This window comes from Hemitrygon akajei, chromosome 3 (genome assembly GCF_048418815.1).
Source record: "Hemitrygon akajei chromosome 3, sHemAka1.3, whole genome shotgun sequence".
Taxonomy (NCBI): domain Eukaryota; kingdom Metazoa; phylum Chordata; class Chondrichthyes; order Myliobatiformes; family Dasyatidae; genus Hemitrygon; species Hemitrygon akajei.
Genome location: NC_133126.1, coordinates 130,492,566 through 130,564,654, shown reverse-complemented (window position 1 = coordinate 130,564,654; position 72,089 = coordinate 130,492,566). Strand labels below are relative to the sequence as shown.

Here is a 72,089-nt window from a genome sequence, read left to right as displayed (position 1 = left end):
CACTCGCATGGAGGGCAGAAGAAACGTTACAAAAACACACTAAAGGCCTCCCTGAAAGTGCTTGACATAGACACAGCCACCTGGGAACACTGGTACAAAACCGCCCTACCTGGCACAGCCTCATCTACAAGGGCCGTCAAGCTTATGAAGTAAGCCGCACTGCTGAAGCACAACATAAGCGCGAGCTGCGCAAGTCCAGAGCCACCAGCACAACAACTGCAGTGCCTACACACGTCTGCCCAACACGTGCCAGGACATTCCGTGCCCGAATTGGCCTGACCAGTCATCTTCAGACACATTGCATCCAGTCTCAAAGTGACTAGTGGTGGCGAGGTCTTCATCGATGACAATGGACAAGCAACAATGAAGAGACCAATGTCAGCATGCTCCTGCTGGGCTGAAGCATAAAACTGGCAAGCTTCGGGAACTCAAGCTGCTAGGAGTTATTGAGGCTCTGGTCGAGTAAAGTAAGGAAGCATACATTGGAGTTAGGAGGTTGTGGTGACATCACGTGCAATGACGTGCCAGTTCCTGATTTGAGAGCATTAAGTATGTGTGGGGTTTGCCAGAATGTATCAGCATGTGACGTGGTTGAGATGTGTTTGTTTATTTCGGTAAATAAAAGTTGTCTAATTCTTCCAGAATATGATTCTTTACTGTTAACCTACTGAATGTTTAAATAGAAGTAACATAACATGGTGTCAGAAAGTGCTTTGGGAAGAATATTATGCGAGAATCAAGAATTGAAGATAATCGGAAAAAAAAGAAGAAAAAAGTTCAAACAGTAATTGGTGAAACAGAAGGTTTACAACCTCCACAAAAGCTGCAGCTGACTGCCAATGTGGCTGAGAATTGGAGGATATTCAAGCAACAGTGTGAGATATATTTTTTCGGCAATCGGAGTTGATAGAAAAGCGGACAAAACAAAAGTGGTAATCTTGCTCCATGACTCGGAAATGACGAAATAGAGGTATACAATAACTTTGTCTTTGAAGATGGAGATAATTTCAATTTGAAGTCTATAATGGACCCATTTGAAGTATTTTGTATACCAAGGTGTACTGTGGCGTATGAGTGCTATAAATTTTTCAAATGTCAGCAGAGACCTGGTCAAATGATTGCTCAATTTGTTATGAATTTAAAACACCACAGTAAAAGATGCAAGTTTGCAGAACTCACAGAATCTCTTATTAAATACAGAATTTGAAAAAAGTCATGTCATCGCTCTGCGCGGGAACACACTCCAAATAAGTGTTTCGCATACGGCAAAGTTTGATACAACTGTAGTAAGATTAATCATTTTTCATGCTGTTGTAGAAGTAGAAAGAAGGTAAATGAACTGAAACAAGTAAATGCAGTGATTGAAGATGAATGTGAGGAAAGTTATATAAATGTGCTTTATGAAAATGCTGACATGGAGAATATTAAAGCAGTTGCTGCAGTGTCTGAGACAACCAAACAGGAGGCAATTGATGATGTGAAAAAGCAATGGCAGGAAGAGGTTGCTTCAATGCAAGCGATAATGAAAGAGATGCTGAGAGAATATGAGATTTAGTCTAATCACTGTCTTGAGCAAGAATGCTCACAGTGGGCACAGTATAAACATAGAAATATAGAACCGTAGAAAACCTACAGCATAATTCAGGCTCTTCGGCCCACAAAGTTGTGCCGAACATGTCTCTACCTTAGAAATGACTATGCTTACCCATATCCCTCTATTTTCCTAAGCTCCATGTACCTATCCAAAAGTCTCTTAAAAGACCCTATTGTATCTGCCTCCACCACTGTTACCGGCAGCCCATTCCATGTACTCACCACTCTGAGTAAAAAACTTACCCCTGACATCTCCTCTGTACCTACTCCCAAGCACCTTAAACCTATGTCCTCTTGTGGCAACCACTTTAGCCCTGGGAAAAAGCCTCTGACCATCCAAATGATCAATGCCTCTCATCAGCTTATACTCCTCAATCAGGTCACCTCTCATCCTCCGTCACTCCAAGGAGAAAAGGCTGAGTTCACTCAACCTACTCTCATAAGGCTTGCTCCCCAATCCAGGCAACGTCCTTGTAAATTTCCTCTGCACCCTTTCTATGGCTTCCACATCCTTCCTGTAGTGAGGTGACCAGAACTGAGCACAGTATTTCAAGTGGGGTCTGACCAGGGTCCTACATAGCAGCAACATTACCTGTCAGCTCCTAAATTCAATTCCACGATTGATGAAGGCCAATACACTGTATGCTTTCTTAACCACAGAGTCAACCTGTGTAGCTGCTTTGAGCGTCCTATGGACTCGGACCCCAAGAACCCTCTGATCCTCCACACTGCCAAGAGTCTTACCATTAATAGTATATTCTGCCATCATATTTGACCTACCAAATTGAACCACTTCACACTTACCTGGGTTGAACTCTATCTGCCTCTTCTCAGCCCAGATTTGCATCCTTTCAATGTCCTACTGTTACCTCTGACAGGCCTCCACACTATCCACAACACCTCCAACCTTTGTGTCATCAGCAAACTTACTAACCCATCCCTCCACTTTCTCATCCAGGTCATTTATAAAAATCACGAAGAGTAAGGGTCCCAGAACAGATCCCTGAGGCACACCACTGGTGACCGACCTCCATGCAGAATATGACTCGTCTACAACCACTCTTTGCCTTCTGTGGGCAAGCCAGTTCTGGATCCACAAAGCAATGGCCCCTTGGATCCCATGCCTCCTTACTTTCTCATTAAGCCTTTCATGGGGTATCTCATCAAATGCCTTGCTGAAATCTATATACACTACATCTACTACTCTTCCTTCATCAATGTGTTTAGTCACATCCTCAAAAAATTCAATCAGGCTCGTAAGGCACAACCTTCCCCTGACAAAGCCATGCTGACAATTCCTAATCATATTATACCTCTTCAAATCTTCATAAATCCTGCCTCTCAGGAACTTCTTCATCAACTTACCTACCACTGGTCTATAGTTTCCTGGGCTATCTCTACTCCCTTTCTTGAATAAAAGAACAACATCCACAACCCTCCAATCCTCTAGAACCTCTCCTGTCCCCATTGATGATGCAAAGATCATTGCCAGAGGCTCAGCAATCTCCTCCCTTGCTTCCCACAGTAGCCTGGGGGTACATCTCATGTGGTCCCGGTGACTTATCTAACTTTTTAAAAAAAAAATTTAATTGAATTTTCAAATAGGTTACAGAATAGAAAGAAAAAAAAAATAATAATATCAGCCCTCCCCTTCCCCTTAACCCCTCCCCCCTAACATATCCCTATATATATGAAAAAGAGGAAAAAAAGAAAGAAAAAAAGAAAAAAAGAAAGAGTGCCTGGATATCGGAAGATCCCCACATGCTCCAAAATAGCCTTAATATATATATTTATTTATTTCCCCAGGAGACCAATAATTTTATCTTTGGAGTACCTATATATTTAATCCTATCTTTTGTAATAAGGGCGCCAAATTTTCAGAAATATATCATATTTATTTCTTAAATTATAAGTAATTTTTTCAAGTGGAATGCAGCTGAAAATTTCATTCTTCCAATGATCTATACTTAAGTATAAATCCGATTTCCAAGTAACTGCAATAGCCTTTTTGGCTACTGCCAATGCAATTTTTATGAATTCTTTCTGATATTTGTTCAATTTGGGTTTCGGTTTTATCTCTTCAATATCACCTAGTAAAAATAATATTGGGTTGTGTGGAAGCTGTGTTCCAATAAAACTCTTAATGGATAATGGATAATCAACTTTTATATAACTGGTTTCAAAAAGGGATTAGATATATAGGAGATTGTTTTGAAGGAGGTATATTAATGTCATTTGATCAATTAAAGAATAAATACAAAATATCAAATAACACTTTTTTGTTTTTCCAATTAAGGGCTTATTTAAGAGATAAACTGGGTCAAACAATGTTATTGCTGAAACCTAATGAAATAGAAACTTTAATTCATAAAGGAAAAATTAAAAAAATTATTTCTTGTATGTATAATTTGATTCAAAAACAGGCAATTAAACAAGGAATTCATAAGTCAAGACAAAAACGGGAAACTGATTTGAATATTAAAATTGATGAAACAAGTTGGTTAAGACTATGTCTTGACAGTATGACAAATACAACAAATGTTCGACTAAGATTAGTACAATATAATTTTTACATCAATTATATATTACACCACAAAAAATAAACAGATTAAACCCAAATTTATCTGATCAATGTTTTCGATGTAATCAAGAAATTAGTACTTTTTTACACTCTACTTGGTCTTGTTTTAAGATTCAACCTTTTTGGACAAATTTAAGAGTTTTATTGGAGCGACTTATCCAACTTGATGCATTCCAAATCTCCAGCACATCCTCTTTTTTAATATCTACATGCTCAAGCTTTTCAGTCTGCTGCAAGTCATCACTACAATCACCAAAATCCTTTTCCCTAGTGAATACTGAAGTAAAGTATTCATTAAGTACTTCTGCTACTTCCTCTGGTTCCATACACACTTTCCCACTGTCACACTTGATAGGTCCTATTCTTTCACAGCTTATCCTGTTGCTCTCCACATACTTGTAGAATGCCTTGGGGTTTTCTTTAATCCTGTACGCCAAGGCCTTCTCACGGCCCCTCCTAATTTCTTTCTTAAGCTCCTTCCTGTTAGCCTTATAATCTTCTAGATCTCTAACATTATTTAGCTCTCTAAACCTTTTGTGAGCTTTTCTTTTCTTCTTGACTGGATTTATTACAGCCTTTGTACACCCCAGTTCCTGTACCCTCCCATAACTTCCCTGTCTCATTGGAACATACCTATGCAGAACTCCACACAAATATCCCCTGAATATTTGCCACATTTCTTCCGTACTTTTTCCTGAGAACACTTGTTTCCAATTTAAACTTATAATTCCCTGCCTGGTAGCCTCATAATTCCCCTTACTTCAATTAAACACTTTTCTAACTTGTCTATTCCTATCTCTCTCCAATGCTATAAGCATGAAGTTAAAGCACAAGTGAAGGAATTGAGAAGTTTTATTGAAATGATGAAGTTTCAGCATAAAAAATGGATTACACAGTTTATGAATGAATTAGATGGAGAAAAGAAGATTCATATTTCATTACAAATGGAAGTGGGAAGAATTAGGAAAGATACAGTCCAAACAGAAGCAGGGAAGCAGATTGCAGAGGAGGATAGTGTGAACCGCTTACCTGAAATTCCAGATTCTAACCTGGAGGCATGTGAGAGTATACCAAGAGGTTTAGTTGAGATACATGAAGAAAAGCATAAAGCAGAAAAGAAGAAAAAGAATAAGCACACAAAGAGTCATGGCACAGATAGTGAAGAGCTAACTTCAGAGTTACAGTTAGTGATTTGTTTATTGGTTAATGTTGTTATTTGTTTTTCTTTTTAAGGAAAGGAAGATGTGATTCTTCAGAGATTCCATCAACTGATGCAGACGAGACAAAATGTAAATAATAACAAGGAAACACAAGATCGGTGTGTACCACTTAGAAGGTCTACTCGTGTTCATAAACCCACAGAGAGACTGATAGAGACTTGTTGAATTATGTATTTGTTTAGATTAATGTTGTTCATTATTTTTTTCTTTTTATGGAAGGGAAGATGTGGTGATGTCATGTGCAATGTTGTGCCAGTTCCTGATTGATGGAGCACTGAGCACACCGGGGGAGGGGGTTGCCAGAATATATCAGCATGTGGCAGGGTTAAGCTGTATTTGTTCATTTCTGTAAATAAAAGTTCTCTAATTCTTCCAGAATATGATTCTTTATTGTTAACCCACGGTATGTTTTAATAGAAGTAACATAACAGAGGTTGGGGGTGATTATTGTTCGACACTTAAGTGAGAATCCTTAGACACTGAGCACAAATGAAAATCATCAACAAAATTTTTTTAGCTTAGTTGAACTATTGTAAAGTGTCGGTGCCATTATGTGTTTCATTCAATAAAGGTTAATTTCTTGTTTTTCCAAATTCTTATGTGATACAAGTAAATTGAAATTATATTTGTGTTCAGTTTCAGTCTACCATAAACAAAAAGAAATTCTGAGGAAACAACACTTACATAAAAATTTGTTGTCCAATGTAATACCACTAATTTCTCTGATTCTGTCTACTGACTAGTCAAATCTCCAGTTTTCAGGAGTGAATAGATGGAGTGGATCTTTTCTCCTTGGAGTGAAGATGGCAGAAGGGCACCTCCTGAAATATATAAAATGATGAGGAACACACAGAGGATGTGAGAAAACATGCCCTATTTCAGAAGTGCTTCAAACCAGAGGATATAGTATAACTTGATGAATATGAGGTTTAGAAGGGATCTGATATTTTTCAACCACAGAATAGTTGGACTCGGGGAATTCACTAACTGAGGGAGGCAGACTCTTATAACCTTTAAGAAGTATCTAGATGAGTACTTGATTTACTGAAGCATAGATCACTGTAAACCAAGCACTAGTAACTGGGATTATTATAAATGAATACTTCAAGACTAGCATGGACATTGTGTGTTGATAGATCTGTTTCTATGCCCTCTTTCTATTGCTACATGGCATTTATCCTTCCTATTTGCTCGTTGGACTTGCATATTAACCTTAAGTCATTCACATACAAAGACATTCAGATTTCTCAGAACAACAAATTCTTTTAAACTTTTTTTGTTCTACCCTTATAATTATTCAATCAGGATGATTTAGGGCACATTTCTCCATTTGTATCTTCTGTATGCCATTTATTCCTCCATTTACCCAGCCCATTTTTATCACCATGAACTCTCTCTGCATCCTTCTCATAAATTAGTTTTGTGTCATTAGTAAACTTGGATATATTGTATTTGATCCTCTCATCCAAATAATTGCCCTAGGTTGTGAACAACTGAATCTCCAACATTGATCACAGCCTGCCAATGCAAGAAAGGTTTGTTTAATCTAACTATCTATTTTCTTTCCATTAACATTCCTTCAGTCCTTGACAGGATATTAACCCACAATCCCATGTGCTCAGATGCATTTAATAACCACTTCTAGTGAGCTTTCAATGAGTGTAAAATACCTGAATACAATTATTGCTAGAAACTTGGCATATTCCTTGCATGTTGAACAGACTGATACTGTTGTCAGCAACAGTGCACAGGGCTGGGTAGAACAAGCCAGTCTCAAATAACATGCTCTCATAGTGATTTTGAAGATGAAAGAATGAATTTTAATTTGATCAAACATACACACAAGAGATATAGGGTCATAGAAAGCTACAGCACAAAAACAGGCCCTTCTGGCAATCTAGTCTGTTCCAAACCATTTAAATTGCCTAGTCCCATTGACCTGTATCCGGACCATAGCCCTCCATACCCTTCCATCCACGTACCTATCCAAATTTCTCTTAAATTTTGAAATTGAAATCGCATCCTCCAATTGCCCTAGTTGCTCATTCCACACTCTTACCACCCTCTGAGTGATTAAGTTTCCCCTCAGGTTTTCATTAAACATTTAACCTTTCACCCTTAACCCATGACCTCTGGTTGTAGTCTCAACTAACCACAGTGGAAAAACACGAGGAAATCTGCAGATGCTGGAAATTCAAACAACACACACAAACTCTGGTGGAACTCAGCAGGCCAGGCAGCACCTATAGGGGGAAGCACTGTTGATGTTTTGGGCTGAGACCCTTCGTCAGGACTAACTGAAAGGAAAGATACTAAGAGATTTGAAAGTAGTGGGGGGAGGGGGTGGGATGAAGCTAAGAGCTGGAAAGGTGATTGGCGAAATTGATACGGAGCTGGAGAAGGGAAAGGATGTTCTCCAGCTCTGTATCAATTTCGCCAATCACCTTTCCAGCTCTTAGCTTCATCCCACCCCCTCCGGTCTTCTCCTATCATTTCGCATTTCCCCCTCCCCCCACTACTTTCAAATCTCTTAGTATCTTTCCTTTCAGTTAGTCCTGACGAAGGGTTTCGGCCCAAATCGTCGACAGTGCTTCTCCTTATAGATGCTGCCTGGCCTGCTGAGTTCCACCAGCATTTTGTGTGCTCAGTGGAAAAAGCCTGTTTGCATTTAATCTATCTGTTCTCCTCATAATTTTGTATACCTCTTTCATATCTCCCCTCAATCTTTGATGTTCTTGGGAATAAAGTTTTAACCAATTCAATCTTTCCTTATAACTCAGGTCCTCCAGCCCCAGCAACATCCTTATAAATTCTCTCTGTATTCCTTCAATTGTACTTATATCTTTCCTGTGGATAGGTGACCAAAACTGCACACAATACTCCAAATTAGGCCTCACCAATGTCTTATATAACTTCAACATTACATCCCCACTCTTGTACTCAATAACTTGATCCATGAAGGGTAATGTGCCAGAAGCTTTCATTATGACCCTATCTACCTGCGATGCTACTTTCAATAATTTATGCACCAATACTCCCAGATTATTTTTCTTCTACCACACTCCCCAGTGCCCTACTGGGGTAAAGGACCTAATCTGATTGGTCTTCCCAAAGTGCAACACCTCAAAAGTATCTGCATTAAATTCCATGTCATTTTTCAGCCCATTTTTCCACTTGATATAGATTCTGCTGCAAGATTCCTCGTTATCCACTGCATCCCCATCTTGTTGGTGTCAGCATATTTGCTGATCCAGTTAACTACATGATCATATAGATCATTGATATAGGTAACAAACAGCAATGAGCCCAGCACAGATCCCTGCGGTACTCCACTAGTCACAGGGCTCCTGTCAGAGAGACAGCCATCTACTACCACTCTCTGGCTTCTCCAACAAAGCCAATGCCTAATCCAATTTACTACCTCATCCTGAATGTCAAGCAACTGAACCTTCTTGGTCAGCATCTCATGCGGGATCCTGTCAGATGCTTTGCTGAAGTCCATGTAGCCAACATCCATTGCCTTGCATTCATTAACTTTCCTGGTAACTCCCTATAAAATGCTATAAAATTGTTTAGACACAATCTACCACACACTTAGTCATACTGACAATCCCTAATCAGTCCCTGTTTAGACTTGTATATCTGGTCCTTTAGAATACCTTTTAATAAACTTCCCACTATTAATGTCAGGCTCACTGGCTTATAATTTTCTGGTTTATTCCTGGGACTTTTCTTAAACAGCAGAAAAACATTAATTATCCCCCAATCCCCTGGTACCTCATGGGTCAATAAGGATGATTTAAGTATCTCTATTAGGGCCTGTGCAATTTCTTCACTAGCCTCCCACATATCTGAGGGAACACCTTGTCAGGCCCCAGGGATTTATCCACCCTGATATGTCTCAAGACAGCAAACACCTACTCCTTTGTAATCTGTATAGAATCTATAACCTCACTGCTCATATGCCTCATTTCAATAGACTCTATGTCTGTCCCCAAGTAAATACAGATGCAAAAATTCCAAGCCACCAGACTCCTCAATACCCAGAGTCTAAACTGACATCTACATAATTTATTATTATATTGAAATTTGTCCTCTACTGTGCCTACTGTCTTGTAGATTAATCATTAATTAATTAATTAATTATTGTACTGCCCTGCACCGTTTTGTGCACTTTATGTAGTCCTGTGTAGGTCTGTAGGCTCGTGTAGTTTTGTGTTGTTTCATGTAGCACCAGGGTCCTGGAAGAATGTTGTTTCATTTTTACTCTGTGCTGTACCAGCAGTTTATTGTCAAAATGACAATAAAAAGCGACTTGACTTGACTTAAAATCTCCCTTAGCTCTTTTGGCTCCACATATCGATTATCATACTGATCTTCCAGAGGACCAATTTTGTCCCTTGAAATCCTTTTGCTGTTAACGTATGAAACATAGCAGAGTACAGCACAGGGCAGGTCATTTGGTCCACCATGTGAAGTCAAACCAATGAAAATCAAATCAAAAACACTCAAACACTAATCCCTCCTACCTACACAATGTTGACCTCCCTCCATCTTCCTCATATTCATGTACCCATCCAAGCATCTCTTAAAAGTCTCTAAGGTATTTTCCCCCACCGCCATACCAGGCAGCACATTCTGGGCTTCCACCACTCTCTGAGTAAAAATCTTACCCCTCACATCCCCCTTGAACCAACCCTTCTCACCTGCAATGCATGCCCTCTGGTATTAGACATTTCAACCCTGGGGAACAGATGCTCTCTGTCCATTCTATATAGGCCATTAATAATCTTATAAAAATCCCCTCTGCCTCTGATGCTCCAGAGAAAATAACCTAAGTTTGTCCAGCCTCTCATGATAGCATATGGCCTCTAAACCTCTTCTGCACCCTCTCCAAGTCCTTAATATCCTTCCTAGAGTAGGGTGATCAGAACTAAGTGCAATACCCCAGATGTGGCCAAACTGGAGTTTCATAAAGTTGCAACACAACCTCCTGACTCAATGCCTCGACTAATGAAAACAGGCATTCTATAAGCCTTGTTAACCACCTATCAACTTGTGTATCTCCTTTCAAGGAGCTATGAACTCGGATCTCAAGATCTCTCTGCTCAGAAACACTGTTAAAGGTCTTGTCCTTAACAATGTATTGTCTTCTTACATTTGCCCTACCGAGATACAATACTTCACACTTACCTGGGTTAAACTTCTTCTGCCACTTCTCAGCCAATATCTGCAACTGAACTATATCGTGTTATATTCTTTGCCAGTCTTCTACAGTATCCACAACTCCACCAATCTTGGAATCATCTACAAATTTACCAACCCAGCTATCCACATTTTCATCCAGGTCATTTATATACATTACAAACAGCAGAGGTCCCAGGACCTCCAGCTCAAATAAGTCCCTTCAACCACTAACCTCTGTTTTCTACGTGCAAGCCATTTCAGAATCCATACAGCCAATTCACTGCAGATCTTTATCTTCTGAATTAGCTTCCCATGAGCGTATTTGTCAAATGCCTTATTAAAATCCATGTAAACAACATCCACTCCACTACCCTTATCAATCTCACACGTCACCTTGTCAAAAAATTCAGTCAAGTTGGTAAGGAACAACTTGCCACACACAAAGCCACACTGGCTCTTCATAATTTAAGAAGTATCTACAAGGATGTCGCTGAGACTGGAAGACCTGAGTTATAAGGAAACATTGAATAAGTTATGCTTTATTCCTTGGAATGTAGAACATTGAGGGGAGATTTGATAGAGGTACATAAAATTATAGGGTTAGAGATAAGGTAAGTGTAAGCAGGCTTTTTCTACTGAGGTTACTGAGGTTTCTACTGAGGTGAGAAAAGAGTTGCCAGAGGAAGTAATGCATGCAAGTTAGATTTCAATGTTTAAGAGAAGTTCAGACAGCTACATAGATGAGAGAGATATGGAGGACTATGGACTGGGTACAGGTAGATGGGACTAAGCAGTTTAAATAGTTCAGCACTCACTAGATGGGTCTGTTTCTGTGTTGTACTTTTCTATGATTCTGTGACTCTGTGATCCCTCTACAAATTTGTTCCTCTAAATCCCACGGACTTTTAAGCAGTCTATAATATAAGACCATAAGACCATAAGATATAGGAGCAGAACTAGGCTATTTGGCCCATCGAGTCTGCTCTGCCATTCAATCATGGGCTGATCCAATTCTTCCAGTCATCCCCATTCCTCTGCCTTCTCCTCATACCCTTTGATGCCCTGGCTATGAACCTCTCTATCTCTGCCTTAAATACACCCAATAACTTGGCCTCCACAGCCGCTCATGGCAACAAATTCCACAGATTTACTACCCTCTGACTAAAGTAATTTCTCTGTATCTCAGTTCCAAAAGGACATCCTTCAATCCTGAAGTCGTGCCCTCTTGTCCTAGAATCCCCTACCATGGGAAATAACTTTGCCATATCTAATCTGTTCATTATCTTTGCATCATCAGCAAATTTAGCCACAAATCCATTAAAACTATAGACCAAATCATTGATGTACATCGTAAAAAGCGGTGGTTCCAACACCGAACCCTGTGGACCTCCATTGGTAACTGGCAGCTAGTGGACCCCTTTATTCCCACTCTCTGTTTTCTGCTGACCAGCCAACGCTCCCCCCATGCTGGCAACTCCTCTGTAATTCCATGGGCTGTTATCTTGCTAAGCAGCCTCATGTGCAGCAACTTGTCAAAGGCCTTCTGAAAATCCAAGTACACCACGTCTACAGCATTTCCTTTATCTACCCTGCTTGTAATTTCCTCAAAGAGAGTGAACCCTTGCAAGGCAGAAGGTCCTGACTGAGTACCTGGTAAGGCTCTGAAAACCTGTGCCAGCCAACTAGCAAGAGTATTCAAGGACATTTTCAAACTCTCACTGCTACGGGCAGAATTTCCCACTTGCTTTAAAAAGGCAACAATTATACCAGTACCAAAGAATAATAATATGGGCTGCCTTAACGACTATCAGCCAGTAGTACTCACATTGACAGTGATAAAATGCTTTGAGAGGTTGGTTATGACTAGACTAAACTCCTGCTTGAGCAAGGACCTGGACCCATTGCAATTTGCCTATCACCACAATAGGTCAATGGCAGACACAATCTTCATGGCTCTTCACATGGCTTTAGACCACCTAGAGACAATGCAAACACCTACATCAGGATGCAATTCATCAAATATAGCTCAGCATTTAATACCATCATTCCCACAATCCTAATTGAGAAGTTGCAGAACCTGGGCCTCTGTACCTCCCTCTGTAATTGGATCCTCAGCTTCCTAACTGGAAGACCACAGTCTGTGCGGATTGGTGATAACATATCCTCCTCGCTGACAATCAACATGGCTCACCTCAGGGGTGTGTGCTTAGTCCACTGCTCTATTCTCTGTATACACATGACAGTGTGGCTAGGCATAGCTCAAACACCATCTACAAATTTGCTGACGATACAACCATTGTTGGTAGAATCTCAGGTGGTGACGAGAGGGCATACAGGAGTGAGATATGCCAACTATTGGAATGGTGCCACAGCAACAACCTGGCACTCAACATCAGTAAAACGAAAGAGCTGATTGTGGACTTCAGGATGGGTAAGACAAAAGATCACATACCAATCCTGATGGAGGGATCGGAAGTGGAGAGAGTGAGCAACGTCAAGTTCCTGGTGGTCAAGATCTCTGAGGATCTAACCTGGTCTCAACATATTGATGTAGTCATAAAGAAGGCAAGACAGTGGCTGTACTTTATTAGGAGTTTGAAGTGATTTGGCATGTCAACAGATACGCTCAAGGACTCCTATAGTTGCACTGTGGAGAGCATTCTGACAGGTTGCATCACTGTCTGGTATGGAGGGGCTACTGCACAGGACCGAAAGAAGTTGCAGATGGTTGTAAATCTAGTCAGCTCCATCTTGACTACTAGCGAGGACATCTTTAGGAAATTGTGTCTCAGAAAAGCAGCATCCATTATTAAAGACCTCCTGCACCGAGGGCATGTCCTTTTCTCACTGTTACCATCAGGTAGGAGGTACAGAAACCTGAAGGCACACACTCAGTGATTCCGGAACAGCTTCTTCCCCTCTGTCATCCGATTCCTAAATGGACTTCGAAGCTTTGGACACTACCTCACTTTTTTTAATATACAGTATTTCCGTTTTTGCACATTTTTTATTTATTTGTTCAATATATGTAATTAATTTACTTGTTTATTTATTATGTTTTATTTAATTTATTATTTTTTTCTCTTTCTCTGCTAGATTATGTACTGCATTAAACTGCTGCTGCTAAGTTAACAAATTTCATGTCACATGCCAGTGATAATAAACCTGATTCTGATTCTGAAGAATTGCAGTAGGTTTATCAGTCAAGATTTTCCTTTCAGGAAACCATGTTGGCTTTGGCCTATCTTATCATGTGCCTCCAGGTGCACCGTAATCTCATCCTTAACAATCAATTCCAACAACTTCCCAGCTACTGATGTCAGGCTAACAGATCTATAGTTTCCTTTCTGCTGCCTCCCACCCTGCTTAAATAACGGAGTAACATTTGCAATTTCCAATGATCCAGTGCCATATCAGAATCTATCACAATCCGCAATCTCACCAGTTATTTCCTACAGAACCCAAGGGTGTATTCCATCAGGTCCAGGAGATTTATCCAACGTCAGACCATTTCAGTTTCCTGAGCACCTTCTCAGTCATAATTTTCACTACACGAACTTCACATCACTGACACTCTTGAATATCCGGTATACTGCAGACGTCTTCCACTGTGAATACTGATGCAAGATACGTATTCAGTTCCTCTGCCACCTCTGCATCCCTCATTACAATATCTCCAGCGTCATTTTCTATTGGTCCTATATCTACCTGTGACTCTCTTTTTCTCTTCATATACTTAAAAGAAGCATTTAGTATCTTCTTTGATATTAGTCACCAGCTTCCTGTCAAAATACATCTTTTCCTTCTGATTGACCTTCTTAGTTTCCTTCTGTAAGTTTTGAAAACTTCCCAAATCCTTCATCTTCCCACTAGCAATGGCTCCCTTGTATGCCCTCTCTTTTGCTTTTACTTTGGCTCTGACTTCACTTGTCAGCCACAGTAGTGCCCTTCTTCTCTTTGAAATTTTTTTCTTATTTGGAGTATATCTGTCTTGCACTTTCCTCATTTTTTGCAGAAACTGCTCTGTTGTCCTTCCTGCAAATGTCCCTTTTCAGTCAATTTAGGGCAGTTCCCCTCTCATGCCATTGTAATTTCCTTTATTCTATTGAAATACCGACACATTGGATTTTACTTTTTCCCTCTCAAATTTCAATGTGAACTCAATCATATTGTGATCAGTGTTCCCTAAGGGTTCCCAAACCTTAAGCTCTCTTATCACCTCCAGATCATTGCACATATACCCCCTTTAACATGATTATACCGTTATTATTCCTCAGTTCCACCCATAAAGTCTCACTAGATGAGTTCTCTAGTCTATCTGTAATATTTTCCCTGACTATTAAAAACACCCCTTCCTTTTTTAATTCCTCCCACTCTATTACATCTAAAATAATGGAGCCCCAGAATATTCAGCTGCCAGTCCTGTCCATTATGCAGTCAAGTGTCACTAATGGCTTCAATATCATAATTCCATGTGTTGAACTATGCCCTGAGGTCACCAGCCTTTCCTAAAATATCTATTGTATTGAAATATATGCAAAACTCATTGAACTCAATGTATATCAAGTTTTTATATACCGGTACCTTCTAACTGTAAAGATACAAGAGTTAATTAGGTATAATTTCAATAGTTGAATGTGCATTGTTCACTTCAATATGTTGAGTCTTGACTAATGGTTCCATAGAAATATGTGAAATGCAAGCACATAGAATGGAAGCACATCTTATCTGAGAATGCAATTCTAAATATTCATGAATTACATTGTTAGGACATTGTAATTCACATAGATGGTCCAGGAGCTTCTGAGAACACAGCTCACATCCTTAAACAATGTATTTTTTACTTCAGTATTGTGAGGGATGGCTCTCAATACAGCAACACACCAAATATTAATTGAAAGAACAAGTGTGACCATGTTTTATTTACAAAATAGTGAAGTCTCCAACCTGGAACCTTTTCTGGTCTCATTCTGATGTTTTCAATGTAGTTCCGTTTGTATTGCCTTGGTTTCTGAAAGCTTGGCCAAAGCATACAAGGATGCCGTATTAATCATATCCGTTTCCTAAGCACGTCTCTCAAGTTAAAAAAAACAGTAAACTAGTAATCAGTTCTCTTCACAGAGAATGCTATTTGTTTATGCTGCTGCTGCTGTTGTGATTGCAAACCTGATTACAGCATGTAGATTACATTTTGAAAGTCGTTTGAAGACCGGATTTGGTGAATATTATACAAAATATTCTTTGAAAATGGCTGCTTCCCTGGACACCATTTTATTTATGGAGTTTATATAAAGAAAAGAACAATAACATAAAATCAAAATAGATCACTTGTGTTTAATCTAGGCATTACAGCATATTTTGACACTAACTTTTGAAGTGTCACTTTGTAACCTGTGCCAATACACAAAGAGCTGATTCCCAGCCGAGTGATTCAACAACCTGGCACGTCCATCAGCTAACTTCCAAAATCTTGCACAGTCCCTGGCTCTACAGACTCAGCACCACAGGGTAGTACTGTGATGTACAACTAGGCTGGAATCACTTCAAAACTGACTCTAAATCTTATGATATCTGATGATATCACATCAGCAAAATATTGCAGGGGAATAGTACACTGCATACTCTCATAATTGATCAGAACTTCATGCTGAATGATAGGTGAAGCACTAAGAGTAGCAAGGACATGGATAACACACCAGTAAATGAACTTCAATGTCCATCACCATGACAGGAATATACAACCACATGAACCCTACATTTTATTTCCTCTGTAGGGATCTCCAGCAAGAAGTAACACAAGTATGATAAATTCACGATTTGTGAGGTACTTGAATTATACAATACAAATTGATAGAAGTACAAACATTGTATATTGCTTTAAAATCATTCATGAAACTTAGTTTTAGTCTAAAAATAATTCTATTGTTCTAGGACTGATAAGGATTTCAAAGCATATTTCATGCATATTATGCTCAAGCAGATTAAAAATACCAGTCAATATTATGTATATTTTAATTAATGAAATTATTTTTCTTGTAGGTGTTGGGATACAATCTGACATAATATGCCCTGTTGCTAAATGTAAACATATTATGGATTAAACAAATTAGTTAAATTCTTAAAATTTTATGAAAATCTGATCATGAATGGATGAAATAAAATGTATTATTGTGAGTGTCCCTCTGAAATGCCAATAGTCAATACCATGTCAATTCTCTTGACCAGGCAGTGGGAAATGTTCCCTAAATGTCTACTGGAGACAGAAGAGAATGCAGATGCTGGAATCTGGAGTAACAACAATAATAGGAAGAAATGAATGAGTCAGGCAGCACCTATGTACGGAAAGGGACAGTTGACTTTTTAGGTCAACACTCTTCATTTGGATTCGAAACTTTGACTGCCTATTTCCTTCCACAGTTGCTCCCTGACTTGTTAAATTCCACTACCTCTTGTTAGTTTTTCCCCCTAAATGTACATGAATTCTTGGAAGCAATAACAAAAGATGGAAAAGAGAGGAGAGAATAAAAATAGAAATAACAACATTTATTGATCATTAAGAAGCTACGCTGTATTATGTTGTAGACAATCATGACAAATGTTGCAGTGTTTAAAAGATTGGCTGATTAAAATGCTACCTATTTTTGGAAGTCTGCTTTAACATTCAGTTATGGCTGATGTTTTCATCCCCATTCTCTCACCTTCTTCCTGTAAACCTTAACCCCCTTTGCTAATCAATAATTTATCAGTCTCTGCCTTAAACACACCATATCATGCCAACATGTGACTGGGATATTCACTCACCCAGCAATAAGCGAGTGGGCACATGGAAGATACAGTGGGCAAAAATGTGTGAAGAGAAAAATGGACAAGTAAATGAGAAAGAGAAAGTAACAAAGGTTATTTCACACCACTGCACCTCCCTCTCTCTTTCTCTCTCTCTCTCTCACACACACACTCTACCACAGGCTTTACAGTTGCTTTTTGAAGAATATAGAGTAACTTGGGTTTGGGATACAAGAGCTCAGAGTGTGATCCAACAGAAACGAAGTTGGCCAGAAGGAGGGGAAAAAAACCTTCTGAGATAAAGGGCTGAGGTGTGACTGTAGGTGTCAACCACCATTATGGAGCCTTCATACGACAATCTGCTCCTGGCCAGCTTCCTCCCACAGCACAGAATGAGTCATAAAGCTTGTTAAATGGAGCCTTATGTGCTCCCTGCTCAACAATGAGTGAATCACATTGACGTTTTCCACCACCTCTCGCACGTTTAGCAGGAGATAGCATGAGACTGCAATCCTACACCCTTGTTCTGCTATTACAGAAAATGTTGCATTTTAGTCAGTGGAAAGTTAATCTACAGATAGTCCAATGCTCAGTCCATATTGAAGAACCCAAATATTGCACTAGAGCACCAACATTATAATGGAATTCACTGCAAAAATAAAAATGTCTCTGGGACATTCTTGGGAAAGATACAGGGAGAGTTAAATAGGGTAGATGGTCAAAGACCATTTCCTCTAGTTGCAGAGTCTAGAGGGAGGACTTTGAATAAATTGTCTGCAATTTAAGCAATTTCTCACTCAGTAGTTTGCAATGCTTTATGTATTTATGTAAATTTCTTTATGTAAAATCACTGCTGATTCATATATTTTGCATATTCAAGTCTGGGATTGAACTAGGATCCACAAGGATTGACAGGAAAAGCTGAAGATGTGGAAAGCAAGTAGCGATGCTCCTTTTCCATTCTCATTACTGCACTAGGAACCTATGGGCTCCAGCTCTAACACCAGTCCAATGGAATTTCTGCAATTTTTACCAAGATCTATTGATGCCAGTGCCAGGCATTGAATGTAGTGTGCTGGGTGTGCCGCAACTGTCTTGAAAGGCAGACATACAACCATATGTTACTTATTAACATGGTGTACATCTCAGTTAAGCTCAGCCCACTAGATGCACAAAAGTCACCAAAATAGGAAATCTAACCCCATATACAATGAAGCGGTGATGCCAAAACAGGGTTTATGCATATATTTGAAGCCCAGCAGGTAGGGTGAATTGGATTACTAACACTGAGGTTCCCAAGATTTTATTCGGTAAACTTGAGTTCTACCCAATTTCTGATGAGTAGAGGAAGTTTGAAAGAAGAATTTTTCTTTAAGCTTCCAAATCAACTGTTAAACTGAGGAATAATTGTAAGGTGGGACCAAGTGAAACACTGACCAAAGGTATTTCAGAGCATGAGTGCAGCTCACCTCAGACCCATTTATGTCCAGTATTAGCAGACATGACAGAAGCAACCAAACACTGTATGAAACCAGGAATGGTTTTTCAAGTAAATGTTTTAGTTGGTTTTGAGTCTGGAAAGCATTGTACAAAATTATGGTGAAGGCCAATACTCTAAGAACATCGGAAAAGTATCTAAACTATAAGAAAATTTCTAAAACATTGAATGCTACAGAGGTAACATGGGTAAATGAGATTATAGTTGATTATAGGTACAACAGGCTGCATGGACATGTGGGCCAAAGGACACACTTCATGTACTCCCCAACTGAGGGCTTTATAATTCTTTCAGTTTTATTTAATGAAAAATACAATTTTCAGTCCCATGAAAACCGACAGCTGAAGAGAGGCAAGGCCTATTTGATATGAGCCTATTAGCACCATACGTGGGTCAGAATGACCCGTAGAGATACCACACAGGTCTACTAGATACCCTTTTTAACCTTGTTATGAAGGCATCTTACTTCATCTGCAATTCAAAATGTTGCTCTCCTAGTGTCATTCATGTCCTGTTGCCCTCTTAATCCCTTCTTTAAAACCACCACCATTGTATAATATTGTATAGCTATATAGCATTCCCACAGACCCCAAGTGCTAACCAATCACTGTAGTCTCCTGCATAATACTACCCATAGATATCATTAAGCCTTTTTTCTGACTCCACTATAATCCTTTTCTGTGGTCCCACAGCATCTCCTTCAAACACTACACTTTCCCAATCCCTACACACTCTTCCCTACTCTCTGCTCAAGTTCCTCTGCAGACCTTACTCAACCAATTCCTCATCACAACATATCACTCTTCGAATCTGTCCTTTCAGTCAATGCCACAATCTCTTCCCTGGTACCCTCAAGATCTTCTTTCCATGAAGGACCTCCAGTCTCATCAAATTCCTCACGTTCTCCTTGGGTGCTCATTATTCCTTAACAATTCCACAATCTCTTCTGTAGCAAACACCATTGCAATATAACCCTTCTCAACAGTCTCTTGCTTGCTATCCACTACCACACACTTCCCCTTGTGGAATCACCTTTCCTTTTCCACCTAATCACCTCTGAATCCAATTCTATCCCTCTGTAACCTAGTCCCCAATATCCAGGAAAATTTATTCCCTAGATCTTTACATCTTTCCCTTCCCACAATACATTCTCCAGACCATCACCATCTCACCAGCTAAGGTTCTGGCATAACCACATGTTTTAAAGAATTAGAGATGCTCTAGTGAGGGGTGGCAGAAGTGAGTATTGTCACTGTTACTAAGGAGAAAGTGCTTGGGAAGCTGAAAGTTCTAACAGTAGATAATTCACCTGGATTATACTCAAGGATATGGAAAAAATGTAGCCAAAGAGATTGTGAAGGCATTATAAGTGATCTTTCAAGAATCACTAGATTAGTAAATTTGCAAATGCCACTCCATCTTTTAAGACGGGAAGGAGGCAAAAGATAAGAAGCTGTAGGCCAGTTGGCCTGAATACAGTGGTTGGCAAGATGCTAGAGACCATTATAAAGGATGATATTTCGGGGTACTTGAAGATAGGCCTACATCCACATGATTTCGTTGAGGGGAAATATTGTCTGACAAGTCTGTTGGAATTCTTAATTTTGGACAGGATAGACCAGGGAAAGTAATGGACATTATTTACAAACACAAGAAAATCTGCAAATGCTAGAAATCCAAGGACACATCGAAAATGCTGGTGGGACTCAGCAGGCCAGGCAGCATCTATGGAAAGGAATAAACAGTCGACGTTTCAGGCATGATGATGGGTCTCAGTCTGAAACATTGACTGTTTTCTGAAGGATATTAATTACCTGGATTTTCAAAACTCCTTTGAAACAGTGCTGCACATGGAATTGCTAAATAAGGTAAGAGCCCATGGTATTACAGGAAAGATACTAGCATGAACAGTAGATTGGCTGACTGGCAGAAGGCCAAGAACACCAGGTTAATGTAAATACATGATTGACGGTCAGTGTGGGCTCAGAGAGCCAAAGGGCCTGGTTCAATGCTAACTGATTCTATCAGTCAGCATAACAGTAGAGATTGTTAAGAGCACCAAATTTCTTGGTGTTCACCTGGTGGAGAATCTCACCTGGTCCCTCAACACCAGCTCCATAGCAAAGAAAGCCCAGCAGTGTCTCTACTTTCTGCAAAGGCTGAGGAAAGTCCATTTCCCACCCCCCATCCTCATCACATTCTACAGGGGTTGTATTGAGAGCATCCTGAGCAGCTGCATCACTGCCTGGTACAGAAAAGGCACCATCTCGGATCGCAAGACCCTGCAGCAGATAGTGAGGTCAGCTGAGAAGATCATTGAGGTCTCTCTTCCTGCCATTATAAACATTTACACTACATGCTGCATCCGCAAGGCAAACAGCATTATCAAGGACCCCACGCACCCCTCATACAAACTCTTCTCCCTCCTGCCATCTGGGAAAAGGCTCCAAAGCATTCGGGCTCTCACGATCAGACTGTGCCACAGTTTCTTCCCCCAAGCTATCAGACTCCTCAATACCTCAATACCCTGACACCAACTTACTGCCCTCTACTGTGCCTATTGTCTTGTTTATTGTTTATTGTAATGCCTGCACTGTTTTGTGCACTTTATGCTGTCCTGGGCGGGTCTGTAGTCTAGTGTAGTTTTTTTTTCTGTGTTGTTTTCACGTAGTTCAGTGTGGTTTTTGTACTGTTTCATGTAGCACCATGGTCCTGAAAAATGTTGTCTTGTTTTTACTGTGTACTGTACCAGCAGTTATGGTCGAAATGACAATAAAAAGTGACTTGACTTATCACAACACTATCTGATTTGATTCTGACTTGAAGCCCAGATCAGCTCGAGCCTTAGTTAGAATCTTCCACATTTCATAAAACTAATCCAGTTTGTGCTGCATGTCAAAGTCCAGTCAATATGGACATCCACCTACGGCACTTTAATTGACTTTCCAATAAAGTAAATTTCTTAATCTGATGGCCATACTTGCACAATCAATCTGAAAGCTTTGTCGGCTTGATCTGAATAGCTATCTGGAGGCAGTTTTGTGGTTATAGAAAAAAGAGATAAGCTAATGAGGTGGGTTTTCATACTAACTTCAACAAGACTAACAATTCAATACAGGCAAGAAACTTCATTTTTATATATATACAATAGAAGAGATTTGTAAACCATTCAGCATTAAGACAAAATATAATTTGGTATAAAGCACTATCTACAATGGTCTCAAGTTTATTGTCTTTATGGGATAGTTGATTAAAGAGAACATAAATATAAAAGAAACTGCTAGAAATAGGGGCAGAGAACATGTTCAGAACTGCCCACTTCATCAGAATTTCCATAGAGGAGTAGTAAGCCCTCTTTCCTATTACCACCCCCGCTCACGGAAAAAAGAAAGGGGCTGTTCATTTGACAGGATATATAGAGCTGCGATTGAAACATTCTTGCAAATTATACAACGGTGTCACCAGTGAGGAAAGCTCTCGTTAAGATGAAGCAAAGTCTTGTGGTACTCGTTTGTCTCTGTGTCCTTACCTGGGCAGTGTTAGGAGGTGAGTGAAATGCTGTTATATCTACATAGTATATTTGTGCTATAACAAAAGATTTTAAGAGAAATCATCAGCTACCAGTGTAAAATCTAATTAAGGAAAGATTTAATAGACACTTTATGTGACATAAAAACAGAAATTGTTTCAATGTGCCTTTCTATATTGTGTGTCATAAATGCTCCTTATTATTTGTTAATTTATCACTGAAATGTTTTCACAAACTATGGACACACTTCCAAGAACTCTTTGACTCATTTTCGCTATATTTATTGCTTATTTATTTATCATTATTATTATTTTGTTCTTTTTCTTGTTTTGTATTTGCACAGTTTGTTGTCTTTTGCACATTGGTTGTTGTACGCCCTATTGGTGGAAGTCTACTGATTCTACTGTATTAATAGTGAATGCCCGCAAGAAAACTAATCTCAGGGTTGTATATGGTGACATAAGTTTACTTTAAACTTTCAACTTTCAACGTATGTGTTGTGTGTGAGCTCTTTTGCACTATGTAATGCATGTTGGTCCAGAGAAACATTCTTTCATTTGGCGGTATACATGTATGCGATTGAATGACAATAAACTTGAACTTGGATGTTGCCTTGTATGAGCTATGAGCTCAATGTGAAGGTAATTGCTCATCCTTTATGTTCAGCTGACTTTCTTCAATGTTTGTTCTTTGTTGTTCATCATACTCATGATTATAAATTCTATGAGTATATCTATAATATGATTAGTATGATGTTCAGTATCTAATAATTTTAATGGATAGACAAGAAAATCAAATTGACTGTAAGAATAGCCCTTGTGCAGTGACAAATTGAATTCACCTTTTTTTGTAAATAAAGGCAAGAAATCCCTCCTACTTTCAAAGTGTGACATATTTAACTTGAATAAGGAAGATTTTGTATTTGTTCTCATTGAGATATGCTGGTGAATAAAAATGTTTTTATGGAATATTTAGAGGCATCGAACATTTGTTTGATGTTAATTTACTTTTTGCAGGTTTATCAATTTCTTTCCTGAAAGCAGTGAACTTCAATCCTTGTGTTTTCCTTTCCAGCCCCTAATTCAATAAGAAGGAGCTGCTGTCTGAACTATTCACGCAGACTACCCCGTATTGAAAGAATCCTGAAGCATAGAATTCAGGAACAGAATGGTCATTGTAGATTTGATGCTGTGGTGTAAGTATCTAGTCACTGGCGCTCTTAGAGCCTGGCTTTTGTATCATATCTTAGTTTGGTGACTTTTATTCTGATCTTTCAGAACTGCTGGGTTTGTTGCTAGAAATACCTGCTGTCCAAGTAGGGTAGTTCAGGCCTAGACTACTGAAGGACAAAACACTGATTTTTCTTCCCATTTCTTTTTTTCCTGAAGAGATAAGTATTATAAAAGTCCAATTCCACAAACATTTTAGGATGAAAGTTGCTCAAAAGGAATTGGGGCAGGAATTTGTTGGATGGGGAAAGGATAACATCATAGACATCATTGTATTGAATAGTTCAAGTCAAGTCAAATCAAGTCATTTTTTATTGTCATTTTGACCATAACTGCTGGTACAGTACGTAGTAAAAACGAGACAACGTTTTTCAGGACCATGGTGTTACATGATACAGTTCAAAAACTAGTCTGAACTACGTAAAAAAAAAACACAAAGAAAAAAAAACTACACTAGACTACAGAGCTACCCAGAACTACATAAAGTGCACAAAACAGTGCAAGCATTAAAATAAATATTAAACAAGACAATAGGGCAGTAAGGTGTCAGTCTAGGCTCTGGACATTGAGGAGTCTGATAGCACGGGGAAGAAACTGTTACATAGTATGGTCATGAGCGCCTGAATGCTTCAGTGCCTTTTCTCAGACGGCAGGAGGGAGAAGAGTTTGTATGAGGGGTGGGTGGGGTCCTTCATAATGCTGTTTGCTTTGCAGATGCAGCATGTAGTGTAAATGTCCGTAATGGTGGAAAGAGAGACCCCGATGATCTTCTCAGCTGACCTCACTATCCGCTGCAGGGTCTTGCGATCCGCGATTAATGTAATTGGGTTCATAATGGTCTACACAGACTCAGTGGGCAAAGGGCTTGTTTGATTCTATGATGTATAAGGAGCATTTCTCATATACAATGAACAAAATAAATAAATCCAATCTCTTTCTGTACAGATTTTTTACCAAAGGCGGTCGCATCTGTTCAGATCCAAATGATGAGAGAGTGCAAGATCTTCTGAAAAGACTTGTCCAAAAAGAGCAGGGAAGATGAAGATGACAGTGATCTTCTTTGACTGACTATTGGCTATAAAGAGTATTCAAATGGAAAAATGCAATTTTAATTTCCAGCTGTTCCACAATTTGCAAGTTTCCAAGGAATCCTGAAATTTATACACCAAAATTAGAGTCAAATCTTCAAACAATATTGGTCTAATTTGATCTGCTCATCAGTGTGTGTTACCCCTCTATATTACTAATTGATTTATTTGGTTTTATTATGATTACTATAGCAGCTGATCAAATAGTGCATCACCTGTTAATAGTCAGATGTTTCACTCTGGAATCCCTCTTCTGTCCATTATAGTATTCTCAATAGGCTTCACAGGAACAGTAATTTCTAGTTCAGGTAGATCTTGGGACGGAGGCCTGTAGTAAGGCTACGTGAATAGATCTCTGTCCTCCTGCTTACAGGCCTTTGCCATTGTAGGTTCTGCAGAAAAATCATTCAGTTTTGCTTATGTAAATATCTAAATTTGCTGCTCTTGTAAGGAAGTGTAATTGTTTATTATGGTCCCATACATTACTGATTAGTGTATGGTTTACAAATTGCCAAATTAATGAATGTACATAATTGTTACTTCATGTTCTATAGCATGCTGATGGTTTTCTAATGTAGAACACAATGATTGCTGCAGTGTTTTCTACAGTTATACTGTCTTCTTAACCAGACAGGGAGAATTCATCTGTCTTTTTTTATTATTTCAGAAACATATTGAATAAAGACATTATTGATTGAAATAATCAAAACTGGTATTTTTGAGGCAGGATATGCAACAACCCCCGACTTTGTATTGTAATTCCAATGGAATTGGACACTTTTTTAAAAATTGTTATTCAATGCTGCACTTTTACAAATGCATTTATAATGTCCTGCAAAACTAATTGCCTGTTTAAAAGAAGATGCATTTTATTATTTATTCTGTTTTTAATTTCCGTGTAGGTTTTCAAACAACTAAAATATATATATTTATATTTTTAAAAAATGAGTTGTCTTTGGAACTTATTGTAAGATTTTGTGTTATAATATAAGCTGGGAATCCACCTGCTTCCTAAATTTTCATGACTTCATTTAAAATGAGACAACAAATTGATTAAGCTCACACAAACAATATTCTGATTTGTAACAACTGGGCATTACACTCCACCAGTCATCGTACTCACAAAACCAGTTGTGCCTGGATTCCATGTGATTCTTAAAGAAGTCTGTTGAATGGAAATTTAAATTAAATGTAACTTTGTGGAAGGTAACCTGTCTGCTTGTTCTCATCTGTCTGAACATCTCATTGGAGAGAGGGGAAATTGAAGGCTGGACGTTGGACATAGAGTGAACTGTTAAGTCAAAATCTCCAGATTCAGTGCGAGCTTTTAAAGAGGCTGAGTATTTATCACTGACTATGGACATTAAGCTAATCTGTGGCAGTGCCAGTTCTGAAACACCTTGCCAAGTAATGTTGCCTGGAAATCCCAGAAGTTTAGCTCAGGTGTGATTAAAGGACTGGCTGTGTGACTCAGAGATCAGAGTTCATGGTGCTCTGTACCATTGCTGGGGATCGAGGGATTATAGAACATATTCAGGCAAATGTAATTAGTTTAAAATGACATCATGGTTGTTACAGATATTGTGTCCAGAAGGGACTGTTACTGTACTACATTGTTCTATGTTCTAAAGTGGGAACTAGATCATTTGGATGGACTAAACCTAATAGTGTTGGGCTCAGTGAACAGCGTTTTAAGCAAAAGGAACAGGGTTTTCTTTAAATTAAAACAATTCTCTAAGGAGGCTTTTGAATGCTTGCAACAATAAGACTGATATACATACAAAAATGGTGGGACTGGATACTCTATTACTACGTATGAGTATTTTTCTACAATTCACTTTTTCTGAATGAAATCCTTTATTTTTCTCTGTCCTGAATAGCCAGCACCTTATTTAGAGTGCAGGATCCTAGATTCTAAATGCCCCATTCAGGGTAAACTTCAACATCTAACCAGACACGTTTCTTATCAATTCTATATGCTTCAGTGAAGACACTCTCATTCTTCTGAGTTAAAATAAATTCTTCATAAAACATAGAAAGTCAACTTCTCAAAGGATCTATCCTGGGCCCAACACGTTGATACAATCATGAAGAAAGCAAGCAAGTGGCTATATTTTATTAGAAGCTTGAGGAGATTTGTTATGTCATAAAATTTCTATAGGTACACAGCGTAGGGAATTCTGACTGGTTGCATGACAGTCTTGTATGAAGGCTGCAATGAGCATAATCAAAAAAAGTTGCAGACAGTTTAGCCTCAGCCTGCTTCAAACCGGGCACAACCCTCTTCACTATCAGGTATATCTTCAAATGGTTGTGCCTCAAGGAGTTGGCATCCATCAATAAGCACTCTCAGCAACTGGAACATAGATATTTTATCAATCTCAAAGCAAATTATAGTGTCACAGTAGTATTACAAGTGCACAGATATATATATGTACAAATTTTAGAGGAGAAGTAAGAAATAATAAAAAATAAGTTACCTCAGGTAGTCTAACGGGAAGGTGTCATCACTTTCCCAGCTATAGGTTGACTCATTATAGAGCCTAATGGCTGAGGGTAAGAATGACCTTATATAGTGCTCCTTATATAGTGTCCTGACGAAGGGTCTCGGCCCGAAACGTCAACAGCACTTCTCCCTATAGATGTTGCCTGGCCTGCTGCGTTCCACCAGCATTTTGTGTGTGTTGCTTATAGAGCGTTCTTTGGAGCAGTGCAGTTGTCTTAGTCTATTACTAAAAGTGCTCCTCTGTTACAGAGGGTGAGAAACATTGTCCAGAATGTAGATTAAATATGATGGCAGAGTATAGCATTAATGGTAAGACTCTTGGCAGTGTGGAGGATCAGAGGGATCTTGGGGTCCGAGTCCATAGGATGCTCAAAGCAGCTGCGCAGGTTGACTCTGTGGTTAAGAAGGCATATGGTGTATTGGCCTTCATCAATCATGGAATTGAATTTAGGAACCCAGAGATAATGTTGCAGCTATATAGGACCCTGGTCAGACCCCACTTGGAGTACTGTGCTCAGTTCTGGTCGCCTCACTACTGGAAGGATGTGGAAACCATAGAAAGGGAGCAGAGGAGATTTATAAGGTTGTTGCCTGGATTGGGGAGCATGCCTTATGAAAATAGGTTGAGTGAACTGGCCCTTTTCTCCTTGGAGTGATGGAGGATGAGAGGTGACCTGATTGAGGTGTATAAGATAATGAGAGGCATTGATCATGTGGATAGTCAGAGGTTTTTTCCCAGGGGTGAAATAGCTGCCACAAGAGAGCACAGGTTTAAGGTGCTTGGGAGTAGGTACAGAGGAGATGCCAGGGGTGAGTTTTTTACAGAGAGAGTGGTGAGTGCGTTAAATGGGCTGCTGGCAATGGTGGTGGAGGCAGATACGATAGCAAAGCAACACATTTCATATCATCTGAGTCAGTAAGAATGAATGGATTCTGATCCTGAGAAGACCTGGCACCAAAGGAGAGGATCTCAGGCTACAAGAACAAAATAATAGAAACTGTAACTACATCTTAACAAGCAAGTCATGTTTATTGTCATGTGCTTAAGTACAATGAGTACAGGTACAATGAAAGATGTGCATCATCTGCAGCAGCACAACAGACATGTCAGAACAGACAACACATGATACATATTAGACCAGACAGTGAAAAGACAGAAAATATAAGAGTGCCACAAAAGAAATCACTATCAGAGACAAGTTTGTGGTAGTACAAGATGGTCTGTTATGTTCCATAGTGGAGGTTGGCTTTGGGTTGTGCAGATCTGATGATTGTAGGAAAGTAGCTGCTCCTGGTCCACCTGATGTGGGTCCTCAGGCATCTTTAACAGGGATGAACATAAATATTTTAGCATAGGAGGAATCTGCTACTATAAAACACCTTTTGACAAATCACAAGTACTAGCCAACATTTGGAATTGCAGTCAGCCAGCAGGGAAGGAGGCAATAGGCATACAGATGACAAAGCTGCATTTTAAAGACTATTGGTCAAATCTCCAGAACCATCTCTGCTTAGAGTCTTGTAGGTAACCATAAGGGATAATGGTGTAGATGTAGATGCACAATGGGATATGATAGATAATTGGTGAAGAGGTTCCGAAGTATAGGGCATTTTTGCTGCCTGATTTGATTTGATTTGATTCTTCTTAATGTTTGTCTTTTCCTGGAACTGGTTAATTTTTGTCCAGGAGGGCCAAGGACTGTTATGGCATATTCTGAAATTATGGTGTATAGCAAATACTAATTTTAACAGCAGCCTGTCTCCAGACATGAAAGTGGCTTGTAGATTGAATTTAAAATGCAGTTCTGAACAATAGCCTTCCATTTCACTGTAGAAACCTGCATATGCATGAATGCAGCCCAGAGTCAGTGGGAATTTACTTTCATTTTGGGTGTCTGGAGTACGGTTGCAAAGAGGAAGGTATTTGAAGACTATATGTAATTCAAAGGAAGCATTGTAGATATATTTTAACTATATAATTGTCTTGCTATTACCTTTGATCTTTAGCATATAAAAATATCATGTAATATTGTGTTGAGCAGGCCTTTTCTTCTAAGAGTGTCTCAACATGATGCCTTTGCTTCTATATCCACTAGGTTCAGTGTATCTGCTGTGATCCTGTTCACATCACAACACACTAAATTACTTACAGCATCAGTAAGTCAAACTTGATCAATTTCAAAGTATGAAAAAAGATGCAAAGTAAGTTGTTTAGTGCACTCGAAGAAGCTTCAGCCTCAAATCAAATGACACTTATTTGATATTGAAAGTATTGTGGGTCATTCTACTTTTCTTTTGTGAGTTTCAGACAGCAGCTTTGTCCTGACTTCCTGTTCCCCATCAGTAAGGCTGACACCAGGCATTTTCAACCTGCCATTCTTTATTGACACATTACAAGTTCTCACACACAGCAGCTGTTTGCCATCAGCTCTGAACAGGACTTACCACAAATGAAACAAACCCCTTTCAGTTATTGAGAAACATTGCTAGTGAATGAATGTATGAATCGATGAGGGACGTGGTGAAGTGGGGGTTTAGAGCAACTTGTTCCGTATGTAAGAGAGCCAGGCATTCTAGCAAAAAGTTGCCTGTGAGTTCTGAGTAAGGCTGCATTATCTCAGAATGTGATCTCAGATAATGAAGTGTTGTCAGCACATCCAGGTGAGCACTCATGGAGATAACACATTTGACCACTGCTACACTCTCTTTGGTAATGCTTACAAAGCTCTCCTTTGGCCAGTTTTTAGAAAATCAGATCACTTTTCGATTCTGCTTTTGCCGATTTTCTTGTAGAAGCTGAAACAAGAGGTGGCCATAATTCATATAGAAGTGAATTGATGATGTTGCCCCCCAGACATCGCTCAGGGTCTTCCCTGGATCAATAGTTCCATGCGAGCAGCATTTGCAACGCGACATCGAGCTTACATTGCTGTCGATCAACTAGAGCTCAAGAAAAGCAGCTATGATCTGTGCAAAGCTATCAGGGCTGCAAAGCAACAATATGGGGAGAATATTGAGTCAAGATTCACAATGAATAGCACACGTGACTTGTGGCAAGGGCTGCATACCATCGCAGACTTCAAAGCGAAACGTTGTGGTGCCGCCAAAATCGCAGCCTCTCTCCCAGATGAGCTCAATTGCTTTTATGCTCAGTTCGATGTCACTAACTCTGAGCCTCCAAGGAATGTCATCACTACAACTTGCAACCTGGTCATCTCTGAGTCTGAAGTACGCAGATGTTTCCAACAAGTGGACACACACAAGGCTGCTGGACTGGACGGCATCCCAGGGCGAGTACCCAAGATGTGCGCAGCACAACTGGCAGATGTGTTTTCTGACATTTTTAATCTCTCCTTCTCCCAGTGTAGAGTGCCCACCATTGTCCCTGTACCAAAAAAGACCAAAGTAACTTGCCTGAAAGACTGGCGTTCTTTCACACTCACCTCAATAATGAGCAAGTGCTTTGAGAGGCTGGTCAAGGATTACATCTGCAGCTTGCTACCACCCAAACAAGACCCCCTACAACCCGCCTACCGACACAACCTATCGACAGATGACACAATAGCCACTGGTCTACATACCTCCTTACACACCTGGAGAAGAGGGATGCTTACGTGAGAATGCTGTTCTTGGATTACAGTTCAGCATTCAACATCATAGTTCCATCCAGGCTTAACAAGAAGCTCAGAGAGCTCAGCCTTGACCCTGCCTTGTGCAGCTGTATCCTAGACTTCTTGTCCGATCGCCAACAGGTTGAAAGAGTGGGCTTCCTCACCTCCACCCCTCTGACTCTCAATACAGGAGCTCCTCAGGGCTGCATACTGAGTCCCCTCCTTTACTCCCTGTAGACTCATGACTGTGTCATCACCCATAGCTCCAATCTGCTAATTAAATTTGCTGACAACACTACATTGATTGGCCTTATCTCAAACAATAACGAAGTGGCCTACAGGGAAGAAGTCATTGTTCTGACACAGTGGTGTCCAGAAAACAACATCTCCCTCAATATCACATAAACAAAGGAGCTGGTTGTGGATTACAGGAGGAATGGAGACGGGCTAACCCCTATTGACATCAAAGGATCTGGGGTTGAGAGGGTGAACAGCTTTAAGTTCCTCAGTATCACATCACTGAGGATCTCACGTAGTCTGTACGCACCAGATGTGTGGTGAAACAGGCAGAATAGCGCCTCTTTCACCTCAGACAGTTGAAGAAGTTTGGTTGAAGGTTGAGGAACTTTCTACAATGGCACAATTGAGAGCAACCTGACTGGCTGCATCACTGCCTGGTATGGGAGCTGTAACTCCCTTAATCACAGGACTCTGCAGAGAGTGGTGTGGACAGCCCAGCACATCTGTAGATGTGAACTTCCCATGATTCACGACATTTACAAGGACAGGTATGTAAAAAGGGCCCGTAAGATCTTTGGGGACCCGAGTCACCCCACCACAATCTATTCCAGCTGCTACCATCCGAGAAGTGATACCGCAGCATAAAAGCCAGAACCATCAGGCTCCAGGACAGCTTCTTCCACCAGGCCCTCAGACTGATGAGCTCACACTGATTTGAATGTACTCTATATTACATTGACCATTCCATTTATTATAAATTATTATAAATTACTATGATTGTACATTGCACATTTAGATGGAGACGTAAGGTAAAGATTTTTACTCCTCATGTGTGTAAAGGATGTAAGAAATAAAGTCAATTCAATTCAATGCCTTTGTATTAAAGAAGCCTCTAATGAAATCACATTCCCATACCCATTTTTCCAGCCTTTGCTCGATCAAAGAAATATCGATTAAATCTCCTAAAACAGCAGTGATTAGCAAACTGCAAAATGTGGAAGAGGTCATATGAAACTGCCTGGAATGATCTTAAGTTTAGTAAAGTGAGTCAGACAAGTACTCTGGCTTGCATGGATAAAGCAGGTAAGAGTATATTAAAGCCATAAGGGCAATGCTCTCAGTGAGGATAAAGAATGCGATTTAAGTGTTAGCCCTTTAAGCAGCATAGTTTCAGGATAAACAGGATTAGTAAAAGCTTTTTATTCTGTGAATATGCAACAATTGTCATTTTAAGGACAAGTGAGTGTGAAAATTTCAGATGAATTCTCTAACTTCCATTTCCATCCAGGGTCATTCTTGCACTAAAAAAATCAGTTTATGAGTGTGAAACTTTCCATAGAAAATGAAGTGATAAATTACTCATTAGATGTGGAGGCAAATAGAAATGAATGCAAAATGTATCACTTCACTGCTGCTGTAGTCTGTTAGTATTATGCACAGCTGAGACACATATCGACCTCAGTCTGAACATCGAGCCTGTGCCTGGGGTGGTATGGGTTAATTTGCAGCATGGGACATAAGGAGTGAGAGCAATAAGTTCCTTAGGTTTTCCTTGTTTTTGGATAAATAGTACAGAACCATTTTATTTGGAATTCATTGAACTTCTGCATCTAGGTGTTAAAATTTAGGCATATGTGCCTGGAAACTGGACTTTGAGACTCTGAGAAATATTGAAAGATATTTGCACTCCAAATGAAGCATATTAGTATCATTGATTTATCAGTTTTGCAGATAAATCTATGAGAAACAGTTCTCAGCATGCCTTCCTTGTCAGCCATCATACAGCAGCATAAATGGTAGCAGTCGGATGGTAGTTTGCCTCCCAGGTGCCAGGGTCCAGGATGTTTCAGATCCTGTCCAAGATAACCTGCAGTGGGAGGGAAAACAGCCAGAGGTTGTGGTAAATATTGGTACCAATGACATAGGTAGGAAAAGGGAAGAGGTCCTGAAAAAGGACTACAAGGAGTTAGGAAGGAAGTTGAGAAGAAGGACCACAAAAGTAGTAATCTCAGTATTACTGCCTGTGCCACGTGACAATGAGTATAGGAATTGAATGAGGTGGTAGATAAATGTGTGGCTGAGGGATTGGAGCAGGGGACTGGGATTCAGGTTTCTGGATCACTGGGACCTCTTTTGGGGCCGGTGTGACCTATACAAAAAGGACGGGATGCACTTGAATCCCACGGGGACCAATATCCTGGCGGGGAGGTTTACTAAGGCTGCCTAATAGTAACAGGGATATCGAGGAGCAGATAAGTAAATAGATCCCGGAAAGGTGTAATAATAACAGAGTTGTCGTGATTGGAGATTTTAATTTCCAAAATGTCGATTGGCATCTCCCTAGAGGAAGGGGTTTAGATGGGGTGGAGTTTGTTAGGTCTGTTCAGGAAGGTTTCTTGAGACAATATGTGGATAAGCCTACAAGAGGAGAGACTGTACTTGATTTGGTATTGGGAAATGAACCTGGTCAGGTGTCAGATCTCTCAGTGGGAGAGCATTTTAGAGATAGTGATCATAATTCGATCTCCTTTACAATAGCATTGGAGAGAGATAGGAACAGACAAGTTAGAAAAGTGTTTAATTGGAGTAAGAGGAATTATGAAGCTCTTAGGCAGGAAATTGGAAGCTTAAATTGGGAACAGATGTTCTCGGAAAAGTACGGAAGAAATGTGGCAAATGATCAGAGGATATTTGTGTGGAGTTCTGAATAGATATGTTCCAATGAGACCGGGAAGTTATGGTATGGTACAGGAACCGTGGTGTACAAAGGCTGTAATAAATCTAGTCAAGAAGAAAAGAAAAGCTTACAAAAGGTGCAGAGAGCTAGGTAATGTTAGGGATCTAGAAGATTATAAGGCTAACAGGAAGGAGCTTAAAAAGGAAATTAAGAGAGCCAGAAGGAGCCATGAGAAGGCTTTGGAGGGCAGGATTAAGGAGAACAAGGCATTCTACAAGTATGTGAAGGGCAAGAGGATAAGACACGAAAGAATAGGACCTATCAAGTGTGAGAGTGAGAAAGCGTGTATGGAACCAGAGGAAATAGCAGAGCTATTTAATGAATACTTTACTTCAGTATTCACTATGGAAAAGGATCTTGGTGATTGTAGTGATGACTTGCAGCGGACTGAAAAGCTTTAGCATGTAGATATTAAGAAAGAGGATGTGATGGAGCTTTTGGAAAGCATCAAGTTGGATAAGTCATTGGAACCGGATGAGATGTACCCCAGGCTACTGTGGGAGGCGAGCGATGAGATTGCTGAGCCTCTGGCAATAATCTTTGCATCATCAATGGGGACGGGAGAGGTTCTGGAGGATTAAGGGTTGCGGATGTTGTTCCTTTATTCAAGACAGGAAGTAGAGATAGCCCAGGAAATTATAGACCAAAGAGTCTTACTTCAGCGGTTGGTAAGTTGATGGAGAAGATATTGAGAGGCAGGATTTATGAATATTTGGAGAGGTATAAAATGATTAGGAATAGTCAGCATAGCTTTGTCAAGGGCAGGTCATGCCTTACGAGCCTAGTTGAATTTTTTGAGGATGTGACTAAACACATTGATGAAGGAAGAGCAGTAGATGTAGTGTATATGGATTTCAGCAAGGCATTTGATAAGGTACCCCATGCAAGACTTATTGAGAAAGTAAGGAGGCATGGAATCAAAGGGGACATTACTTTGTGGATCCAGAAATGGTTTGCCCACAGAAGGCAAAGAGTGGTTGTAGACGGGTCATATTCTGCATGGAGGTCAGTGACCAGCGGTATGCCTGAAGGATCTGTTCTGGGACCCTGACTCTTTATGATTTTTTATAAATGACCCGGGTGAGGAAGTGGAGGGATGGGTTAGTAAGTTTCCTGATGACACAAAGGTTGGAGGTGTTGTGGATAGTGTGGAGGGCTGTCAGAGTTTACAGCGGGACATTGATAGGATGCAAAACTGGGCTAAGAAGTGCCAGACGGAGTTCAAACAGGATAAGTGTGAAGTGGTTCATTTTGGTAGGTCAAATATGATGGCATAATATAGTATTAATGGTAAGACTCTTGGCAGTGTGGAGGATCAGAGGTATCTTGGGGTCCGAGTCCATAGGATGCTCAAAGCAGCTGCACAGGTTGACTCTGTGGTTAAGATGGCGTATGGTGTATTGGCCTTCATCAATTGTGGAATTGAATTTAGGAGCCGAGAAGTAATGTGGCAGCTGTATAGGACCCTGGTCAGACCCCACTTGGAGTACTGTGCTCAGTTCTGGTCACCTCACTACAGGAAGGACGTGGAAAACATAGAAAGGGTGCAGAGGAGATTTACAAGGATGTTGCTTGGGTTGGGGAGCATGCCTTATGAAAGCAGGTTGAGTGAATTCGGCCTTTTCTCCTTGTAGCGACGGAGGATGAGTGGTGACCTGATAGAGTTGTATAAGATGATGAGAGGCATTGATCGTGTGGATGGTCAGAGGCTTTTTCCCAGGGCTGAAATGGTTGCCACAAGAGGGCGCAGGTTGATGATGCTGGAGTAAATACAGAGGAGATGTCAGGGGTAAGTTTTTTACGCAGAAAGTGGTGAGTGTGTGGAATGGGCTGCCGGCAACTGTGGTGGAGATCGATATGATAAGGTCTTTTAAGGGACTTTTGGATAGGTACATGGAGCTTAGCAAAATAGAGGGCTATGGGTAAGCCTGGTAATTTCTAAGGTAGGGACATGTTCGAACTTTGTTGGGCCGAAGGGCCCGTATTGTGCTGTAGGTTCTATGTTTCTATGCAAATGTCAGATATGGAGATGAAAGAAAACATGGTGTGAGACAGCTGACTTGTCACTTATCTGTGTTCTTCCTGAAAGGTAGTGCCTGGTCCCCCCACATCATCATACAGCATGGGTGATTAGTTACTCTTGCATCAAAGCACACCTGTGTCCTGTTTGATTCTGAAAGTTTGCAAATATCACTGAGACTTACATTGATGAAACAAGTATATACAGCATTAGAAACTCATGCAGGTGGGTGAAGGCAGCGATGCCCCACTGGGCTCAGATCTTCTCAACAAATCATATATATATAGCACAAAAATAAGCCCTTCAGACCACCAAATCCACGTCAACCATAAATCCACATTTACATTGGAGTCATAGAGAAGTACAACACTGGAAAAAGCCCATCTCATCCATGCCAAAGCTATTTAAACTGCCTACTCCCAGTGGCCCACATCGGGACCATAGCCCTCCATGTCCCGACTATCCATGTACCTATCTAAGCTTCTCTTAAAAAAAAAAGAGAAATCAAGCTCACATGGACCACCTGTACTGGAAGCCTGTTCTACACTGTCACAACCTTCTGAGTGAAGAAGTTTCCTCTCATGTTTCCCTTAAACTTCTCACCTTTCACCCTTAAGCCATGACCTATGGTTGTAGTCTGACCCAACCTCAATGGAGAAAGCCTACTTGCATTTACCCTATCTATACCCCTCATATTTTTGTATACCTCCATTAAATCACCTCTCAATCTTCTACATTCGAAACAATAGAGTGCTAAGTTATTCAATCTTTCCATATAATCAGGTCCACCAGAACTGGTAACTCTTGTAAATTTTCTCTGCACTCTTTCAAACTTGTTTACAATTTTCCTGTAGGTAGGCAACCAAAACTGCACATAATACTCCAAATTAGGTCTCACCAATGTCATATACAACTTCAACGTTTGATCCCATCATCTGTATTCAATACATTGATTTATGAAGGCCAATGTTCCAAAAGCTTTCTTTATGACCCTATCTATGACATCACTTTCAACAAATCATGTACCTGTATTCCCAGATCCCTTTGTTCTACTGGACTCTTCAGTGCCCTACCATTTACTGCATAAGATCTACGCTGGTTGGTCCGACTGATGTGCAAAACCTTGCACTTGTCTGCATTAAACCCCATCTTCCATTTTTTCAGCCCATTTTTCCAGCTGATGCCGATCCCTCTGCGAGCCATGATAGCCTTCCTGACTGTCCACTCCACCCCCAATCTTGGTGTCATCCACAAATCTGCTGATCCAGTTAACCATATTATCATCCAGATTATTGATATAGATGACAAACAACAAAGGACGTAGCACTGATCCCTATGGAACGCCACTAGTCACAGGCCTCCGGTCAGAGAGGCAAACCACTACTACTCTCTGATTCCTCCCACAAAGCCAATATCCAATCCAAATTACTAACTCATCCCAAATGTTGAGCGACTGAACCTTCTTGACCAGCCTCCTGTGCAGGACCTTGTCAAATGTTTTATGAAAATCTACATTCACTGCCTTGACTTCCTTCACTTTCTTGGTAACTTCCTCAAAAAAGTCAATAAGATTAGTTTGATATGACCAACCACACATGAAGCCATGCTGACTATTCTTAATTAGTCCATGTCTATCCAAATACTTCCATATCTAGTCCCTTAGAGTACATTCCAGTAACTTTCCTACAAATGATGTCAGACTCACTGGCCTCTAATTTCCTGGTTTCTGCTTGGAGCCTTTTTCATACAGCTGAACAACATTGGCTATCCTCCAATCCTCTGGTACTTTTCCTGTCACGAAGGATGTTTTAAATATATCTACTAGGGCCTCACCAGTTTCTGCACTTGTCTCCTATAGGGTCTGAGGGAACACCTTTGTCAGGGCCTGGGGATTTATTTACACTGATTTATCTCAGGAGTGCAAACACCTCCTCCTCTGTATTCTGTACAGCAGTTGTCTCCAACCACTGGGCCACAGACTGCTACCGCGAGGAAACAATATGATTTGGTGATATGAAACAATATGAGTCAGCTGCACCTTTCCTCATTCCCTGTCACGTCCACTGTTGAGCTTAAACGCACGCGAGGTCATCAGTTGCCTAAACGCAGTGATACCCTCGCGCGGCCGGTGAGAAGTGCTATTGCTACTGGCCTGGAGCGCGGACAGATGGGCACTGCCTCTAAACCTGTTTTGCACACCGAATGTTCGTGGGGAACCCGGTGCTAAAATACTGGCAGACGACCTAATTCGGGCTCAGGGTTTTGTAAGTAGCAGAGCAGCTACCTCACTGCAATCTACTAAAAGTCATCCCTCGAGCCAAACTTTTGTTGGTCGATAGATCCTACCTACCTACAAGGAGGGCGGACATGCGCCCTGTCACACTCCTCGCTCAGTCAGTCGCTCTCTCCGGACTGTGATCACCATGGCCCTGGTACGGGGACCTCCGGCCCTTACCTTGTCCTCTCACTGGTGTGTTGTAAAGATTTTATATGTCCATACAAGGAAAATATGCGCTGTGTTTAATATCCAAACGTTACTTAAAATGTTATGATGCTATTGACTTATAAGTGAGTTATAATTGACTTACCACTATATTGTGTTGGCACGTGGTCTAGTGGATAAGGCATCGGACCAGTGATCTGAAGGTCACTGGTTCGAGCCTCAGCTGAGGCAACGTGTTTGTGTCCTTGAGTAAGGCACTTAATAACACATTGCTCTGTGACGACACCGGTGCCAAGCTGCTTGGGTCCTAGTGCCCTTCCCTTGGACAACATTGGTGGTGTGGAGAGGGGAAGCTTGGGCAACTGCCGATCTCCCATACAACCCTGCCCAGGCCTGCACCCTCGAAACCTTCCAAGGCGCAAATCCATGGTCTCACGAGACTAACGGATGCCTATAAAAAAAAACACTATATTCATGGTGAGGAAAATATGCGCTGTGTTTAATATTAAATTCATTAGATAACCTTTATAGAAATGAAATTGAGTGTATTAGCCACTTATAAGTAACTTATAGTTGACTTAACACCTATATTCCAGTCAAGATTAACACCACCCCCACCACCCCCGTCGGCCAGTCCGCAAGCATCTTGTCAATATTAAACTGGTCCGCAGTGCAAAAAAGATTGGTGACCCCTGGTGTACAGGGTTCATGAAGTTGATAGGGCTTTGATAGTAGATATAGATGCAAAGTATGCATTTAAGATCTCTCCCATCTCGTTTGGCTCCACACACAGATTACCAAACTAGTCTTCCAGAGGACCATTTTTGTCCCCAGCAATCATTTTGCTCTTAACATACCTGTAGAATCCCTTGGGATTCTCCTTCACCTTGTCCGCTGGAGCAAATTCATGCCTTCTTTTAGCCTTCCTAATTGCTTTCTTAAGTGTTTTCTTGCATTGCTTGGACTCCATAAGCACCTCATTTGCTCCTACATGCTAGGTACCTCCTTTTTTCTCTTAACCAGGGCCTTAATATCTCTTGAAAACAAATGTTCACTATACTTGTTATCTTTACCTTTTATTCTGACAGGCACATACAAGCTTTGTCCTCTCAAAATTTTATTTTTGAAGGTCTCCCACTTTCCAAGTACACTTTTGCCAGAAAACAGTCTGTCCCAATCCACACTCACCAGGTCATTGCTGATACCATCAAAATTGGCCTTTCTCCAATTTAGAATCTCAACCCGTGGACCAGACCTATCTCTTTCCATACTTACTTTGAAACGATTGGCATTGTTGTCACTGGATGTAAAGTATTCTCCTACACAAATGTCTGGATCCTGCACTGCCTCATTCCCTAATAGCAGATCAAGTATCGCACTTTCTCTCATTGGGACTTCAATGTACAGATGAAGGAAACTTTCCTGAAGACATTTGAGAAACTCTATCCCATCTAGCCCTTTTACAGTTTAAGATTCCCAGTCAATATATGGAATGTTAAAATCACTTTCTATAACAACTGTATGTTTCTTGCAACAGTCTGCAATCTCTTTATAAACCTGTTCTTCTAAATCCCTAGGACTGTTGGGTAATCTGTAATATAGCCCCATTAGCATGTTCATATCTTTCTTATTTCTCAGTTCCATCCAAATAACCCTACTAGTCATGTTTTCCAGTTTGTCCAGACAGAGCACTGTTGTGACATTTTCCCTGACAAGTAATGACACCACTCCTTTTTTAATCCCTCCCACTCTGTCACGTCTAAAACAATGAAACTAAAGAATATTGAGCACCAGTCTTGCCCCTCCTGCAACCAATTCTTACTAATGGCTACAACATCATAATTTCAGGTGTTGATCTATGCACTGAGCTCATCTGCATTTCCTATGATACTTCTTGCATTGAAATATAATTAGATCAGGACACTAATCACACCGTGCTCAACCTTTTGATTCCTAAATTTGTCTGAGGTCTTACCAACATCTGCCTCCACAACCTCTCCACTGACAGTTCTGGCACTCTGGTTCCCATCCACCTGCAACTCTAGTTTAAACCCCAACATGCAGCACCAACAAACCTTCCTGCCTGGATATAGTCTATAGTCCCTCTCCAGTTCAGATACAAACCATTCCTACTTTACAGGTCCCATCTTCCCTGGAAGGTGAAGGCCCAATGACCCAAAAATCTTATGCTCTCCCTCCTACATCAATTCCTTAGCTACGTATTAAACGCTATAATCTTCCTAGTTCTAGCCTCATTAGCACACGGCACGGATAGCAATCCTGAGATCACAACCAAGGAGGTGCTGACCTTTAGCTTAGCACCTAACTCCCTGGACTCCCAATGCAGAACTTTGTCACTCACCCCAGCCATGTCATCGGTACCTACATGGACCATGGCCTCTGGCTGTTCACCCTCCCACTTACGGATGCTTAAGAATGTTGAACTGAGATGCCCTATTCTTTGGCATCTGGGAGACAACACACCATCCAGGAATCTTGTTCTAGCTCACAGAACCTCTTGTCCATTCCCTATCCTCTATCATCACAGTGTGACTCTTCTCCTCCCTTCCCTTCAGAGTCACAGAGCCAGATTCAGTGCCAGATTCCCGACCACTGTGATTTTCCTCTGTTAGGTTAACCCCTCCAATGTATCCAAAGTGGTATAAGATACCTGTTGTTGTCAGGGATGGCCACTCAGCACTGTCTCCTTAATCCCTTTCCCCTTCCTGACTGTCACCGAGTTTCCTGTGTTCCGTACTTTGGGTGTAACCATCTCTCTATACCTGTCTAACACCCCTTCAGACTCCCAGATGACCTGGTGTTCAGCCAGTTTCAGCTCCAACTCCTCAACATAGATTGTCAGAAGGTGCAACTAGATATACTTCTTGCAATTGTAGTCATCAGGGACACAGGATGTTTCCCTGCCTTTCCACATCCCGCGAGGGGAGCATTTCACTATCTTGTCTGTCACCTTTACTGTCCTGACTGTGCAGATATAAAGAAGGGAAGGAAACAAAATGTAACCTAGAGCTTTTCTTTTCTTTGCTTTCCCCGTCCACCTTAGGCCACGAACTTATCAATCACCCCGATGAGTTATGAACTTCAAACTTTCTGCATAATCACTCAGAGAGTTGAACTGCATGTGCATGTAAACAGAGCTGTATAACTCATCTCCTTCTACCTTAGGCCATGAACTTATCAATCACCCCTGCTGTGGACACTTTCTGGAGGTCCAAGATCCATATGTTCCACGAGCGCTGGACTAAGTGTGTAAATGTAGGAGGGGACTATGTTGAAAAATAAATGTGCTAGGTTTTCTAAAATTGACTCCTTCTACCTTAGGGCACAAACTTATCAATCACCCCTCATACTTCACAAAAAACAAACTTGGCAAATTTTAGGAAATTTGGAACATTTTCTACAAGTTTCTGGAGAACAATATTCAGGATGATGAAAGTAACAAACTGAATTGACTGCTTTTTTAATGGCGAGGTGTTTGTTTTTTTTAGAGTGTGTGTTTTTTTCTTGTGTTTTATTTTTCCCTTTTCTTTAACTTTGTTGCACTTTTAAACCTATGGATGATCTAATGTGTTTTCATTTCATTCTGTAAAAGAAATAAAGGGATGTTTAAAAAAATAATCACTGTCTGACATGGAGGGGCTACTGCACAGTACCGAAAGAAGCCTCAGAAGGTTCTAAATCTAGTCGGCTCCATCTAGGGCACTAGTCTACAAAGTACCCAGGACATCTTTAGGGAGCGGTGTCTCAGAAAGACGGTGTCCATTATTAAAGGCCTCCAGCACCCAGGGCACTGTTACTATCAGGTAGGAGGTACAGAAGCCTGAAGGCACACACTCAGTGATTCAGGAACAGCTTCTTCCCCTCTGCCATCCGATTCCTAAATGGAATTTGAAGCTTTGGACACTACCTCAGTTTTTTTAACATACTGTATTTCTGTTTTTGCACATTTTAAATAATCTAGTCAATATATGTAATTGTTTTACTTGTTTATTTATTATTATTTTTGTTTTATTTTTTTCTCTCTCTGCTAGATTATGTATTGCATTGAACTGCTGCCGCTAAGTTAACAAATTTCACGTCACATGCTGGTGATAATAAACCCAATTCTGATTCTGATTCTGAATAAACAAGTACAGAAACTCAATTACGTATATTGAATAGATTTTTTAAATGTGCAATAACAGAAATACTGTATATTAAAAAAAGTGAGGTAGTGTCCAAAGCTTCAATGTCCATTTAGGAATCTGATGACAGAGGGGAAGAAGCTGTTTCTAAATTGCTGAGTGTGTACCTTCAGGCTTCTGTATCTCCTCCCTGATGGTAACAGTGAGAAACGTGCATGCCCTGGGTGCTTCTGGGACGTTGAGTTTATTTATTTGTTTGTTTGTTTATTAATTAATTAATTAATTAATTAGGGATACAGTGCACTACAGGCCCAATGATTTGCACTGCCCAGCCACCCACCTGTTTAATATTAACATAATCACAATCTTTGGACTGTGAGAGGAAACTGGAACACCCAGAGAAAACCCATGTGGTTGTGTGGAGAACGTACAAACTCCTTACAGATGGTACCAAAATTGAACTAAGAACTCTGTTGATTTGAGCTATAATAATGTCACACTGATCACTACACTATTGGGGTGTTAGTGTGACCTCTGAATGAAAATCAGTAAATGCTAGAAATATATAACGGTCGGGCTGTAGAGAAAATAATAAAGATAATGTCTCAAGTTGATGACCTCATGTTGGAAATGGAGCATTTACAGGCTCGAGGCTGAGGTTAAAATGGAGATTTCAATGAGGTCACAGTTTTCTGTGAGGTCTACTTTGTGGAACTACATTCTGTGAACTATCTGTCAATGAATGCTGGTTGCTTGTGGTTGGTTCCTGAAATAGCAATGTTTCAGACCATCCGGTGTTAGTAGGGTTTATTTCTTCAGTGAAAGAACAGTCCCTGTCATTTTCTTTACCAATGTGGTTGAATGTCTCACTGCTGATTTAATTTGGATATTGCATGCAGTTTAGTGAACTGAATGCTAGCAAACACAAGTATATTTGAAAGTCTCTTGCCAGAATGAGTGTGAAATGTTAATGGCTGCATACAGTCATCCAGAAATGTGTGCAAAATGACTTTATTTAGCTTTACTTGAATTTTTAACTGGAATAAAAACAATTAATCTTTTCATAAGCCTCAACACAAAACTGTTTGCTATCCCTGACAATGGGAATTTACACAAAGATAGAAAGTTTATTAGGGCTCTAAATGTGCTTATCTATTCTTCCTCTGCAGTTCCTTGGCATCCTCTGTATCTCCTACTGACCTTCTGATTAATTATCAATGTATGTGTTCTTGATACAGGGGGTATTCAATGGAACTTTGAAAAATAATCAACTGTCCTTTGACATTGGGTGAAACAGATCCAACTTAATGAAAGTAAGATCACTTCCATTGGCTGTATTTCTACACACTGTCCCTGATCTCCTCAGTCATCCTGGGACAGTAAATAATTCTTCTCATTTCTGGTAGCAACCAGTTACTAAGTGACTATACTTTATCATGTCATTTGTCTGTTGTTTAGCAACCTCAGCCTTACACCTTTGAAGATCAGATCACTTAAATAATGGCTTAATTTGAAAACTATGTACAATGGTCTTATGGTCTTAAGTATGATCTGAAATAGGATTGACATAGAAGGGAATAAAAAAAATGAGAAAATGTAGGAAACACTGTCAGAGGGAGGGTTTGAGATAGAAAGATAAAAGAAATTATTTCTGATGGGATAAAACCAGGGTTCACGTGGTGACGTGTTGATGACAACACCATCTATTTATGAGTTAGTAATGGAAATTTTGAAAGAATGAACCCAAACAATGTAACATGGCAGGCAGAGCTGTAGGACATCCCCATCAGCCCAGGATGTCAAAGAAGGAGAGAAAAACTGAGTAACTATCACAGGTAGATGACCTATGTACAGTAGAAATGGCCAGCTCTAATACAAACAAAGAATGCAAGCTACCTGATATGTTCAACTCGATGTTGAGTTCAGAAGACTTCCACATGCCCGGACAGAAGATGAAGTGTTATTACTAAGGCACATATTGGGCTGCTTTATAACATCACTGGGGGTCACAGAGAAATAGTTCAGAGTCTGAATGAAATGGAGATGATATTTAGAATGGGCCCTCTCAATCTTCATGCTTTCTGAAGAGAACTGTTGATGGTCTAGGAGAAATGCAATGCATGACGTGTTCCAGTGCATGCACCTTGACTAACCAATTGTAGGAATGGACTGTCCTGCTCATTTGGGTCAGGATTGGATTGCACAATTGAAAGTCAATTGAAAGAATATATTCACCTATTCCTGATCTTGAACTGAAGAAATAGAACTCAAAGTTGAAACATTGCTTTGACACATCCATTGCCCCAGACAAAACTGAATCCCAAGTATTCTTCTGCTCTGGAAACACACACAAAATGCTGGTGGAATGCAGCAGGCCAGGCAGCATCTATAGGGAGAAGCACTGTCGACGTTTCTGGCTGAGACCCTTCGTCAGTGACGAAGTCTCTCGAAGTCATAATTAGGCCGTGGTTTTCCGAATGCTTATTAATCCTATCCTTAAAAATTCTCTCCAGGAACTTTCCTGCTACTGACGTGAGACTCACCAGTCTATAGTTTCCGGGATTATTCCTCATTCCCTTCTTGAATAGTGGATCAACATTAGCTGCTCACCAATTCTTCAGGACCTAGCGAGGACATGAAGATATTGGTCAAGATCCCAGCAATCTCTTTTCCTGCCTCTCTCAATAACCTGGAGCATATCCCATCAGGCCCTGGGGAATTATCCACATTAACTCTCTTTAAAATACCCAACACTACCTCCTCCTTTACCTTGAAATGCCCTTGTATATACCTGCAATATTCTCTGTACTGATCCTCCACATCCTTGTCCTTGGGAAATACTGATGTAAAATACTCATTAAGGACCTCATCTACATTCCCTTTATCCAAGTAAATGTTCCCCTATTTATCTTTGAGTGGTCCTACCCTCTCCCTAGTTATTATTTGCTCTTGATGTACTGCATGTTTAGAATGCCTTAGGATTCTTTTAACCCTCCTTGCCAAGGACTTTTCATGGCCCCTCCTGGCTTTCATAATTCCCTTCTTGAGTTATTTCCCAGGTTCCTTATAATCCTCAAGGGTTCTGTTTGATTCTAGCTTCCTAAACTTTACATACTTTTTCTTTTTCTTCTAGACTAAGTTCATTACTTCTCTCAACATCCAAGATTCTCTTACGTTGCCATCCTCGTCCTTACTTCTTACTGGAACAGCCCTGTCCTGTACTCTGTATATTGGGTCTTTAAGCACCCTCTATATATTGGATGTAGTCCTGTCCAAAAACAGATGTTCATAATTAACTCTCCCAAGTTCCTGCCTAATGCTCTTGTAATTTGCCCTGCTCCAATATAATACTCTGTCACAAGGTCCATGTTGGGATTTTCAATTACCCGCCTCCAGCTTTAGGTAATGACTTTTCTCATTTCTACCTGAACTACTTGGAATAAGCTCAGTTTGCAGAGTCAGATCAAAACTTCTGTTTTTGCAATGTGTTATAATTTGATTTTGTTCAGGACGTGTAAACTGTGACTTGATTTTAACTTCAGGCTAGGCAAGGATGGATCAACTGGAGCTGTAGTGGTCTTCCAACCTTTTTAGAAACATAGAAAACCTACAGCACAATACAGGCCCTTCAGCCCACAAAGCTGTGCCGAACATGTCCTAATCTGAGAAATTACCTAGGGTTACCCATAGCCCTCAATTTTTCTGACTTTCATATACCTGTCCAGGAGTCTCTTAAAAAAGACCCTATCATATCTGCCTCCACCACCGTCGCCAGCAGCCCATTCCATGCACTTACCACACTCTGCATAAAAATTTACCTTGACATCTCCTCTGTACCTGCTTCCAAGCACCTTTAAACTGTGCCCTCTCGTGCTAGCCATTTCAGCCCTGGGAAAAAGCCTCTGAATATCCACATCATCTTATACACCTATATTTTTGTATTCCAAAAAGTTAACATTACAAATCTATTGAAGCAATAACACAATGGATATTAAAAACATTAATTATTTCTTGTATATATTTTTACGTTTGTTTTTATTTCTTGAAACTAAAAGATGCTAATTAACATTTTACTGTGAGTTACAAATGCAGACAATTAAGAATTCCATAAAGAACAAATACATCTTTTTAACTTGATCGCCACACTAGTACAAGTTCATTACTTTTTCTAATTAAATTTTTGGTGTTAGTGGTGTGGTTTACATGAGACAAAGAGATATGCAGATGAGATTTGTTTACTCTGTAAACCAGAGTTTCCCATGAATCAATCTAAGAATAATAAATCAACGTTCTTTATAGAACAAATAAGAATTCCACAACCATCGAGCTAAAATAAACTGTAGAGTTGACAATGACTATTATGCTATTACATTTTTAAATCATAGATAATTGCAAATGAAAATGTAAAGAGAACCACAAAGGTTAGGAATAGGAAGGGTAGATAAATCTAAACGTCTCATCACAATTTCCACAGAGACACCAAACCTACCTTCCACTCACTTCCTCCCTCACACAAAATAAAACGGGGGTTGATCATCTCAGAGGATATATATGAGCTACAGTTGAAACGTTTTAATAGCACCACCACCACCAGTGAGGAAAACCTTTTCAACAAAATGAAGCAGTTTCTTGTGGTGTTGATTTGTCTCAGCATACTCAACATTGCTTTGTCAGGAGGTGAGTGAATTTTTTATATGTTTATTCCATACTTCTGCCTATTGTTTGCTTTTAAATCTGTCACTTAAGTAGTATTTACAGGGCATCTCATAAATTCTAAACAATTGGTTGCTAGTTTTTCAATTCCAATCACACTGCCATTTAGAGCATTGTATTGGATCCACCTCTAAGCAAATATCAGATTGCTTTAAAAGAACCAGCAAGCCATATTTTTTCCACGATATATCCAGAATACCTTTTAGCCTTGTTTTTTATATACATCTGCAGTTTCCTGTTGTTAATTGTGTTTTTGTGATTGAAACAATTGCTGAATTACCACAACAGTGCAACAGATAATAGTTCTGTCTCGTCGCTCCTAACCTCACGTGCTCTCTGCGTGGAGTTTGCATATTTTACCTGTAACCGCAAGGGTTTCCTCCAGGTGCTCTGGCCTCCGCTCATATCCCAAAATTGGCTATTGTAAATGAATCCTAGTGTAGTTAAAAGATAAAAGAATGCAAAGGGAATTGATGGACATGAGTGAGAAGATTCAGGAAAGAAAGATGAAGAATGGGAATGACAGGATTACTTAACTAGGTGCTGACATGGACCCGATTGGCCAAATCATCTCCTCATGTTTCACAGTGAGTAATATATCAGGAGGCAACATACTTACTACAGTTATAGTGTATATATTGCTAGACTTCCAGTTTAAATATGCAAGTAATCTGAATTGTCTTGAAGTGGGTTTTAACTTCTCATTACATCTTTCAATATTACACTCATTCTAAACATGTTTGGCAAGCACCACTTTAATATGGATTCCGCTAGTGGAAGAGTGGCAAAGATTTACTTCATCTTCTTTATTTACAGCCCAATTAACATAGATGAAGGTCCAGTGCACTTTATAGTCAGTATTGATCTCTATTCAAACCAACAATGGCTATCGCTGTCTTCAATTATTTTTACAATGCAGCATCACCAAACAGCAGTACATAATGCAATTAAGGAAACACGTGGCATATCACTATATCTAATATAATGTGTTTCATGTTTCAATATGCTTATCTATATGAGACAGTTTTATCCACACAGAAAACCAAGCACTTCAGTTCTTCCACTCTATGTCCATTTTACCAACCCTAACTGTAAAATCTGCTTATTAAAAGTTAGCTCAAAACAAATTGTGAACTTTGTCATTCGCGATACTAATAGGAAAGCATTAAGAATAAAAGCAGTGTGTCTCTATAAGTCTTCAATAAAATAAAAATAATTCTATTAATTCAATTTTGTGATTTTTTTTCAATGTTTTCAATTGCAAATGCAACCAACTAAGAATGGGATAATTTGCTGCTGCTTCAAAAATCTCTATTGAGTAATAAACTTGAACCTCAATACAATAGCTCCTATGGTGACAATGACATATTTTGCTGCTCCACATTATTATTCCTGTCCTCCAATTGGAAAACTCAATCAGTGAAGAGAGGGGATTTTAATCTGTGACTTGAGCCAAATGTGTTGATAGAATAGTCATTCAGCATCTGGGAAAGCAACATTCATCTCCATCATCCTGTCTTTTGTTCATAGACAGAGCATGCATCTTACACAGAGTGATGGATATCTGGAAAGTGCAGCCATGAAAGATAATGGAGACAAGTATGACAGAGCTGTTTAAAAGGTTCTTGGATAGGCACGTGTATATGCAGAAAATTAAGGGATATGATTATTCCCTACTCTAACCTTTTACCTTTTCTCACCTGCCTGTTACCTCCCTGGGACCATCCTCCTTCCCTTTCTCCTATCATCCATTCTCCTTTCTTATCTGATTCCTTCGTCTCCAGCCTTTGATCTTTCCCACCCGCCTGGCTTCACTTATCATATTCCAGCTAGCCTCTTTTCCCTCTTCCCATCTTTTTATTCTGATATCTTCCCCCCTCCTTCTCAGTCCTGAAGAGGGGCCTTGGTCCAAAACACTGACTACTTATTAATTTCGATATTTACTGCTTGACCTGCTGATTTTCTCCAGCATTTTGTGTGTGTTGCTTTGAACACAGAATCTTAGTTAGGAATTTAATTACTAGTTCAATTATTTCAGTGCTATACTGAAGCACTTGTTCCTTTGCTGTAATATTCAATGTTCTGCACCTTCCCATTATTACCTCAAAGCTTCTGTTTTTTAGCTCCTACTCGTGTACTGGCCAGCTGTTGCAAGAGGTATTCAAAGAAAGTCCCCTCCATCAACAAAATCGAAACATTTGAAATCCAGACCAATGATGGCCGTTGCAAGATTAATGCTGTAATGTAAGTCTTTCTCTTCTTCTGAGGATCAAAGATGACTTGTTATATTGAGGAGTGGAACATGCCCCTAGTTGATTATGTTTAAGTTGGGATTGTTGTTGCATATCAGCTACCATATGGCTTTGACAGAACAGGGTCTTGGTCCAATGACAAGGACTTCCAAGTCAACAGGATAGCAAACTCCGCTGCAAAGATTTAGCACGCATACATTCTAATATCTCAGTACTCTAACTCTGGCTAGCACTAGATCCTAGTTTTATGTCATTATTATTCTCAAAGCATTGTATGAAAATTTAACTTCTTTTTCTTTTTAGATTCACAGTTGGGCCCAGGCGTATCTGTGCAGATCCAAAAAAGAAAAAGGTCATTAATACTTTGAAACAACTCTCAGAAAAGGAACAGAAGATGAAAATGATGTTGATTGTCTGGGATTAAACTACCTGTAAAATGAAGGAAGTTTTCAAAGACTTGATATGATGCTTTCTTGTATTTTACACATTTCCTTGGAAAGTTTGCACATGGAAGCAACATCTGCATTTATATCATTAAATTGTAAATCAGATTCATCTTTTGATCCTCTCTGATATTTGAACTGTTTCTGTACATCTCCACTACCACAACCACCTTTCCATGTGCCATTAGTTAGGTATGAATATTGCAAAATAAATAATAAATAAAATCTGACTGTCCTCCATGCTTCAATCAATGCTGTGCAATAGTAGTTAATCAAGTGTAAAATTAGTACTTTCTCACTGATGAAGAGACGGATCATTCACATACTCCCATGAAATTTACCTGAAGAGTAAGATCTCGATCTGAAAAACAAAAGCTTGAACCTCAGTGCTACCTGTGTGGACCTCCACAAGTATTTGTTCTCATCTCCAAAGAGGTTTACAAATTGCTACATTATAAGCACATACTCACATATATTGTAAGTAATGCTTTAGCATAAAGGGACTATGTTCATCAAAGCAATGATATTTTGTAATTTCTCCATTTAAAATGGCTTCACTGTCAGGTGGTGAAAAGTCATTCATGTTAATTGTTTCTCCTAAGAAGGTTGAATGAAGGATGGGCCCCCTTAAACTGACTGGATCGAGCAGAATTTATTTAATTTCAAGATTGTATAATAGCCCACAGAATTTGCAGAGAGAAAATATACTGAAATTTCAAGCTTCTGTTTAATGCCACTTTTTAGCACTTTATAACATCCCACAAAGGGAGTCCTTCTGCTTAAGTCAAAAATATAGTTATGTATTTTAATTATAATTTTTTGGCATCTATTTTCTGTTTCAATAAATTGTGGATTTATCATTTGTACATGTATCATCTCTGTTTATTGTTAGGCATGTCTGTGTCTGCTATACAGTTGATTTACTGGCTATATTAAAGTTCAAAAGTTGGAAGTTCAAAACACATTTATTATCAAAGTATATATACATTATACAACCATGAGATTCTTTTCCTTACGGACAGTGACAAAACGAAGAAACCCAAAAGAATCAGAATCAGAATCGAGTTTAATATCACTGGCATATGTCATGAACTTTGTTAACGTTGTAGCAGCAAACAATGTAATACATGATAAAGACCATAAGACCATAGGATATAGGAGCAGAATTAGGCTATTGACCCATTGAGACTACTCCACCATTCAAACCATTTCTCTGCTCCTCAGCCCCACACCCCAGCCTTCTCTCTGTAACCTTTGATACCAAGTCCAGTCAAGAACCGACCAATCTCTGCCTTAAATACACCCAGCAACCTGGCCTCCATAGCTTCCTGTGGTAACAATTTCCACAAATTCACCACCCTCTGGCTAACGAAATTTCTCCACATCTGTTTTAAATGGACATCCCTTTATCCCGAGGCTGTGCCCTCTTGTCCTAAACTCCCCCAACATGGGAAACATTCTTCTCCACATCTACTCTGTTAGGCCTTTCAATATTCAAAAGGCTTCAATGAGATTCCCTCTCAGCCTTCTAAATTCCAGCGAGTACACCTTCTTTGTGAACCTTGTGAACCTCCTCAAAACTCTCTCCAATACTAGCAAAACTTTTCTTGGATGAGGAGCCCAAAACTGTTCACAATACTCAAGGTGGGGCCTCACCAGTGCCTTATAATGTCTCAGCATTACATCCCTGCTCTTATATTCCAGACCTCTTGAAATGAATGCTGACATTTGATTTGCCTTCCTCACCACCAACTCAACCTACAAGTTAACCTTTAGGGTGTTCTGCAAAAGGACTCCCAAGTCCCTTTGCATCTCAGATCTTTGGATTTCCCAGCATTTAGAAAATAGTTTACTCATTTATTTCTACTACCAATGTGTATGACCGAGCATTTTCCAATATTGTATTTCATTTACCACTCTCTTGCACATTCTCCTAATCTGTCTAAATCCTTCTGCAGCCTACCTGCTTCTTCAACACTACCTGCCCCTCCACCAAACTTAGTATCATCTGCAAACTTGGCAACAAAGCCATCTATTCCATCATTTAATCATTGATATACAGCATAAAAGGAAGCAATCCCAACACCAACCCCTGCAGAACACCACTAGTCACTGGCAGCCAACAAGCAAAGGATCCTTTTATTCCCACTCGCTGCCTCCTACCAATCAGGCAAGGCTTTAACCATGTTACTAACTTTCCTGTAATAGCATAGGCTCTTAACTTGGTAAGCAGCCTCATGTGTGGCACCTTGTCAAAGTCCTTCTGAAAGTCCAGATATACAACATCCACTGCATTCCCTTAATCTATCCTACATGTAATCTCCTCAAAGAATTTCAACAGGTTTGTCAGGCAAGATTTTCCCTTAAGGAAACCATGCTAAATTTGTCCTATCTTGTCCTGTGTCACTAACCTCATCCTTAACAATTGACCCCAACATCTTCCCAACCACTGAGATCAGGCTATCTGTTCTAGAATTTCATTTCTGCTGCCTTCCTCCTTTCTTAAAGGGTGGAGTGACATTTGCAATTTTCCAGTCCTCTGGCACCATGCCCGAGTCCACTGAGTTTTGCAAGATCATTACTAATGCCTCCACAATCTTCACCACTACCTGTTCAGAACCCTAGGGTGCAGTTCATCTGGTCTGGGTGACTTATATACCCTTTGGTCTTTCAGCTTTTTGATCACCTTCTCCCTTGTAATATTAACTGCACTCACATTTTCTTCCTCACACCTTTCAACAACTGACACACTGCTAGTGTCTTCTACACTGAAGACTGATGCAAAATACTCATTCAGTTCATCTGCCATCTTCTTGGCTCCTGATATTATTTCTCCGGCCTCATTTTCTAATGGTCCTATATCCACTCGCACCTCTCTTTTATTGTTTACATACTTGAAAAGCTTCTACTATCCATTTTGATATTGTTTGTTAACTGGCTTTCATATTTCATCTTTTCCCTCCTAATGATTGTTTTAGTTGCTAAAAGAAATAGGTTTTTAAAAACTTCCCAACTTTCTATCTTCCCTCTATCTTGTGCTTTGTTATATGCTCTCTCTCTTTTGCTTTTAGATTCCTGTTAGCCACAGTTGCACTATTTTGCCATTAGAGTGTTTCTTCATCTTGCGAATACATCTATCCTGCACCTCCCTCATTTCCCCAGAAACTCAAGCCATTGCTGTTCTGCTGTCATCCCTGTCAATCTCTTCTCTCATACCACCGTAATTTCCTTTACTTCATTGAAATACTCCTATGTTAGACTTCACTTTCTCCCTGTCAATTTTTATGTGAACACAATCATATTGTGATCACTGCCTCCTAAGGGTTATTTTATCTTAAGCTGCCTAGTCACCTCCAGTTCATTGCATAACCCCCAATCCAGTATACCTGATCCCCTAGTAAGCTCAATGACAAACTGTTCTAAAAAGCCATCTCCTAAGCATTCAAGCCTCTCTTGAGATCCTTTACCAATCTAATTTTCCCAATCAACCTGCATACTAAAATCTCCCATGACTATCATAGCATTTGTTTTTTGACATGTCTTTTCTAATTCCCGTTGTTGGGAGGCTTGTATATAATGCCCATCAGGGTCCTTTTACCCTTGCAGTTTCTTAACTGAACCCACAAGGGTTCAACAGCTTTTGATCCTATGTCACATCTTTCTACTGATTTGATGCCATTCTTTACACCAGCAGAGCCACACCAGCCCCTCTGCCTACCTTCCTATCACTCCGATACAACGTATAACCTTGGACATCCAGCTCCAAACTACAACCATCCTTCAGTCAGAATTTAGTGATGGCCACAACATCGTACCTGATAATCTGTAATAGTGCAACAAGATCATCCACCTTATTTCTTACACACTGTGCTTTGAGATTTAACACTTTGAGTACTATATTTGCATTGGTACTCACCCTGCTGGCTGCAATTTTGTCCTATCATCTGCCTGCCCTTCCTGACAGTCTGACTGCTTGCTATCTTTGCTTTTTTTGCCATTCGTCCTATCCTGAGTCCCTTCACTCTGGTTCCCACCCCCCGCCAAATTAGTTTAACCCCTCCCCAACTGCTCAAACAAAACTGCCTGCAAGAATATTGGTCCTCCTTGAGTTCAGGTGCAACCCATCACTTTTGAACAGATCATTCCTCCCCCTGAAGAGATCCCAATAATCATAAAAGTAAGCCATCTGGCCTGTTGAGCCTACTCCACCATTCAATAAGATCATGGCTGATCTGGCCATCCAGCTATCTGCCTGCTCCCCATGTTTACCAGAAATTTTACCCAAAAATGTTATTAATTAAGTTTTTAGTTGTTGACTTTATTTTGCTTGCCACTGATAAGTAGTCAATGGGCTTCACCAACATCACCTTAAACCAGATTAGTTTTATGGATCCACATAAACTTAATCAATAAGTTGATAACTAAAATTATTTGAATATCCTCCAACAATGATTTCAATTACTGCATTTGACTGTTTTCTATGAGATAAGCACTGGCTTATATTTAAGATTTATTTTGAAGGCGAGCTGCTTCATTCCTTTCATCTATTGAAGATCTCTTTGGGGGGAAAAATGGCCAGTGACATGATGGAAAATGAACAGTCACGAGGAAGCATTTTATCTCAGACATGGTACCATCTTCCATCGTGGTTGAAGAAATTTGCAGAGGGGATCTGAAATTTGAGAAATCTCTAATCTCCTCTCTTTACTCTAACAAGGAGCCCAGATAAAAACTGAAATTCATTTGCACATTTTTAACCATGGTATTGCAATGTAACTGGTGCATCTTCACATTTGGGACACCAAACAATGAGATACCAAACAATGGGTTACCATGAGTTTCCTTTGCCTGCCACATTAATTCTCCATCACACTTCCACTTTAACATTTATGCCTGTAGCTTCCTGCCCTCTTCCAACAAGTCCCAACAACGAGGAACATCATTTCATAACAGTTTCAGGTAACTTGTTTTCTAAGCCTGCATGATTTTGTAATATTAACTCAGTTTCTTTCAGTTGACTGATATTTTCTGATCTACTTGCTATTTTCTACAACTCTGGCCTGTGTTTCACAGTTTTTATATGTCGATTTGTTTGTATTGTCTCAACCAAATGTTTTTTTTCAACTCTTATTACCACAGCCACCTTGGCCTGATCCCGTCAAGAATATTTGCTTTGTGTTATCTATCCTTCCTCAAACCTCCAGCAACTTAAAACTTGTTTCTCTTCTTACTGGGTCTGATGAAAGGGCATTACACAGAATATTGATGGTCTCTGTCTCTGTTTCCAGCATTTTCTGCTTATATTTCATATTTCTGACATGTGTATTTAATATTTTTTTTGTTTTTGGACTAATACATATATTTGTACCTTAACCTTCAAATAACAGCGCAGTCTCCTCTTTATTACAGTGCTCTTCCTTCTACAGTGCTTTTCTTCAAACTGGCTGCTACTCTTTACACAAAGAAACTACCTTCTGATACATTTCAGTTTCTTTCACTGACACTTTCACCACAATGTCACAAAATGGTTTTTCCAGTCACGTCGTCCATCTGCTCATATTTTTTAGCAGCACAAGCTGCAAAGTGGTTTCTCAATATTTTGAGATCAATGCTTTGTGACAACAGCATCATCAAACACACCAAACAGGCGAATAACATGGTTGTTTTACAAATTAACCCTGTCAGTTCAATTGATCAGTGATGATATGAGACAGTATACGCCTGGTGAAACCTCTGATTGTTGGTTAATAATATAATAGTTGGTCCCCATTTACTGTACATGAGGTCTTCATCTAATGTTGGGATCTTCCATACCTCCAACAAATACCACCCCTCAAACAACAAGAGTTGTAAACATTTTATCGAACAGATGGACTAACACCTTGCAGTTGTTCCCAGCCCTTGCTTGATGGCCTTGGTCCATGGCATAAAAAAGATAGGGAACCTCTCTGCCTTACAGGGAATCCCAAACTGAAGTCCTGGAACTGACCTCAGCTGAAAAATTGCTACAAATGGTTTCTTCTGACCTCAATTCTAGATTCCATTTGAGACTCCTAAATAGCAGCAAATGAAAAGATGACCATGAGTTGTATGAGAGAGTAGCAGAGCATTTAATGTTTAATGTGCTGTCTAGATATAGTTACACTGAAAATATAGACAAAACAGGCCAAGAGTGCCAATCATTCCATATTGTTTGTGCTCCATGGGATTACTTGTGTCTTCTATATTCTAATCAAATCGATAAAACTCTGCAAATTCTCCCTTGTATGCTGATCCAACATTGCTTTATGTGTTGTATTATTTATCTCAAAATCTCCTTATCACAAGGATTTCTACATTCTCATCACTCTTCTTCCCATAATTGGAAGCTTTTTCGTTGTGCATTATTAAAGATGCGAGTTCATCCACACAGCATTTTTTTAAAAAAACCTTTAGCTTGAAAAATTCTACTTTTTTTTGTTCTGAGAGGTTTGACCTTGTATTTCTGGTCTTACACTTATAAATCTTCACATCATCTCCAGATCATTTACGACATTTTATAAAGTGGTTATTAGATTTGTGCACAGCAATCCCAAGTCTAATTAAAGGTTCAAATCACATCAAAAAATTCAATCCCTCAGAAAGAAACAACTGTATTGCTTTCTAGTCTGTAAACTGGGCAATATTGGACCTTGAGTAGGACGTCAGGTACCCATGTAATTTCTAAGACCATTTCTGCAATTTTGCTTGATTCTGCCCTGGTCTCAATTCATCATCTTATCTTCAGCTTTGCTGTTTTTTGACTTGATCCTTCCAACTTTCTCCAACCTGCCTTCCTTTTTTTTTCTCCTGCATAGACCATGACTCTAAATCCCTGCTTCCTCTGTCCTATCTTGTATCAAGTCCAATTCAGTCATTACCTCTGTGTTTGCAAAATTATACGTTTGGGTGAGGCCTTGAATTTATAATTCCTCAACATCTAAAAATTTCTCCATGGTCTCCATCCTCTCTTTGTAGCATCTTCATTAAATATAAACATCTGATAAGTTAGAAAAGATCCATGTGAGACACTGCTAGTGGTGATATGACGTGTAGGAACGTGAGTGGAGAGAGTTCTGAGCATATGCAGGATGATAGAAAGATCAAGAAACATGCTATTGTAAAAACATTGTGGTTGTTGTTAAATAAAAGTTCTATTTCTTCCAGAACGTGGTTCTTTATTAGTAACCCACGGTATGTATGAATATGAAGAACACAACATGGTGTCAGAAGTCGGTCTGGAAGAATAATACGTTTCCTAACACGGGAGAATCGAAGATAATTTTCTGAAAATAAAATTCAAACTGTTTTGGTGTTGCTAACAGTATTACAAATGGAAGGTTTGCAGCCTGCATCGACACTTCAATTGTCTGGGAACGTAACTGAAAACTGGAGAAAACTTAAGCAATGTTTTGAATTGTATTTATTGGCGATCGATGCGGATTGAAGACTGGAAAAAATGAGAGCTGTGCTTCTACTCCATGTAATAGGTGATGACGCAATTGAGGTATATAATAATTTTATTTTTAAAAACGGAGATAATTTAACATGAAAACCAATAATGGACAAATTTGAAGCATTTTATATACTGAAATGTAATGTGACATATGAGCGGCATTAATTGTTTACATGTACGCAGAGAGCTGTTGGAGCTATTGATCAATATGTTACTGAGTTGAGACACCAGAGTAAAACATGTGAGTTTGGAGAACTGACAGACTCTCTCATTAAAAACAGAATTGTTTGTGGCATTCTAGATAATGCTCTGAGAGAAGGACTGTTAAGAGAACAAGACTTAGACTTGGATAAAGCTTTGATGCTCTGCAAAGCTTAGGAAACCATGACATCACGGGCTGAAGAACTTTTCATTGAGAGCTGCAACATAGACACTTTGAGGATGCATGAACATATTAGAAAAAATAATAAAATGACAACAAAATGACAGAAAGCAAGACATCATCTGAGAGAAAAAAGCTATGTGATCGCCATGGGTGGCAGCATCAGCTGAAACAGTGTCCAGCGTATGGGAAAATGTGCAATGACTGCGGTAAGAGTAATCATTTTTCACACTGTTGCAGAGTAGAAAGAAAATAAAGCAAATAAATACAGTGCTTGAAAATGGACTTGAAGAGTTTTATATCGATGTGCTTTGTGAAGACAAACAAAGTAAGAATGACTAAACTATTTCATTGCAAGTGAACCATAACAATATTCTGTTTAAACTGGATACTGGAGCACAAGTAAATGCTCTTGCAGAATCTGAGTTTAATGCATTAAAGCCAAGACCAAAGTTACATCAGACAAATATAAAAGTGACTGGGTATTCAGGTGCAGACATTCCAGTTAAAGGAACATGCGTGGCAAAAGTATCACACAAAAATATTGTGGACAGGCTTTCATTTGTGGTGGTGCCAAGGAATGTACAGTCAATAATGGGTTTATCTGCCTGTGAGAGACTGAATTTGGTGAAAAGAGATTTATTCCTGGACAGTGACACAGAGTCAGAATACAGTGACTTGATGAAAATGTATGAGGACTTGTTCAAAGGGGTTGGTTGTCTTCCAGGAGAACACAAGATTAAAATTGACAATACAGTGCAACCCATAGTACATCCATGTAGAAAAGTGCCTTTTGCATTACGTCATCAACTGAAAACAGAGCTTGACAGAATGGAATGGCTAGGAGTCATAAAAAAGAATTGATGAACCGACTGAATGGGTCAATTCGCTTGATATTATTGATAAGAAAAATGGAAAAACTGAGGATTTGCTTAGATCCAAGAGACTTGAATCACCTATTAATTCAAAGTACTTTAGTAAATTAGATGCATCCTCTGGATTCTGGCAATTTAAACTAGATGAACTGAATTCAAAGTTGTGTACCTTTAACACTCCTTTTGCCAGATATTGTTTTCTTCAGCTTCCGTTTGGAATTGCATCGACTCCTGAAGTGTACCATAAAACCATTCACATGCTATATTAGCACACTGAGGGCATGGATACTTCCATGGACAATATTATTGTTTGGGGATCATCTAAGCCAAAGCATGACACCAGACTTAGACAAGTCTTAGAGGCAACACGCAAGGCAAACCTGAAGTTAAATAAGGACAAATGTCAGCTAGGAATGACTGAACTTACCTTTGTGGGTGATATAATCAACAATGAGGATGTGCGTCCTGATCCATTGAAGGTTTCTGCTACTGAGAACATGCCAAGACCGCAATGTAAAAAGGATGTTCAAAGGTTCATGGGAATGGTCAACTACATGGGAAAATTCATACGCAATCTTTTGGAACATTGAGGCAGCTAACAGAAAAGAAAAACAAATGGAGCTGGAATCATGAACAGAAGGCATGGCAAAACCTCAAGAAAGTGCTCACCAAAGAACCTGTGTTGAAATTCTATGATTCTGAGAGACCCATCAAAATCTCATGTGATGCATCTCAAGCAGGCTTAGGGGCAGTATTACTCCAGGAACATGGTAAGGAATGGCTACCAGTGGCATATGCATCTCGTTCATTATCTGATCCAGAAACAAGGTATGCCCAAATTGAAAAAGAATTGCTCAGCATTATGTTTGCTTGTGAGAGATTTCATCAGTTTTCTCTGGGCAATCTATTGATGTTGAAACTGATCATAAGCCTCTGGTTGCATTGTTTAACAAACCTTTAAGTGACTGTCCTTTGCAAATTCAGCAAATGATGATCAAATTGCAAAGATATGCGTTGAACGTGTCATACACATCTGGAAAATTCATGTACACGGTGGACACACTTTCCAGAGCTGTGGATCCAACAACAAAAGACAGTCACAGGGACGCTATTGATGTTCAGGCATTTTTTGATATGATCATAGAGACTGTACCTGTTGCTCCTGAAAAGTTGGAACTGCTGCGTCTTGAGACAGAGAAGGACATAATTCTCAGTCAGGTAATACAAGTGGTGATGGATGGATGGCCAGATAATAGGCATGACTGTACCTCAGTAGTACAAGATTATTGGAACCATAGATCAGAACTGTCTGTTGTGGATGGGATGTTGTACAAAGGTAGTAGAATTGTGATTCCTAAAAGTCTCCGAAAAGAAATGCTTGGAAAAATTCATGAAGACCACCTAGGTATTGAAAAGTGTAAGAGAAGGGTGCGGGAAGTGATGTTTTGGCCCAAGATGAATCAAGAAATTGCAGAATTGGTCTTTTTGTCAAATATGCCTTAAATACCAACCTAGCAACCCTAAGGAGCCATTGCATCCACATCCAAACCCTCATAGACCTTATCAAAAGGTAGGCATTGATCTTTTCATAACTAACAACAAACACTCTATTAATAACAGATTACTACTCATTGTATCCTGAAGTGTGTGGTTTGAGCAGAACAACTGCAGAGAATGTAATTATATGCATGAAATCAGTTTTTTCCAGACATGGTGTACCTGATGAGGTTTTCACAGAGAGTGGTCCACAATTCAAAGGTGAATGCATGAGACATTTTGCTCATGAATGGGGCTCTGTTCATACAACATCTAGTCCATTTTTCCCTCAGTCCAATGGATTAGTTAAGAAGTCGGTAAGAATTATCAAGAAACTGATGCGCAAAGCAAAAAAATAGTGGAGGTGATTTTTATAAAGCTTTGTTAGGCTATTGCAGTACTCCACTTGAATGTGGATCTTCACCTGCTCAGATCTTAATGGGACGCCATTTGAGATCCAAGCTGCCAATAGATGAGAGCCTTCTGAGAACAGAGGGAGGTGAACAAGTGAAAAGTTGGAAAGATGAACACAAAGCCAAGCAGACATACTGTGACAGATTTTCCCGTCCATTACTTGAACTGCACCAAGGAGACGAAGTGAGAATACAAGACAAAATGAACAGATGGACACAGAAAGCTACAGTACTTGAAGAAGTACAACCCAGATCATACATGGTCCAATCAGAAGAAGGAGCAGTGTTAAGAAGAAATTGCAAAGACCTCAAGAAAGAGCCAACTTCAGAGTTTCAGTTAACTGATGCAGACATGGAATTAAATGTGTGGCCACTGGAAGATCCTGCTTCCTCTGGTGGACAGAGCGTAGGTGTTCAACAAAATGATCTCCCAGTCTGCGTTGGGTCTCACCAGTATATAGAAGGCCACACCGGGAGCACTGGAGACAGTATATCACACCAGCAGACTCACAGGTGAATTTGTTGATCTAGCGAAGGAAAAGTGGAGGACGGATGCCAGTATAGGTTTGGAATGTGGACTGTTCCACATAGTCAACAAAAAGGCAGGCATAGCTAGGACCCATATGCATGAGAAAGCTCTCTGTTTCTTTTTGGATTCCAGACCCAACCAGTTCCCCTTTACCACCACTCTCCTCCGTCTAGCAGAAATGGTCCTTACTCTTAATAATTTCTCCTTTGGCTCCTCCCACTTCCTTCAAACTAAAGGTGTAGCCGGGACACCCATATGGGTCCCAGCTATGCCTGCCTGTCTGTTGGCTATGTGGAACAGTCCATGTTCCAAGCTTATACTGGTATCCGTCCCCCACTTTTCCTTCGCTAGGTTGACAAATTCATTAGCGCTGCCTCCTGCACGTATGCTGAGCTCGTTGACTTCATCAACTTTGCTTCCAATTTGCCCTCAAATTTACCTGGCCCATTTCTGACACCTCTCTCCCCTTCCTTGATCTTTCTGTCTCTATCTCTGGAGACAGCTTATCTTCTGATATCTACTATAAGCCCACGGACTCTCACAGCTACCTGGACTATTCCTCTTCCCACCCTGTTACTTGTTAAAATGCCATCCCCTTCTCTCAATTCCTCTGTCTCTGCCACATCTGCTCTCAGGATGAGGCTTTTCATTCCAGGACGAAGGAGATGTCTTCCTTTTTTAAAGAAAGGGGCTTCCCTTCCTCCACCACCAACTCTGCCCTCAAACACATCTCTCCCATTTCACGCACATCTGCTCTCACCCTGTCCTACAGCCACCCCACTAGGGATAGGGTTCCCCTTGTCCTCACCTACCACCCCACCAGCCTCGGTGTCCAACATATAATTCTCCGTAACATCCGCCATCTCCAACGAGATCCCACTACCAAGCACATCTTTCCCTCCCCCCCACCTTTCTGCTTTCCGCAGGGATCGCTCCCTATGCGACTTCCTTGTCCATTCATCCCCCTCATCCCTTCCCGCTGATCTTCCTCCTGGCACTTATCCTTGTAAGCAGAACAAGTGCTACACCTGCCCTTACATTTCCTCCCTCACCACCATTCAGGGCCCCAGACAGCCCTTCCAGGTGAGGCGACACTTCACCTGTGAGTCTGCTGGTGTGGTATACTGCATCCGGTGCTTGCAGTGTGGCCTTTTATATATTGGTGAGACCCGACGCAGACTGGGAGAGCATTTCGCTGAACACCTACACTCTGTCCACCAGATAAAGCAGGATCTCCCAGTGGCCACACGTTTTAATTCCAACGTCCCATTCCCATTCCGATATGTCAATCCATGGCCTCCTCTACTGTCAAGATGAAGCCACACTCAGGTTGGAGGAACAACACCTTATATTCCGTCTGGGTAGCCTCCAACCTGATGGCAAGAACATTGATTTCTCTAACTTCCGTTAATGCCCCTCCTCTGCCTCTTACCGCATCCCTATTTTTAAAATTTATTTGCTTCTGATCTCTCTATCCCTCTCACAATAACTCCTTGCCTGTTCTCCATCTTCCTCGGGTGCACCCCTCCTCCTTTCTTTTGTCCAAGGCCTTCCGTCCTATGATACTCCCCCTTCTCCAGCCTTGTATCCCTTTTGCCAATCAACTTCTCAGCTCTTAGTTTCATCCCTCCCCCTCCTGTCTTCTCCTATCATTTCAGTTCTCCCCCTCCCCCTCCCACTTGCAAATCTCTTACTATCTCTTTTTTCAGTTAGTCCTGACGAAGGGTCTCGACCCGAAACGTCAACTGTACTTCTTCCTGTATAGATGACTGTATAGATGCTGTCTGGCCTGCTGCATTCCACCAGCATTTTGTGTGTGTTACTTCAATTTGATTGTTAGATATGTTTCTATAAACTTTCATTCTGAAAGGCTCAGTCATTTTCCAACCTTAGTCATTGAGCTGTCCAGTCTAGTGGTGCTTATCTCCCTGTTTTTTATTCTTTTATCTGAATGAGAACAATGCTGACAAGGTCTGTGTTTGCTGTTCATTTCTAAATGTCCTTGAACGGTAGCAGTCATGGCAGTCGTTCAGTTGGAAGCACTCCTACGTTGATGGCAACTCAATAATTCCCTGTAAGTATGGTGTGAAATTTCAAGGGAATAATCTTATTAAACTAGTTACAGCTGCCCTCATTGAGAAATTTTCCTGATTAAACTACCTTTCCTTTCTCATTTGAGTTTCAATAATTACTTTAATGGACATGACATTCTTTCTATTTGAAATTTCTTGTGAAGTTTTGATTCAGAAGTATCTTTTTTAAAGTTTCTTTGCTTGATGAGACAAAATCACTTCCATAAATCTCTCAAAAGATATCTTGTAGTACTAGAAGCAGCAAACAAACACACAAACTAACCAAGTGAGCAAAAAATGTGCTTCTGAGTACAATTCATCCTTCAGATCAGACTCTGAAATGAATCCCAAAAATTGCTGGGAATTTTCACTCATTCAGTAGATGCTAATTTAATTATCCCTGTAACAATCAGATGGAAATACCCTGCAGATCTGGTAGATTTGTGGAGAGGGAAGTGCTGATATTTCATCTTAATAAAAGGTTATTAAAAACTTTTATATGGCCCTGAGAAAATTTTACTCATACGTACAGTCATGTCTAGTGAAGTTTATTGTCACTTAATTACATACATGTATATAATGGATATAACCAAATAATGTGCATAGAAATGAGACAATGAGACAAGACCAAGGAGATGGTGGTGGACTTTAGGAGATCTAGGCCTCATATGGAGCCAGTGATCATTAATGGAGAATATGTGGAGCAGGTTAAGACCTACAAGTATCTGGGAGTACAGTTAGATGAGAAGCTAGACTGGACTGCCAACACAGATGCCTTGTGTAGGAAGGCACAGAGTCGACTGTACTTCCTAAGAAGGTTGGCATCATTCAATGTCTGTAGTGAGATGCTGAAGATGTTCTATAGGTCAGTTGTGGAGAGCGCCCTCTTCTTTGTGGTGGCGTGTTGGGGAGGAAGCATTAAGAAGAGGGACGCCTCACGTCTTAATAAGCTGGTAAGGAAGGCGGGCTCTGTCGTGGGCAAAGTACTGGAGAGTTTAACATCGGTAGCTGAGCGAAGGGCGCTGAGTAGGCTACGGTCAATTATGGATAACTCTGAACATCCTCTACATAGCACCATCCAGAGACAGAGAAGCAGTTTCAGCGACAGGTTACTATCGATGCAATGCTCCTCAGACAGGATGAAGAGGTCAATACTCCCCAATGCCATTAGGCTTTACAATTCTACTGCCAGGACTTAAGAACTTTTTAAAAGCTATTATTAATGCTTTTTGAGATAGTGATTTAGATGCATATCATATTTTTTTACTGAGTTAAGTATTGTATGTAATTAGTTTTGCTACAACAAGTGTATGGGACATTGGAAAAAAGTTGAATTTCCCCATGGGGATGAATAAAGTATCTATCTATCTATCTATCTATCTATGTTTCTTTAGACCAGGGTGTAAAGCACATAACACACATAGAAGCAGACAATAACTTATGAAGATACGGATAAAATCTACAGATGAATCATACATAAATAACAAATTAAAGTGCATTAGTATAAAATATTGTAAGGTAGGGAACAGATTAACTGATGACACTTCGAATAAGATGCAGCCGGGAGTTTAGAAGCCTCATACCCTGGGGGAAGAAACTGTTTCTCATCCTGACCATCCTTGCTTTTATGCATTGTAGTCTCCCGCCTCATGGTGGAAAGTTAAAGAGGATGCTGGATGGATGGATGGGATCCTTAATAGTACTAAGGGCCCTGTGTTTGCAGTGCTCCTGATAAATGTCCCTGATAGATAGTAGGGAGAACCCTATGATCCTCAGATATTTGTAGGGACTTTTGGTCTAATGCTTGACTGCTCCCATACCAGATGGTGATGCAACTTGTCAGGATACAGTAGATACATCACTGAGAACAGCAAGAAGTAAAGTTAAATCTCCAATATTAACTCTTTTTCTCCCTCCACAGATGCTGACTGACCTTTTGGTTATCTCTAGTATTTTCTGATTTTATATCGTTTTCCCAGCATCTACAGTATAGTTCCTTGTTTTACTGAAAACATTCTGAGTTTTGATAGGATTAATGCCCGTTTAATGATTTCCCTGCCTAGGGTATGAGATACCAGGATTCAGTCTCAAATAAGATGCTCAAATCCCACATGTTGTCAGGTAGTGCACCGGTTGCCATTGCACACATCAGGTCCGTGTTAACCCTGGAGCAATTACCTCACTCTTTTCCCTGTAACCTCTTTTTTCTCCTTTGTCTATCAGCTTCCCTTCAATTCTCCTCCAACTCACCTCACTAGGAGCAATTAACACTGGCAAATTAACCTGCTAACCGGACATTTTGCCTATATAACAGCATAGATTAGGCCGTAGGTTAGGGTCCTAAACTGGAGCATGTCTAATTAATCAGTATCCAGCAAAGGTTGATTGGGGGAGCCTGTTTGAAGGGAAAGGACCAAATGGCAAGTGGGATGCTTTTAAGAACGAAATATAAGGAGTCCATTGACAGCATGTTCCTGCTGTGGTGAAGGATAAAACTGGCAGGCTTAGGGTACTCAAGCTGACTGGAGATATTGAGGCTCTGGTCAAAAAAAAATAAATAACCATACATTGGAGTTATGAGGTTGAGGATGAGTAGATTATTTCATGACTATAAAACTACTAAGAATATATACATCTAAGAGGGTAGACAGGACTATTAGTCAGTATTATAGAGCTATGTGAATATAGCAGATATTAATTCAAGCAAGAACCAGTCTTCAATTTTATTGTAAATTGGAAGCAGTAAATTGCAGTTAAAAGCACAGGCTGGCCTTCAGATGAAGAGACTGCATATGCATCAGTCACTTGTTAAGACAATGGTGTTGTGTTAATTGGCATGCAATCAAGGCAACTATGGGTTTAAGTAATTTTCACCATTTTAAATAAGTTCAGGAAACTCTACAATTAGTTTGTTCTATACAGAGTCAGGGTGCCTCAGACTTGTGCACAGTACTGTAGTAATTTTATTTATTGCACTGTATTGCTGTTACTGCAAAAAAACAAATTTCATGACACATGTGAATGATGATAAACCTGATTCTGGTATGGGTCTCTACTCTATAGTGGACTGAGGGTGGTAAGGGGCAAGGAGAGGGGAATCGTGGTTGAGAAAAGGGGAAGGGAGAGTAGGGGGAGTGGGAAGTACCAGATAAATATTCTGTAATGATCAATAAACTAATTGTTTGGAATCAAATTGCCTTGCCAGGTGTCTCAGTGCTGGTATGTCTGCACCCAGACCACCCCATCTCTGCTTCTGCCAATCCTTTTCAGCCACCTATCCCACACCCCTTGTGTGGTGCTCCACCCTCACCTTTTCCACCATTCTTGGCTCCTGCCAGATTTCCAAACTTTCTCACCACTCCACATTGACAAATACAGTACTGCGCAAAATCTTAGGCATATATAAAAAACTTCTGTAAAGCGAAGACACTTTCAAAAATAATGAAAAGAAAATTTTCTAAATCTCAAAAAACTTACTATAAAGAGCAGTAAAGAGTAAAAAATTAAATCAAATCAATATTTGGTATCACCATCTTTGCCTTTAAAACTACATCAATTCTCTTAGGTACACTGCCATGCAGTTTTATAAAGAAAATTGGCTGGTACATTGCTCCAAGCATGTTGGAGGAATTGTCACAGTTCTTTTGCAGACATTGGCCATCTCACTTGCTTCTGTCTCACCAATATTCCCTAACAGCCTCCTGAGAGCTCTGTCGAGACAACACCATCTGAAATCTGGGATGCCTAAGATTTTTGCGTAGTACTATATTAATGTTTAAAGGATGGCTAGGGAGAGAGTATGTCCCTTAGAGATCAGCAATGCACCTATGTCTCAAGCCACAGGAGTTAGGTTGGATTGTTAGAAGATATTTCTTCTCAGTGTTTATTGAGGAGAACATCATGGTTGCTCAAGAAATAAGGGAAACAAGTGGAGATGTTTTTGCAGGACATTTAAGTTATCTGGAAAGAGGTATTTGCCTTACAGCACATTGAATAAACCCCAGGGCCTGAGTGAGTGCATTCTTGGACTTTGTGGGAGTCTAGAGAAGAAATTGCATAGGCCCTTGCAGACACATTTGCTTCATTGTTAGCCACTAGTGAAGTTCTCAAAGATTGGAAGTTGTCTAATGTCATTAAAATATTTTAAAAGGGTTGTAAGCATAGGCCAGGAAACTAAGGGCAGGTCAGCCAAACATTAGTAGTCTGGAAGTTACTGGAGGGAATTCTGAGGGACAGAATCTAACACTATTTGGATAAATGAAGAATTGTGTGTGAGGGAAGTCGTACTTGACAAACATCTTGAGTTTTTTGAAGAAGTAACCGCAAAAGTAGATGAGGGTAGGGGAATGGATATTATTTATTGTGACTTTGGCAAGGGCTTTGATAAGGTCCCACATGGCTGCCTGATCTGGAAGTTTAAGTCCCATGGAATCCAGGGAGAATAGTTTGGTGGATTCAAAGTTGGCTCAGAAGGTAATGGTTGATGGATGTTTTTCCAAATAGAAGTCAGTGATGGGTGGTGTGCTGCAAGGGTTGGTACTGGAACCCTAGTTATGCAGTATTTATGTAAATGGTCTGTATGAGAATGCACAAGGCTCGATCAGTAAGTTTGTGGATGAGACAATAAAAAGAGGTGTTTTTGATTGTGAAGAAGGTTATCATAGATTACAGGGCGATTATGATCAGTTTGGAAAGTAGGTCGAGGGGTAGTATATGGATTTCAATACCGATAAATGTGAGGTGAAGCACTTTGGAAAGTCAGTCTGGTATAGGACTTATACTATGAATGGTAGAATACTAGGAGTGCAAGTTCACAGTTCACTGAAAGCAGCTTCACAGCGATATAGGGTGATGTAAAAGGCATTTGGAATGCTGCCCTTCATCAGTCTGGGTGCTGAGTACACAGGTAGGGACATTATGTTGCAATTGTCAAAGTCATTGGTGAGGCTGCTGTAGGAGTACCATTCTGGTCACCTTATTACACTTAAACCTTGTTGTAGATAAAGTGGAAAGAATGCAGAAAAGATTTACACAGATGCTGCCTGGACTAGAGGGCATCAGTTATAAGAAGAGGTTGGGCAGGCTAAGCTTTCATTCCTTGGAATATATGAGAATGTGGTGTGACCTTATAGACATGTTTAAAATTATGAGAGATAAAGATAAAGATGATAGTAACAGTCTTTTCCCCAGTGTGGGAAATCCAAATCTGAAGGCAAAGTATTGGAGTGAGAGGGAGAAGATTTAAAAGGGACCAGAGGGGCAACATTTTCACACAGAGGGTGATGAGTTATTGGAATTAAATGATTGAGACAGATACAATGGTACCATTTAAGAAGCACTTGGATAGGTACATAGAAGGGAGAAGCTTGGAGGTATATCAACTGATTGCAGGAAATTGGGACTAGTTAGGTCCACATGGACTCATTGGTCCAAAGGATGGGTATCTGGGCTGTACTGGTCTACAAATCTTTGACTCTATACCTTTGGGATGTGTGAGAAATCTGTAAAACTTGTGGGAAAGCTACACATTTACATGGCAACTGTGCGGACACCACACCGAAGTTAGAATCAAACCTGGGCTGCAAGACTGTTCAGTCAGTGTCACTACTTGCTACACCACCAGCAAAGAGAAGAAATCCCTTCAGCTGAAGAAAAGATCATCTTTGCTATTCTCAATTCAAGAGGGTTTTGAAAATATCTGAGGATATTTTAGACAAACATTGATAGAGTGTCAGATTTTAAGAGAATCAAGTGAAATAGGATTAATGTCGGAATGTAGTTTGTTCTAATTTAATGGTAGAACAATTAGAAGTGACCTTCTACTTCTTATGTTTTTTGAGGATTAAGATTAAATGAAATACTATGGAAAACTGAAAAGCAATGGATTACCAATTCTGCCCTAACATACATCATCACTTCTCTTTCTTTTGACCATGCCTTCAGCTTCCTCAGGCCCAAGTTTTGGAATTCCATCTCTAAACCTTTCCATTATTCTGTAATTTCTTTCAAGCATAAATAAATTATGATGAATCAATAGAAAACATCGATTTTTAAAGATTGTTTCAGTAAGTAGCAAAAATATAACTTCTATTCATCAGGGAGTTGGTGTAAAGTTATAAGACTACAAATAAAAAGGCAAGGAAAGAGCTTATGACATCTTTAAGAAAAAGTGGAAATTCCTCCTTCCATTGTGTCTACTTGTAAAAAGTTGCTTGTGTCAAAGACATCCGTAATACAGATGAACAGTCTAATATCATATGGAAGTTAAATGGTCACTTTGCCCATAAATTTCAATGGAAATCATCACTATTATCTCTGCACTAATTATAGCTGCAGCATACCAGTCTGGTAGTATTGTGGTCAGCTTACATCCTTTTTAACTTGAAAACACATCTAGCAATGGGATCTTCAAATTTGTGACATATGATTCTAAGATTAAATGTTTCGATATACAGAACTCTTTTGCAAAACTCTTTTGAGGATGAATTGGATAACCAACGCATTTTAGAGAAAACTACCTAAACATGTAATGCAGATTCAGATGAAGTGATAGTAGAATAAGTGAATTTATAATTTTATTTTATTGAGATACAGCGCGGAGTAGGCTCTTCTGAACCTTCGAGCCGCACCACCCAGCTTAATCACGGGACAATTTACAATGACCAATTAACCTACCAACCGGTACATCTATGGACTGTGAGAGGACACTGGAGCACCCAAAGGAAACCCAGGCAGTCATAGGGAGAGCGTACGAACTGCTTACAGGTGCGGCAGGAATTGAACCTGGGTTGCCCGAACTGTGAAGAGTTGTGCTAACCACTACACTAATGTGCCACCACAATTTAGATTGTAACAGAATAGGACAAGCACACATTTATTTACCTGTGTAACAAATATCTATGCTGTCACTGATCATTTTGGAGTTTAAACATCTAAAACTTCCTATATCCTTGACTTTGTCCAATATTCACACCTGAGTGATACAATAATCTAATATGCAAGAAAATTTTTAAAAACATGTTCTGTTTCATTGATGAGTTTCATTAAATCTTCCAATGTAAAGTCATAAACAAGATTTAACAGCTCCTTGCCTTCACCTTGGCTAATCTGGATTAGATACGCATATCTGCTAGGGATGTCGATACTGATCACAAACAAGAGAAAGTCTGCAGATGCTGGAAATCCAGGAAACACACAAAATGTTGGAGAAACTCAGCAGGCAAGGCAGCATCTATGGAAAAGAGTACATTCAATGTTTCAGGCCAAGACCCTTCAGCAGGACTGCCGAAGGATCTTGGTCAGAAACATCAACATTACTTTTTTCCATACATGCTACCTGGCCTGCTGAGTTCCCCCAGCATTTTGGGTGTGTCAATGCTGATGCTGGCTTTGGTTGAAGTGGAAATGGATCAGGGTTCCTGCATTAGGTGGTTTTGAGTTCCAACCAAAGTCCTGTAGACATCCAAAGAAAATAACAGAGGAAATAGAACAATAATACTCATGGAAATTCAATGATAATTAATATTTAATCTTTATCATGTTACATATCTTTGTGTGAACACTCAGAGGTGGAACTGTTGGGGAGTTTTCTGTTGTAAGCCATCATTTTAATAGGTCCTTGATAGAAATCTCAGAAAAAAATATTTGGAATTCTGTAAGACATTTTCTGAAAGTATTGACACAGAACACAGAAGCAATGAATGTGAAGGAAAAAGGAATATGAGAAAAATAGAGGAGAACTCAGTTACCTCTACTATAGAGGCTCTGCTCTCAACTGTCTCTGTAGTTTCCAAATCAATATAAATAGTTTAATGACTGTACCAGTAAAGCTGAAAGTGTGAGCAAGCAGTAGCAGAAGGGTGAAAAAGCACTACTAAGAGTGTGGGCTGAGGTCTTGAGGCTGGATTGGTTGATGTAGGTGGGTGTCAACTGATGCTGTTCAGTTTTCTTATACAGAGGTCAACTTCCTGCCACAACCCTGCTTGAGTCACTGATAATACCAGTTGGGTCCAATGCACTCCTCACTGTACAATGAGGGAAAGTTGAATCATACAGAGCTTTTCAATTCCACCCGTTCATGTATCACTGGGAGGGAGAAATGACCTGAGACTGTGGTCACACACATTCATTTCCCTGATGACTTAAACTCTCTTGACATATAATAGTAAGCATGTGGTAAATGTACAAGAACACGGAAACATAGGGTAAGACAGACTGTCGAAGGCACAGCTAGAATACTTAATGAATATGTTATCATATGTCATTGGCCATTGAGCCCATTGAGTTTAAGCCAGCTCCCAAACCAATCCATCAATACCATTCACCCACTCAATTTCTTTGGATGTATTAGCTCCCTCTTGCTCATTGTCAACTCCCAACCACTCAATTCTGCTGTCATCCTTCTACACTAGAGATAGTTTACAGTGGCAAATTAACAGCATACACTTTAGCTATCACCAACTAAGAGCTTATACTAATGGTTTTGTGGATGATACAAACATAGGTGGAGGGGCAGGTAGTGTCAAGAAAGCAAGGAATCTCCAGAAGGACTTGGATAAGTTAGGAGAATGGGCAAAGGAGTGGCAGATGGAATATAGTATAGGAAGTGTGTGGTCATGCACTTCGGTTGAAGGAATAAAGGTGAAACTAGCTTCTAACTGGGAAGCACATTCAGAAATCCAAGGTGCAATGGGACTTGGGAGTCCTACTGTAGGATTCACAAAAAGTTAACTTGCAGGTTAAGTTGGTGATAAGGAAGACAAATACAATGTTACCATTCACTTAGATTAGATAAACTTAGATTAGATTCAACTTTATTGTCATTGTGCCGAATACAGATACAAAGCCAGTGAAATGCGGTTAGCATCTAACCAGAAATGCAGAGAATAGTGTTACTTACAAAATAACAGCAAATAAAAAGTACTGCTACAGCATACAAATATGAAAGTACTGAGACAGTACAATATGGGTGCAATACTGCTTAGCGCTGT

At 39.9% G+C, this 72,089-nt stretch overlaps 1 protein-coding gene and 1 long non-coding RNA gene across 3 annotated transcripts; both read left to right on the top strand.

The window, feature by feature from the left end:
- Nucleotides 1-22,301: 22,301 nt before the first annotated feature.
- Nucleotides 22,302-25,843, top strand: LOC140723792 (uncharacterized). Its single transcript, XR_012097969.1, has 3 exons — nucleotides 22,302-22,408; nucleotides 23,466-23,586; nucleotides 24,566-25,843. It is a non-coding gene; the product is annotated as an uncharacterized lncRNA (long non-coding RNA).
- A 21,114-nt stretch (nucleotides 25,844-46,957) lies between these two features.
- On the top strand, nucleotides 46,958-50,577 carry LOC140723778 (C-C motif chemokine 13-like). 2 transcript variants are annotated; one of them, XM_073038311.1, is made up of 3 exons: nucleotides 46,958-47,087; nucleotides 49,247-49,367; nucleotides 49,679-50,577. In XM_073038311.1, exons 1-3 carry the CDS (start codon nucleotides 47,027-47,029, stop codon nucleotides 49,797-49,799), a joined length of 303 nt encoding a protein of 100 aa, XP_072894412.1. In that variant the 5' UTR covers nucleotides 46,958-47,026; the 3' UTR covers nucleotides 49,800-50,577. The 2 variants fall into 2 exon arrangements, with proteins under 2 accessions (XP_072894412.1, XP_072894420.1); XM_073038319.1 differs by lacking the exon at nucleotides 46,958-47,087 and adding an exon at nucleotides 47,647-47,710.
- The last annotated feature ends 21,512 nt before the right edge of the window (nucleotides 50,578-72,089 follow it).

Excerpts from the sequence above, each read along its gene's own strand:
- LOC140723778 (XM_073038311.1), top strand. The coding sequence starts at position 47,027 with ATGAAGCAGTTTCTTGTGGTGTTGATTTGTCTCAGCATACTCAACATT. Across the intron at positions 47,088-49,246 it reads CAACATTGCTTTGTCAGGAG|CTCCTACTCGTGTACTGGCC; the intron begins GTGAGTGAATTT and ends TCTGTTTTTTAG. Across the intron at positions 49,368-49,678 it reads TGCAAGATTAATGCTGTAAT|ATTCACAGTTGGGCCCAGGC; the intron begins GTAAGTCTTTCT and ends TTTTCTTTTTAG.